This window comes from Mya arenaria, chromosome 6 (assembly GCF_026914265.1).
Source record: "Mya arenaria isolate MELC-2E11 chromosome 6, ASM2691426v1".
Taxonomy (NCBI): Eukaryota; Metazoa; Mollusca; class Bivalvia; order Myida; family Myidae; genus Mya; species Mya arenaria.
This window is the reverse complement of record NC_069127.1, coordinates 38,846,005-38,903,034: the sequence shown is the minus strand read 5'-3', so window position 1 is coordinate 38,903,034 and position 57,030 is coordinate 38,846,005. Positions and strand designations below refer to the sequence as shown.

The following is a 57,030-nucleotide window of genomic DNA, read 5'->3' as shown; positions in this document are numbered from 1 at the left end:
TGCTTTTTCACTCTCCCAAACACTAATTAAACCCGCTAAGCATGTATGGCTATTTATATACATGATATGTATAGAAGCAAGGTCACCTAGTTTTGAAATGTATTTTTTAAAACTGTTTTATCTTTACGTAAACTATACGTCTAATGAATACATATCACAGACGTTATCATGGATCATTTCTGATTAAATTACTGTGAAACCTATATCATTCATGTGAATCATTTTATTTTACCCGATCTGTTTACGTGCTATGTTATTCGGCGTATTAAACGATTGTTATTATTGACAATAAATATTGGTCTAACCAAACGATTGGCACCTAACCCATACCTTTTTACAATTGGTCTCAATACCCGGTGATTCACAGTTTATTTCAATGTAGATACGCTTTACGTAGTTACAACACGGTAACATGGCAAGGAAAGAAATATTCAGTAAAATACAATGTTCGTACTAGCGTTGTTTAAACCGGAAAATTTAAAAGTTCAAAAACGGCTACTACCGGTAGTGATTTTGCTATACAATGTATATGATTACTGTTAATATATCAAACTCATTCGAGTAGTTTTTAAGTGTCTTGATAAATCGTGAATTATAAAAAAGAAACAAAAAAAAACTCCCAGGTACCACAGAGTTAATATTTTAGCAAGATGCACAAGTTGGCATTGGCATCTGTCTACGTGCCAAGTTTTGATCAAATGTATCGAGACGTTGTTGTGTTAACTAGTCCTTAAACAAAAGAACTATTATAAAAATAAACAAGGGGACAAAGTTCCTAGTGTAATAATTCTTGTAAGATGCACAAATTCCCTTCGCTCTCTACTGGTATTTATGTTTCAAGTTTCAAACAAACTCTACAAGTAGTTCTTGATTCCTGCTACGGACAACATTTGAATGAAGAAAAAGAAGAATGAAAATAATATAGTTGAAAATACAGTATGTTTCGTTTTCAGTCGCAAGGGAGACTTATCAATCCTATTTTATTTCAAAATAATGAGCAAGATATTTGTTGTATTCCTTGGGATGAGTGTGAGTTGTACAGAAACACAAAGTTTTGGTTACATGTTTACTGTGTGAAGTCCGATTAACAAGTGCTATTAAATTGTTCAGCATCAGTATAATATATAATAAATAATACATGCAAAAATGTTGATGATTAAAGGGAAGTAATGCAATTTAACTCATTGTATATTGTAGTGTATGAGTAGTGTATATATTACAACACTATTGTAAACGTATTGGTTTATCAAACTTTATTCCAATACTCTGTTCAACTATTATTTACCATTTGTTGACAATATTAATAAGGTTAATTGATTTAATACTTTGATATGGTTGAAAAATTATTTACATTAAGATAAAACATAAAGTGTAGCACATCATAGACAGAGCAGGGAGCTACAAATATTAAAACTTGTAATGTACATCAATCAAAATGTTGCACAAACATAATAATAATACAAAAATAAAATATCTGATTTCTGTTTTCAGAATTATGTATTGATTTTATATTTATCAATATTATTTACATATTATTTCACACAAAAAATCTACAATGAGGTTAACATTTTTTAAACAAATACATACAATGGTCAAATCAATTTAATAGCTTGTTTCTGTAGCTTTTTGCATAAATATTAATGGTGTTAATGAAAACAAATCAATCTCCCATTCTCAAATATAAAGATATAATTTCGTTTACATCACTCAATACCGCGAAAGCAAAACTTTAAGCACTGTTTATAGGAGAATAAATTCTATATACAATACAATACAATAGTTGTTTATTTCGCATAAAAAACTTACAAAGTTTACAGCGATAACAAACAGGATTGTAGTAAAAGTATAACATTTTCAGAGGAGAACGAAGTGTGGTATTAACATTTAGCATGTGTAAGATACAATGCATTTTAGAAAGTAAAATAACTTTTGTACAAAAAACCAAGTCAAGTTCTTCTTTTCATTGCAAAATATATGTATTTCAAAATACCGATTAATGCCGGTCTTGATATTAAAGACATTAATTTTTCAAATTTGTGTAAAGAAGGCAATCTACAATAATAAGACTTAAAATATTTCAAACATAAATCTCTATATGCTGGACATACTTATAAAAAATGATACTCTGATTCTATAACTTGCATATTACAATACACACACACTCTTTGTTCTTCAGGGGTATTATTGTATCCCCCTGTTTCAATGGCTAAATTATGAGCAGACAAATTTGATAAATTTCGTTAAGGCGATTCTATATTTCAAAATATTAATGTTATCAAAGTATGGTTTTAATATAAATAGACCTTAATTTTCGAGAATTGTTGATATCTGAGTACCAATGTTGGTAATACATGTCTAATAATCTTTGTTTTATGACAAGAAAACACTTAAGAAATAAAATTTACCAATTGTACAATATTTAATATACATTAACTCCTAATGCATAACAGTCCTGTTGCATATTTGAAATATTTTATTTATTGAGACGATAATTACCTTTGTTTAGTGATAACGCTTTGTCTTGCGTAACGAGCCGCCACTGCGCAAACCTTAATTTCATTGCACTGTCTCTGTGTTACATTCTACTATAGCTCAGTTGTAGACTCAAGGACAAAATATTCGTGCTGTGTTTCTGTTTTCTCAACCGTGATCTCGCTATTGTCTTTTTCTCGCATCATCACTACTGCATAGTCGTATGGAGCATAATAAGAATGTTGGACTCCAGAACTAAATAAGTGTAAACCTCATAGATGTTCACACCCTCTGCATTTATTAATGAATTGATTCCAGCGTCACCAGGGTGTTTTTTCCTTTTGTTAACGATTTATGTTACATTTTTCGCCTTAGCATATTCGGTATTTGTATATGTTTGTTCTTGCGCATCCCTATGTTCGTCAGCTTTTGGAATTTGAGCTATCAATCAAGAAAGGTTAATTTGCGAATAATTATCGTTTTGATCTTCTTGGTCTGCCGTTGGACGAACATGATTCATTTGCGCATGGTTGAATGTCTCGTCGCGACTTTCTTCTGTTTTGCCTTTATGTTTGTTAGAACAAGAGTCACCCAAGTTGTTAGTGGTTGCATCTTTGTCTTCAGGTTCAAATGACTTACCGTTTGTGATATTGGGCATGTGCGAGTAAGTATTGTCAAACAAGGTATCTTTAGCATTAGGAATATGTGAGTTCGTCGAATCAGCAGTTAGAGATCAGTCAATGTGGTTGTACGTGTTATCTTGCCTTTCGTTGGTAACAGGAAAGTGTAGCCGCAATGTGTTGTATTCGCCATCCATCATATCGGCTTTCATAGACTCATCAGGTTTACCAAATCCACTGTCTTTGGAGGAAGTCGGCACGTTTTCTGCAGAAGGTGAACCAAGTGTGTCATAAGCTGGGTTAGAATCGATATCATTGTTATATTTGGTGTAGGTGGTTTCCGTATCATCACTTACATGACGCCGTGTTCTTTTCCTGAAACAGTTGAAAACATTTACATTATAAGAAATGTTGTTAATGTTCATTTTGTACTGTGCATACACAAATACATTTGGATTAAAAAAATAAACTGTGTTATGAGGTTTTATCTAAATTAACAACAGAAAAAATCATAACTACTAAACATAAACTCCATTGTTAAAATGAGGATCGGAAATCAGTCATCCAATTATTTGGTTAATAAGTCAAGTATTATCGAAATCATAGTTTTACCTAAACAATATTACCAGTCCAATTGTTAGCAAGACTATAAGGACAATTCCGCCAATAGAACCGGCTACGACAGACACTTGGGCTGACTCTGAAATAGATCAAATATAATGAATATAGTTTTGATAAAAAGTGAAAATCCTTATTCATTTATAAGTCTAACCAACCAAACATAAACCGAACCGATAGTGTACATGTGTATCGATGTGTTACATCCCCATAAGGTGGACGAAATTGTTGCTGGACCCATAATTATGTTATTTATTGTTTTTCGGTGACATTTATAAAATACTCCCAATACTATGAAACTGAACAAATTAATTAATATTTGAAATGTGTAACACCATAAGAACAGTACTTTAGTCTCGGTTTCAAACAACACATTTAAAAAACTCACTGAATTGAGTTCACGTTTGTATTGTGATCTCAAAATAATACATGTAAGAATCTAGTATTCTAAATTCCAATATAATTCTTAGTAATGCCATTGATTGTGCATTAAACAATTGATCATAACTTCTACTTAAGTACAGTTACTGTTTCAAAACTGTTCTTCTTAATTACTACGAAATGACCAATACATGAAGTCTTAAAAAAATAATATTTAGTTTTAAATCTATGCAAGGTTGTTATGTGTTAAACTAGCAATCTTTAATGGGGGTCTTACTTTTAGGTACATCCAATAATGGACTCAAAGTTGATTCTTCGGACTGTGTTGATGGTTCTGCTTCAGTGGTTGACAATGAGATGGTCGGAGACGTAATAGCTCTTGTTGATCCATAAGTCGACGAGTAAAAAGTTATTTCTGCAATATCGTTAATGGGCATAATAAACCCACACATGGAAAAGCAATATTTCTATAAATAAGGGCGTTTATCATATGCTATACAGTGGTCTTTGGAAATATTTTATCAAGTAAGCTTGATATTTCACTGTTCATGAAAATATGTTGTTTCGCTCAGCTTTGTGCATATAAGGGTTTACATCAGGACCTAGTTTCTCAAAATACTTATGTAGACATTCAATCACTAACCTAACAGATTTTACGAATTTCGTGTCTAGAGCATGGTACAAAACATAAAATGTTTATACTCTGTTAGAATAAAAATTCTCTTGATTTGTGTTAGTATAAACGTTTGGTTGATTATATAAATATACGTTTTTAGAATAATAAATGGAGTACCCAATCGAAAATTATTAGTTGTTCTTTAGTTTTTCTTATTAAATGACATTCTTAAGATGGAAAACATGACGTTTATTAAAAAAATATATAAAAAAAAATATGAGATGAAATAACCAGAAAAAAACCCTCTTCGGCTTACATTATACACATTTACAGGATTGAAGTAAGTTGTACTCGGTTGAATCAATAATTTAAAACAGTTGTCAAACATGCCCTCGTTAAGCTGAGCAGGTGCATGTGTACTTTTAACTGCATCCTTCAATTGCATGTTATGTACCCGTAAACAGGTTCTTCGTTATTGTTTCTGGTCTTGTACCCTGTAGTTTTTTTGCACATCTAAATTTTAGGCCTGTTTATTTGTCCGTATCAAACGTCTTTGCGAAAATAAATAAAAGTTACGTTTACTAACAGTCACGAGTGGTGAACCTTGTGTTGCTCTCTCGTTGTAATATATTGCGATCTTACACTGAGACATATATTTCTTCATTTCATATATGCTTCTGTGCAATATCGTTTTTTCTGCTGTTTTTTTATCTGCTGTATATACATCAAGTTTGATTTTTTTTCACTGCTCTTAAAACAATTGCATATCAATTTGCAAAAGTAATATTTTCATGCAGAGTGCACCGAAAGAGAAAATAGTTGAGTAGGTTCAGTGAAAAATATTCAATAAGGAAGACAACAGTAAAAGGATAAGGATTATATGGAGTATTTCGTTCAGTTATAAGTGGATCCCATAATGATTTATTTCAAGGTCCCTGAATAGAAACCATCATGTTTGTTCCGTTGCAGAGGCAAAGAAGCACTAAGGTGTGGATCAAAATATCGACTTCCTGGCTGAGAGGCTGACACCTATGCGATTCCATCATACCAATCGCAATTGGGTATTATTAAATAAGAGAAACTTACCGTTCGCACAGGGTTGGGCTTGATAACCGGCCTTGCATTCGCAGATATAACATATAATGTCATTTTGACATATATAAAGGGCACATTTGCCTGTAAAAATAAGACAATTACATTCTTTTCAAAGGGTTTCATTCAATTATCTAAATGGAACCTGTTTTAAGATCTAAATTGCAAAACAAATAAGGATAAAGATGTATCTTTTTAAACTTATTTTTATACAATTAAACCAGTTTTGTGTAATGATGACGACACATTATAACAAGCAAAAGATGTTTATAAAACATTATGCCCCGTGAGTGCCGCATTGTCAGCACCATTTGCTATAATGAATAACAGCATTTAAAAAATAAAATGCTTTGACAACGGCCTTGACTTTGACCTACTTATAACAAAATAATTGGCGTTATCTGCTAGTCAAGGACACGTTTCTTTGTCCTGCGCCCAACAGTTCTCGAGTGATTATGCGAATAGCTGACCCCCAAACAATAGGCGTCATATACTGGTCAAAGGCAACCAGCTGGAGTGAAATATTAGTTCTACACGAAACCGTTCTCTTTTATGCCGACAAAGCTGAAGAAAACGTATACTGTGGCCTTGGCCGTTGAAGGGCAATGCACCGATGGAGTTGAACAGTCCTATGTCAAATTGTTTTTGAGTTACTGTGCAGACAAAACATAGTCGACAGACCGATAAAAAAACAGACATACCGACTAAGCCTATCTCAAACCGATCGACACATAACTATTTTCAAACTATCATTAAATTGAAATAAGTTTGATACAATTTTCAAAACTATTCGTGTCTACTTTCTGACAAATCATATTTTAAAACTTCATATCATTTTGTTTCATGTTATTCGGCTGGTACAAAACATGCAGTCATCATGAGACGTGTCCGATACATAAAACTTGTATTGCAACACGAACGAATCATTTAAATCACTTACTGCAATGTGGAAATGTCCGGCATGAAACTGCGAGTGTAGCGTCTATAAAAGAAACAGTAATCATTGTAAAATAATGCTTTCGAACTGCGCCGAGCATTAGAAAATATGCAGATGCCGAATTACATTTCTGATGGTAAGAATATTGGCATATTTCAAATATTTCCGGTGCGCCGGGAAAATCCGACCCGAGGGCACGTACCGGAGCGTCGTTATCCGCTACACAGCATACCCCAAGGTCAAATTGTCTCATTCGTGCCGATCACGCTAGGGCGATACTTTCATGTCATACCTTTAACTTTCAATTTTTAATAACGTTTTTATTACGTCATGACGCGCAGTAATTTGAAAATGGGGGGGGGGGATAAAAATCAGAAATAGAAATAATTGTAATGCAATTAATAAAACTATTCGAGAATTCTTTCTGACAAATGATATTTTAAATTATAATTCGTTCTGTTTCATGTTATTGGTCTTGTACAAAACATGCAGTTATCATGGGACCTGTCTGATATATAAGACGTGTTATGAAACACGAACGAATCATTTAAATCACTTACTGCAATGTGGAAATGTCCGGCATGAAACTGCGAGTGTAGTGCCTATAAAAGAAACAGTAATCAATGTAAAATAAGGCTTTCGAACTGCGCCGAGCAAAAAATAATATTCAGATGCCGAATTACATTCCTGATTGTTAGAATATTAGCATATATCAAATATTTCCGGTGTGAGTGGGACAATACGTCCCGAGGGGACATGCAGGAGCCTTGTTATCCGCTACACAAAATACCCCAAGGTCAAACTGTCTCATCCGTACAGAGCATATAAGATCAATAATTTATTGTCACACCTTTAACTGTCAAATTTGACGCTTTGACGCGCAGTGATTTGAAGGAAGAGGGGATAAAAATCAATAAAGTGAAATTAGTGAGAATAAATTAACGAAATTACTCGAGAATACTTTCTGACAAATCATATTTTAAATTATAATTTGTTCTGTTTCATGTTATTAGTCTGGTAAAAAACATGCAGTAATCATGGGACGTGTCCGATATATAAAAGTTAAAGACGAATGAATCATTTGAAACACTTACTGCAATGTGAAATTGACCAGCATGGAAATGCAAGTGTAGTGTCTATAAAACAAACAGTAATCAATGTAATATAAGGCTTTCGAACTGCACAGAGTATTAAGAAATATGCAGATGTCGAATAACATTTCTGATGGTCATAATATTAGCATATTTCAAATATTTCCGGTGCGGGTCGGAAAATACGGACTGAGAGCATGTGCCGGGCCCTCGATATCCACTGCACAGCTTAACCCAAGGTCAAAATGTCTTATCAAATATTTTTGCTTTTTGAGGATATCCATTTATTTGTATCAAAACAGGGAATGCCAAGATTCTGAATGTCAAAATAATACGAACATCATTTTTATAACATAATTTGATTGTTTGGACGAAAACGTCGTAACAAGCAGTACTGAAAAATCAACGTGCACAGGAGTTATGGCGTCAACGGACACTTTGTTCTTTTCTTTAATACTGCTATCTGACTAGTTAAGCTTTAATTTAGATGGAGATGTTCCTAGTTCACCATAATATAATGTATTTATTGCACAGTTGATAAGATTTTCTAGAATATGTACAGATGTCAAAAAATTCAGCTCTCGCAGTTAACTTTTGAATTTTTGAAAAAAATCTAAAACAGAGTTTCAGATATTAAAAATTTAGGAAAAAATTTCAAAATTTGTTGCTGGTCATTATAATCTTATATCAAAGTACAATATTTGTCTTAATTCGATGATTGCTAATAGTATTGCTCATCCCGATTAATAATGGTGATGGTTTAAACAAAATTCGTAAAATTAAAATGTTTCGAGCAGATAGTTGGGCAGATAGACTTAATGAATTACTTTATTTTTTATTAAAACCGTGGCTATAAAGGTAAAACTTTAAAGAGTACTTGCCTTCTAGTTTTCGAAGATGAATTCCTGAAACAATATATAGAGTTGAATATAGCATCCTTACAAAACTAAGCTTTAATTCCTATGATTTTATGAAAATTTAGCAAATTCATGTTATCTTTAAAACCTTCTTTGGCTGACTCGGAGTTTTATTGTCATTTTCTACAAATATTTTACATAGGTAATCATTTGGAAAAAAAGATTAGCTAATATTTGTGGCTTTTATTTTTTATAATGTTTTCTTTATTTGTTCCCAGTTTTATAACAATGATGCTTTTTATTATGAAACTCTATGATCACACAGTTTTAAACCTTTTATTTTATAAGGTAGACTATGTGTGAAGCTCATAGTTTCAAACAATGACTGCATCGTAACTTTGAAAAGGTTTTACATTAGGTGCTCAGAATTGTATTCCTCCGTCTACAAATAGAGTTGGGATCTCTAATCATAGAAGTTTTATTATTAAGTTTCCTCAAGTTAATGCATACCTTGATAAGATTAACCTTTTACGTTTTTCTTTTATTTAGGATTGTTGGGATAAAAATGAGGTTTGTGCACTTAAACTGGTTTACCCTCCCCCGTAAATTTACATCTTACTGACCGTTCCAAGGCGGTACCTAACATTCCTTGATACACATACACAGCTGTTTTATATATAGTATGTATGCATTGTACTGTGGAGTTTTGTGCTGTTCTTTCTTGTTTCCTGTTTGTGATTTTATTTTTTGTTTTTGTGTTCTATGTCTTTGGCGTTTTCCCAGTGCCATTAAACCGGGTTTATGTTTAAACTTTTTGCTAGTAAGCTTTTCTCTGTAGATTTTCACATAAGTATTAAAAATGTACATGTCTGGCGACGTTTTGCATTCATTTTAATAAACACATATCTAAATTGATTTATTTTATTTAATTTTAAAAACAGATAAAGACAGCATTTATGACATGAGACAGTTATTGATGATCCTTTAAGAATTTAACCAAAATAATAGTAAAACGTCGTTATATTACATTTGAAAGGCCATGAAATCGGTAAAACGTATCTCTACGCATGTACGTCAAATGTTGTTTGACCATATGGTTTACATTACCAGGCAGGTAAACAATGGTAGCAGTTAAGAATATAACTAGTATCGAAAGTGGCTGCAGGGTTTCGACTCGACAATAAATCAACAACTCATAACTGTTTTTTTTCACGATACTGGTTTTCAAAAAGTCTTCTTGTGCATAAATGCGTTCAAAATATGTTCGTCGAATTGTTTAAAAGAAGAAGAGTTTATGGAACTTGTAGCAAATGCATTCCAGAATGCTTTTCAATAGATAATTCAAAATTATTTTTATGTACGTCAAAATGTTGCTAGAAGAAAGGCGCTTAAATTCTCACAGAAAAACAAGATTTATCCGATCCAGATATTTTTATTGTGCTGTGTGTCGGCCACTTTATAACAGCCAATAATTTACGATTTCAGTAAAGAATACATATTACTTAAATGTCATTAGAAAATATATGTATGCCTCCAGTGTCTTCCATTAAATGTGTCAAAAATAAAACTTTTTTAAAGACCATATGCTCATCACTGAGAAAAATATCAAGTGATACGGTCGGTGGTCTAAGAAACAGGTTCTTTTATTTTGAAACTTACAAGTTTAACTTCATGTGTGCTCTTTTTTCTAAACTACCTCTGTGTACGTGATCATTTGATTACTCCAACTGAAGAATTTGTGTTCTTTAATTTTATATTAACATTTTCATGTTAATGCTGTTGAACTAACTAATAAAATGATAATAATAAATGAAGTTTAGCTTATATTCTTGTGTTATAAAAAGCGCATTTGAAAAATACTAATATATTATTAAGCATAGTCAATGCTATTAAGTAGCCAATATCTATATTGTGTATAAAGAATGGTACCTTTCTTGACAAAATCCATAAGGATCAGAATCATTATTAAAACCCTCATTTCCAAACACAAATAAATCCCTAAACCGCGTTTATGTAGCGCACCTGTCCTGTAATAAATTCGCGTTAGTCTTGATTTGGAAGGTAGGCGGAAGTTTTTGTGTTTTTTAATTGTAACTTATTATTGAATTTATTTCCTTCTTCAACACCTTGTTTACGTTTATTTACCATGTATACACCACTTCGCTTAAAATGTAAATGTCGGTTTATACTAATTTGATTTAGCTCGGTGAATATATGTTACTTGTTTGATTACTGTGAATTTGATACAGTTTTTGTTTTGATGGTCTGCTCTGCATATCATTTAAATATAGGGTGCGCGACGTGTATGTATATTTATGTATAAATTGATCAACAAAGGAATAACCAGACAAGGACAAATGATATTTTGAGGATATATTGAATTTACATTTTTAAAAGCAATGATATGTCAGAAATAAATAATGAACATTTAAGAGCCATATATATATAAATATGTTGACACATATCATCTAAGATCGTTAGTTAAGTTTAAACTTATCTATTTTAGAAGGATTTCAAAACAAGTTATTATAGCATTAATTCGATGTTATGCTCATTTATACATAGAAGCAGTAACAATCAGTCCAGTTGAGTACTAATGACTCAAAGAGTTGACATTTTTCAAAGATTAATTATTATAAGTACAACATCTCAAAAACTAAGAGTCATATGTTTTACCTTTGACTGCGCTAGGTCAATTTATTTCAATACACCCAAAGATTTCAATCGATTCGCAACAGCAGAAAAGATGGTCAGCGGACTACTTTTAAGTAAATATAGTCTAGCTGTTTACGATATCGTGATTTCTTATCAAAATTCTTCGCAGTGATTGACAACAATTGTAAAGAAAAATAAACTGTATACTTATATGCATAGTATGTATAGAAGCATGGCCAAACAGTTTTGAAATGTATTAAAAAACTGATTTATTTTTACGTAAACTGTACTAATGAATACAGAAGACAGACGTAGAAAGGTCATTTCTGATTACATAACTGTGAAATCTATATAATTTATATGAATACTATTATTTTACCTGATCTGTTTACATGCAATGTTATTCGGTTATATGTTATAACGTATGTTATCATTGACAATAAATATTGGTCTAAGCAAAGAATTGGCACGTAAGCCATACCTTTTACTATTGGCCTTAATACCCGGTGATTCACAGTTTATTTCAATGATACACATGCTGCCCGTAGAAACAATACGGTAAGGAAAGAAATATTCAGTAAAATACAATGTTCTTTCTAGCGTTGTTAAAACCTCGAAAATTGAAAAGTTCAAAAACGGCTACTTCCGGTAACGATTTTGTTATACAATGTATATGATTAATGTTAATATATCCAAATCCTTCGGGTAGCTTTTTAAGTGTCATGATAAATCTTGAATTATATAAAAGAAACAAGGACAGAAAACTTTGCGATAAAGTACTACAGTGTTAAAATTCTAGCAGGATACAAAAGTTTGCATTGGTATATATCTATGTTCAAAGTTCTGATCAAATGTCTCGAGCTGTTATTGTGTTAACTAGTGCCTGAAAAAATGTAAAATATAATTGAATAAGGGGAAAGGTCCTAGAGGTTTTATTCTTGTAATGTGCACATCTTCTTATCGGTATCTACTAGTATCTATGTTTTAAGTTTCAAATAAACTCTACAAGTAGTTTTTGTGTCCTGCTACGGACAACATTTGATTGAAGACTTATCAATCATATTGTATTCCAAAATAATGAGCAAGATATTTGTTGCATTCCTTGGGATGGTTGTGAGATGTACAAAGACACAAAGGTTTGGTTACATGATCACTGTGTAAAGTCTGATTAACAAGTGCTATTAAAGTGTACAGCATCAGTATATAATAAATAATACATGCAATAGAGCTTAAGACTAAAGGGAAGTAATGCAATATAATTCACTGTATATTGTAGTGTATGAGTAGTGTATATAATATAACACTATTGTAAACGTATTGGTTTATCAAACTATATTCCAATACTTCAACTATTATTTACCATTTGTGGACAATATGATCAAAGCTTATTGATTTAATACTTATACTGATATGGTTGATATTTTATTTTCATTAAGATTAAACATAAAGTGTACCATAGAAAAAGCAGGGAACTACAAATATTAAAACTTGTCATGTACATCAATCAATAAAATGTTTATCTATAAGAAAACCATTATAGTATCAATATACATGTATTATAATAATAATATACACAAATAATATATCTGATTTCTGTTTTCCAAATAAGTATTGCTTTTATATTTATATATTCTATACATATTATTTTCATTGTTCAAACATTAAAGTCCTACAAAGAGTTGAACTTTTCAAAGTAAGCAAACAAGTGTCAAACAACTTAATGATGTTAATGAGAACAAAACGTGTTATTCACATCAATCTCCTATCCTCTCATATATAGATATATTTCGTGTACAACACTCAATACCGCGAAAGCAATACGTTAAGCACAGTTTGTTAGAGAATAAATTCAATAAACACATAGATATTAAAACTGACCAATTTTACACTATTTAATATGCATTGACCCCTGAAACATAACAATCCAGTTACATGTGTGAAATATACTCGTGTCATTGAGGCTGTAAGTGCCTTTATTTTGTGATATTGCTTTGTCTTGAGTAACGAGCCTACTCTGCGCAAATCTTGTGTTTTGTTGCACTGTGTCTGTGTAACATTTTACTGCAGCGCAGTTGTAGGCTCAAGGACAAAGTATTCATGTTGTGTATCTGTTTCCACAACCGTGAACTCGCTATGGTCTTTCTTTGGCGCTGACACTACTGCAAAGTCGTATGAAGATTGTTTCGAATGTTGTTCTGTATTGGATTCCAGAACAAAATATGTGTGACCATCAGAATTGCTCTCTCCCTCTGCTGTTGTGGTCGAACCCTTTCCATCGTCACTTTCCTGTTTCTTCCCTTTGTCATCGATCTTTGTTACATGTTTTGCCTAAGCATACTCGGCATTTGTACGTGTTGATTCCTGCGCATATACACGATGTTCGTCAGCGTTTAGCATTTGAGCTTTCAATCCAGACATATTAATGTGCAAATAATCATCGTCCTGATCTACTTGGTCACGTTGAACGAACATGATTCATTTGTGTATGGTTGAATGTCTCGTCGAGACTTTCTTTTGTTTTGCCTATACGTCTGCTAGAACAAGAGTCTCCCAAGTGGTTATAGGATGCGTCTTTGTCGTCAAGTTCCAAAGACTTACCATGTGTGACATTGACCATGTGTGAGTAAGTATTGTCGAACAAGACATCTTTTGATTTAGGAATGTGAGAGTACGTCGAATCAACAGTAAAAGATCCGTCAATGTGGTTGTACGTGTTACCTTGCTGTTCTTTGGTAACAGGAAATTGTAGCCGTGATGTGTTGTATTCACCATCCATCATTTCGCCTTCCTTTCTCATCATGTTTACCAAATCCACTATCTTTGGAAGAAGCCGATACGTTGTCGGCAGACGTGGCACAATGTTCATCATAGGCTGGGTTACAATGGATATTATTTCTACACATCGCGCCTTGCTCCCTTGCCTTACGCCTTTTTCTTTTCCTGAAACGATTTAAAAGATTAACATTATAAGACACGTGTTTGATTTCCAAGTTGCTATAATTGTATTTCTTGTGTTGCGTATGAACATTATTGATTAACTGCGTTATGAGGTTTGATCTAAAATAATAATTAGTAAAACAACATAATTCTTAAACTCTTTCATCAGTGTTACAATGAAGTCTTGCTTTGAATATTTTACTTATTTGAGTCAAGTATGACCTAAATAATTGTTTTACTTGAAAAGGATCACCAGTCCAATTATTAACAAGGCAATAAGGACAATTCCGCCAATAGATCCTGCTATGACAGATACGGGGACTGACTCTGAAATAAAACAAATATGATTAAAATACTTTAAATTAATGAAATGAAAATCCTTGTTCTTATTTTTAGTCTAGCCTAACAAAAAACTGAACCGAACTAATAGTGTTCATGTGTACGGACGTATTACATCCTTATAAGGTGGACGAAATTCTTGCAGGACCCGTAATAGCGTTATTTATTGTGTGTTTGGTGACATACATCAAATACACGCACTACAATTAAACGGAATATACATGTATTAATTAATATTTGAAATATGTAACACTTAAGAACAGCATTTTAGTCTCGGTTTCAAACCACAATTCTTAGAACTCACTGAACTAAGTACACGTGTGTTTTGTGATTTAAAAATCAATAAATGTAAGAACCTAGTATTTTAAATTCCAATGTAATTCTTAGTTATGTCATTTATTGTGCATTAAACAATTTATCATAAACAAAAAAGACATTTATTGTTTTATAATTGCTTTCTTAGTACGTTATACTAATAGATGTAGTGTAACGAATTTTGAGATTTAGTTTTAAAGCTATGCTAGGCTGTTTTTTGGTAAACAAGTAATCTTTGAGGTCTTACTTTTATGTATATCCATTAATGGACTTGAAGTTGTGACCTCGGACAGTGTTGATGGTTCGGCTTCCGTGGTTGACGATAAAATGGTGGAAGATGTATTAATTCTTGTTGATCCATTAGTCGACGAATTAAAAGTAAGTTCTACAAAATAGGTAATGTACATGATAAACTGAAGACATGGCAGTAAGAATATTTTTATAAATGAAGAGATGTATTATATGCTTTGCGGTGGTTTATCAAAATTTATCAGAAAAATACAAGCTTGATATTACACTGTCTCTAGAAATAATAGAGAGGATATTTGTTGAATTCAGTGTATGGTCGTATTTTATTTTTGCACTCGTAGCGTACCCGCTTTATTGAAATGGTTGTTGCAATTGAAATAAATTCAGATGAAACCCTTATTCTCTCAACGAAACCGCTTACCACTGTTGTTAGAGATTCTTTAACAAAGGACAAAAGAATATCAAAATAAAATATTCAAGCAATATGGTTGTGTCTTTTCCCAAATTTTAGCAATAATGTATTATAATTGAGAAACTATTAAATTTACGTATGAATGTTAACTTTTATAAATATATATAGGTCAGAACAAAACAATGTTGGTTTCCCTTGGTAGAAACCGACATGTGTGTTCTGTTGCAGCGGCGAAGAAGCCCTTACCAAGGTGTGGATCAAACTCACGACTTCTTTGTAAGAGGTGAACACTCCAGAAAAACTTACCTTTCTCACGATGACAGCCTACGTAACCGGTCTGACATTCGCAGGTAAAACGTATTAGCTTTTGTGTACACACACCGCCATTTTTACATGGAGACAGGATACATGGTACTGGAATAATAATGCAATTTCATTCATAGTTCAGGGTTCTATTTTCTAAACGGAAACTGTTTTAAGATCTTTATTGCAAAAAATATTCAGGATAAAAAAAATTCTATAAAATAAATTATATGTTTATCTAATTAAAACAGTTTCGTTTAATGATGATAATAAAAGTCATTTAAAAAAAACAAAGAGGCGTTTGTAAAATAGTATGTTCCCTGAGCTCCGCCTTGTCAGCAACCTTTGCTAGACTGCATAATTTAATAATAAGATATATTGACAACGACCTGACCTTTGACCTACTGACTTCAAAACGATTGGGGGTTAAGTCAGGGAAGATGGACTTGTAGAATTGTTTTGTTCTATGCCTATCTGTTCTCGAGTTTTCATGCGGAGAAAAAGAATCGTAGGCCGTAACTTCGAAACACTGACCCCAAAACAATATGGGTCATTTACTGGTCAAAGGCAACCAACTGTTATAGAGTTATTGTGCAGACAAAACATGGTATACCGACCGACCGACAGACAGACAGACATACCCTCCAGCAAAACGACTCACTTATTGCTATGTGCAAATTATACTACGTTTCTTCAAAGGGGACATAAAATCATTAAATTGAAATAAGTGTTATGCAATATGAGAACCTGTTCGTGCTCATTTTCGGACAAATCATATTTTAAATTACTATTCCTTCTGTTTAATGTTATTGGTCTTGTACGAAACATGAAGCAATCATATAAGTCGTCCGTTATGAAAAGGTGGTATTCGAAATACGAATGAATCATTTTAACTACTTACTGCACGCTTGAAATGGCCACCATCCTAGTACGAATGTGGTGTCTATAAAAGAAATATTAATTATATAATTCGTCGCGCGATGAAAATATACAGCTGCCGAATTACGTTTCTGATTGTTAGACTACTTTAGGTATTTCCGGCTACACAGCATATAATGTCAAATTGTCCGAAACGTGCCAACATGAAACTTTTATGTCATACCTTTATTTTTCCTTTTATACAAAAAAGACATTGACATTTATACACGTACTTTAATGTGAAGTGATTATTTGCATTCACTGAACTAAATCCATAAAATATATAAAAGTCTTTTTTTAAAACAACATCTGAAATCGGCAACATTTGTGAAATGAGACAGTATTGTGTTGCCCTTAATGCTTTTAATCAAAATAGTTATATAATGACGTTATTTTACATTGAAAGACCTTAAAAACGGCAAACATATCTCAACACGTGTACTAAATACAGTGTATGACAGTATGAATTTAAGTAATAGTATATATTAGGTAGATAAATGATGGTGGCAGTTAAAACCAGTTTGGATTTGTACAATCGATGAAGTCTGGTTTCAACTTGGTTTAAAACATTAAAAACCTAGTAGCTGTTCCTTTCCAATTTACTGTACTGTACTGATTGTTTAACATGAACGATACGTTCTGGTATCAAAGTACGTATAAAAAGTGTTTATGAGATCGTTTAAAAGAAGACTTTATATAATAACTTTTGGCGTGTTGCAAGTTCATTCCAGATTGATTTACAATAACAATTGTACAGAAAAGCAGGATATATTCGAGACAGAGGTTCCAATTTTGAGGAGTGACGGTAACAGCCAATAATTAACGATCTAAGTAGGCAATGCAGTGTACTTAAATTTCCATCCGTTCAAAACAAATAAATTCAGTATTCTTTGTTATTAACCTCAATGATTGATAAATAATCATTTTGAAACGAATTTCCGCGTGTGCATTATTCAGTCTTTACATTACCACCTGTTTTGACGTTTTCGTAAAAACCTGCAACCACGTGCATCTAAAACAATTAATCGTACTTTGTGTCTTCATGATTAAGACATCCTACAGAAACACTAACAGCACTGTATTGATTGCCCATGATATCTTCAGAGATTTTCCGAAAATACTGTCAAGTATATAATGTTCGAATTTTCTTAAAAAGTAAAACTTTTATGAAACCATATGCTAGTTTCTGAAAAATAAAAAACGATGCAGTTGGCAGTCTAAGTCCCAAATTTAAAGTGATTAGACACCAAATGATACATGATTGCAAAAAAAATGTCAAAACTTAGATAAAATAGATATCGCTATGAACATCGCCTACGTACAAGGCATGGAATCTTACCTACTGATGTATCAAATCGCTTACGACACATTTTTCTCCTACCTCAGATAGGTAGATCCAATAATTTTAACATGCTAGAAATTCTTATCTTGCCCACGGGCGAAGATAAAATGCCCGTATGTAACTCCTTTTAAATGGTCACCACATTGTAATTACCTCCCTTGTTGAAGACTGTCGTCTATAGCATCATGGCCATCTTGTCTTGTAGCAATATTTAGAACGCTAATTAAGTATTTCTCGCTTCAAATGTCACCATAAAACAGTTTTCACGCACCTTTCAAGAAATAATGCTTCACTCTCCTTAGAGCTATTTAAATACCGATTTGACTATTAACATAATCTGAATCACTGCGCGCATATCCATGACAACCACGAATTATCGCATGTCCATACGCATTTATTTTCTCTAAGCACAAAAGAGAACCAGCAAAGAATACATTTTTTACTGAATTTTGTTTAACTGAGGTGGGAGAAAAAACATCTACCATAGCCGCTCGTGTAGGATAGGTTCATTCCGACCCCCGCGCAGGGTGTTTTACGGAAACTCGGTAAACCTCGTTTACGCAAAACACCCTACGCTCGGGTCGGAATGAACATATCTTACACTCTCGGCCATGGAAGATACTTATAATCGTTCGCAGTTTTTACGTATTTCTTCCAAATCAAAATTGCTGGGTATATCTATCAAGTTAGTTTAAACATAATGGTGGAATATTTGTCATCACATTGTTTTCACATGCTTAATATACACACATTATTGCTACCAAAAAGGACGCACAGTGTAGTGAAGTGGAAAACTGCTGCAAAACAACGTAGATACATTATCAGACTCATTAACATCTGTTACGTTATTGATCTATGGAAATGTTTAAAAGATATTACCACTGCTGAAAATGTCGCTAATTGAAACGATCACGTTACTTGCAAGCCACTAGAATACAGACTTTTCGCGCTATTTTAAACGAGGAAGCTCATGATCGATACGTTTATTCTTTAACTCGTGTACTATGTATAATTGGTCAAATACTAGCTTGTATTGACAATTATTGGCTTGTTTCGAGAAAATACTGTAGTTACCGAATTTGGAACCATCTGGTGCCTAGTCCATTTAAGAACGGGGTTTTAATGTTGAAAAATGCAAAGTTGTACTTGAAGTGTGCTCTTTTTATAAACATTATCTGTGTATGTTATCATTTGCTTACCCACACTGAATAATACGTCTTCTGTAATTATATTTTTAACATCCTCATTCTCATTTCAAAGTTGTTGAACACAATGGGACATTTTCTCTAGTCATATTTGAAATAATAATAATAATAATAATAATAATAATAATAATAATAATAATAATGATAATAATAATAATAATAATAATAATAATAATAATAATAATAATAATGAACAACAACAACAACAACTATACTATTACTACTACTACTACTACTTCTACTACTACTACTACTACTACTACTACTACTACTACTAATAATAATAATAATGATAATAATAATAATGAAAACAATAATGCAAATAATAATAATGATAATAATAATAATAATAATAATAATAATAATAATAATAAAATAATAATAATAATAATAACTCAGTTTTGTTGCTATTATTGTGAAATAAAAAGTGGATTTGGTTCTTGTGTTTCTGCTTAGGTTTCAAAAGTTAATGAAATTGGTTCTAGATATTTTTCTTTGCCAACGTTGATTCAGGCCAATATGTTATTCCGATATAAATATATGTATACTCGTCTTTAATAGGCTTCGCCGTCCGACTATGTAGATCAATTTTTTTTATCGAAATACATTACATAGACCTGATAATCGATAACGAAAATTCTGAAAATGAATAAGTCTTAATAAACTCAGTGATAAATAACACACAATACACTTTCACCGTTGAAAAATACTCATTACTTATAATAGTCCGTACAAATAAGTATCCGATATCTATATTGTGTATGAATAATGATACCTTTCTTGACATAATCCATAAGGATCAACGTCATTATCAGAACCCTCATTTTCCAACACATTTTAATCCCTTATAACAAGGAAGTTAACATCTCGTCTGTGTTGCGCTCCTGAGTTTAAGTTGCGTAAGACATGCGGAAAATATATCATATATATACAGAGCCTCTTTATCGGTATTGCTTGAGACATGCTTATCTTTTAAGTGTGTTATGTACTTGAATTCATTTTATTCTTTAAAGCTGCACTGCAGATTGATGGTTTGACATTCTTTGTAGTTTTTGTCTCAGAACCAGCTGATTTTGGTATCAATGCCTTCAATTCAATAAGAAAACTCACAATAAAACAGATCTCAGTTGTTTGGAAAACTGCCGAAAATTTAATATTTTCCCTTAAAGCGTTAGTAACGCTTTTAGCATAAAACATCAATTTTCGAACGTATATATGAAAAACTTCGGTCTGATCTTTTTCAGCAGTCTTGTATCACAGGTTTCCAGATATTTACCCAAAATTGGCTCATTCCAAGACAAAAAATAAAAAAAAGTTGTCAAAACAGTCAATCTGTGAGAGGGCAGCTTTAAAACGGTGTTTACAATTATTATTCATGTATACAGCATTTCGATCGTCATATTTATAGTAGTTTACACTGATTATTTTAGCTCGTTATGTATATTTATATATGAATCGTTTAATACTTTTAAATTTTTCATATAAACTAAATTAATTTTCTTTGTACAACTGTTAAACGTAAATGGTGTTGATATTCTAACTCCCTTTTTCTACTTCTTGGTGGATAAAAAACGATTTGGGTACTTTATAATAAATAAATACGAATAGATCTAAAATGGCAATAATTTCCATAGCTAAATCAAATATGCAGTCATTTTATTATTTGCATAAAACGAGTTGAAATGAATGGAAAATAAACACTATTGCCAATATGCTATTGTATATATTGACCCCAAACTAAGCCTCTGTGGCCGGCCCGTTCAAAACACTTTGCACTAAAAACTCTGTTCAGCCTACATATACCAGGCGCAATAACTTTGGCACTTATTTACAGTATACGCCAGTTTAATGGGCGGATCACATTCGCGATGGATTAAGCACTCATCCACACCACCTACGGAGTATGGGCGTCATTAACCACATAATGTTTGTCACTGATCATGTCCACTATGTATGTGCCAAGCATCACAAACCATTCTAAGAACTTTTATCAGCCTGTTATCAACAAACAAATTTGCCGGGTATTAAATAATAAATTTCTGACTGAATTCCCCTCGCCGTTCCAGGCTCGCAAAGTTAAACAGCTCCCTAGCGATCTTAATCTCCTTTGGATCCTGCCTGTCAACACAGAGTGGGTTGTTTTTGAGTTTCTTCGCCCTGGCCTTTAAACCGTCAATGTCCACAAAGTCTCGAAATCTCATAACTAGTCTTCTCCCCTTCCTCACCCTCATACTAGTCCTATTATACATGCTCCCTTAAACTTCATGTCTAATGTATCAATTTGTGATACATTTAGCAAACATCTGAAAGCCAAATGTTTGCCAACAAAAGTTTTCAGTTAGACTGTACACCACGATGTCTAACACTATCTAAAGATTTATTTGTCGGTAGTTTTTAAGTCTTCATCTGAGCGCTAGATATTTTCTCTAATTTATGAACTTTTCTATCAAGATCTGTGAAACATCTTGTTTTTGGTGATGTACATGAAAACTGATGGTATTCCACTTTTTTATTGTTCCTGTTGATTTTTTAAGACAAGGTTAAAGACTGTTTTCATACCTGCAAAACCATATATGCTACTTAGGCTCCCTAAATATTCATTACGAAAATTATATCACACAGTCTCTGTTTTTAATGGTTAAATATGTGTCTTATTAAGAATTATGCGTTTTACTTTTTCACACTCTCAAAAACTAATTAAACCTGCTCAACATGTGTGGCTATTTATATACATGATATGTATAGAAGCAAGGTCACCTAGTTTGGAAAGTATTTTAAAAACTGTTTTATCTTTACGTAAACTGTACTAATGAATACAGAACACAGACGTTAAAGGGACATTTCTGATTACATTACTGTGAAATCTATATAATTCATGTGAATCATTTTATTTTACCCGATCTGTAAACGTGCTATACTATTCGCCTTATTAAACGTTTGTTATTATTGACAATAATTATTGGTCTAACCAAACGATTCGCACGTAACCCATACCTTTTTACTATTGGTCTTAATACCCGGTGATTCACAGCTTATTTGATACAATGTAGAAACACATGCTTTACATAGTTACAACACGGTCAGGAAAGAAATATGCAGTGAAATACAAAGTTCTTTCTAGGGTTGGTAAAATCGAAAATCGATTGAAAAGTTCAAACTCGGCGACTACCGATAGCGATTTTGTTATACAATGCATATGATTACTGTTAATATATCCAACTCATTTGAGTAGTGTTTTTAGGTGTCTTGATAAGTGTTGAATCATAAAAAAGAAACAAGGAGAAAGCGGTGCGATAAAATACCAGAGAGTTAAAAAAAAAGAAAGATGCACAAGTTGTCATTGGTATCTATCTATGTTCCAAGTTTTGATCAAAGGTCTAGTGCAGTTGTTGTGTTAAATAGTGCCTGGAATAAATTGTATAATATAATTGAATAAGGGGAAAAATGAATCCTGCTTCGGACAAAATTTAGTCGAAGAAAAGAAGAAAAAAAAGAATATAAATGAGCAAATCAGTATGTTTCGTTTTCAGTCGCAAGGGAGACTTATCAATCCTATTTTATTCTAAAATAATGAGCAAGATATTTGTTGTATTGCTTGAGATGGGTGTGAGATGTACAAAGACACAAAAGTTTGGTTACATGTTTACTGTGTGCAGTCCGATTAGCAAGTGCTATTAAAGTGTACAGCATCAGTATATAATAAATAAGACATGCAATAAAGTTAATGATTAAAGGGAAGTAATGCAATTTAACTCATTGTATATTGTAGTGTATGAGTAGTGTATATAATACAACACTATTGTAAACGTATTGGTTTATCAAACTATATTCCAACACTCAATGTTCATTTTCCATTTGTGAACTATATGAACAAGGTGTCTTAATAAAATACTTTGATATGATTAATATTTTATTTACATTAAGAATAAACATATAGTGTAACATATCATAGAAAGGGCAGGGAACCACATATATTAAAACTTGTCATGTACATCGATCATTGAAATGTTAATCGATCATCAAACCATCATAGCATCAATATACATGCACAAACGTAACAATATACAAATATCAAAGATCTAACAACTGTTTTCCGAAAAAGTAATTTGCATTATAGTATAACAATTCCATATACATATTATTTTCATTTTTAAAACATTAAGGTTATAGAAAGAGGTAAGTATGCATAAAACAGTCAAACCCACTTAATGTCTTATGAGTACAAAAGGTGTTATTATATCAATCTCCTATCCTCTCATATATAGATATATATTCGTGTACATTAAATACCGCGAAAGCAATCGATTAAGCACAGTTTGTTAGAGAATAAATTTTATATACACTTAAGGAATAAAATTGACCAATTATACAATATTTAATATATATTGATACCTGATACATATCAATACAGTTGCATGTGTGCAATATTTCATTTATTGAGACTGTAAGTGCATTTGTTTCATGATAACGCTTTGTCTTGCGTAACAAGCCTACAATGCGCAAATCTTGTAAATTTACATTTTACTGAACGTTCCAAGGCGGTACCTAACAATTCTTGATAACATACCAATTATATATATATATATATATATATATATATATATATATATATATATATATATATATATATATATATATACAGTATGTATGCACTGTGCTGTTTGTAGAGTTTTGTGCTGTTCTATGTTTCTTGTTTGTGATTTCTATGTCTTTGGCTTTTGCCCATTGCCACTAAACCGGGTTTATGTTTAAACTTTTTGCTACTGAGCATGTTTCTGTAGCTTTTTGCATATATATTGATTGCACTGCCTCTGTGTTACATTCTACTACAGCTCAGTTGTAGGCTCAAGGACAAAGTATTCGTGCTGTGTATCTGTTTCCACAACCGTGAACTCGCTATGGTCTTTCTTTGGCGCTGCCGCTACTTGATAGTCGTATGGTGTTTGTTTAGAATGTTGGTCAGTATTGGACTCCAGGACAAAATAAGTGTGACCTTCAGAATTGTTCTCTTCCTCAGCAGTCGTCGCAGAACCTTTTCGGGCTTCACCATGCTGTTTCTTCCCTTTGTCAACGATCTTTGTTACATTTTTAGCCTTAGCATACTCGGCATTTGTACGTGTTGGTTCCTGCGCATCAACACGATGGTCGTCGGCGTTTTGCATTTGAGCTTTCAATCCGGATAGGTTAATGTGCGAATAATTATCGCCCTGATCTACTTGGTCTGCCGTTGGTCGAACATGACTCATTTGTGCATGGCTGTATGTCTCGTCGCGGCTTTCTTCTGTTTTGCCTTTACGTTTGCTAGAACAAGAGTCTCCCAAGTGGTTATAGGTTGCATCTTTGTCTTCAGGTTTAAATGACTTACCATTGGTGACATCTGACATGTGCGAGTAAGTATTGTCGAACAAGGCATCTTTAGAGTTAGGAATGTGCGAGTAGGTCGCCTGAGCAGTAAGAGATCCGTCAATGTGGTTGTACGTGTTATCTTGTGGTTCGTTGTTAACAGGAAAGTGTAGCCGCAATGTGTTGTATTCACCATCCATCATTTCGCCTTCCACAGATTCATGTTTACCAAATCCACTGTCTTTGGAAGAAACCGACACGTTGTCGGCAGACGGGGCACAATGTTCATCATAGGCTGGGTTACAATGGATATTATTTTTACGCATCTCGTCATGCTCCCTTGCCGCACGCCGTTTCCTTTTCCTGAAGCGGTTTAAAACATTTATATTTTAAGAAACAACTTTAGATTTCCGAGGATTTTATAAGTTGTTACTGTATTTCTTGTACTGAGGATACACATATATAGTAAAAGAAACTGCGTTATGAGGTTTGAAAATTCTCTTGAAATTTCTAAATTAAAAATAAAAAACAACATAATTCTTAAACTCTTTCATCATTGTTACAATGACTACTTGGTTTGAATAATAAAATTATTTGGTTAATGAGTCAAGTATGACCGAAATAATTGTTTTACCTGAAAAGGATCACCAGTCCAATTGTTAACAAGGCAATAAGGACAATTCCGCCAATAGAACCGGCTATGGATACGGGGACTGACTCTGAAATATATCAAATATGATTAAAATACTTGTTCTGTTAATAGTCGTACATACCAAGGTTAAACCGAACCAAATTAGTACAAGTGTAACGACGTGTTACATCCTCATAAGGTGAACGAAATTCTTGCTGGATCCGTACCTGTGTTATTTTGGTGATTAAACTGAACCATTTCATTAATATTTGAACTATGTAACACAATTAGAACAGTATTTAAGTCTCGGTTTCAAACCACAAATCTAAGAAAACATTGAATTGAGTAAACGTGTGTATTGTGATCTAAAAATCAATAAACGTAAGAATCTAGTATTTTAAAGTCCAATGGTGATATTTAGTTTTAAAGCTATGAAAGGCAATTATGTGTTAATTAGCAATCTTTCTTGGGGGTCTTACTTTTATCTTCTTCCAAAAATGTACTCGAAATGGATTCTTCGGACCGTGTTGATGGTTCTGCTTCAGTGGTTGACGATGAAATGGTCGCCGATGTAGAAACATTTGTTGATCCATTAGTCGACGAATTAAAAGTTATTTCTGCAATATAGGTAATGGGCATAACAAACTTCAAACTTGGAAAAACAATATTTTCATAAATAAGGACGTTTATCATATGCCATACAGTGGTTTATGGAAATTTATTAATAAGTAAGGTTGATATTTCACTGTTCATGAAAATATGTTGTTTCGCTCAGCTTTGTGCATATAAAGGTTTTCATCAGGACCTAGTTTCTCAAAATACTTATGTAGACATTCAATCACTAACCTAACAAATTTTACGAATTTCGTGTCTAGAGCATGGTACAAAACATAAAAATAGTCTGTTAGAATAAAGTATTATCTTGATTTTTGGTAGTAAAAACGTTTGGTTGATTATATGAATATACGTTTTTAGAGCAATAAAAAATAGTACTCAATCGAAAATCGAAGTTGTTCTTTAGTCTTTCTTATTAAATGACATTCTTAAGATGGTGCACATGACGTTTAATTAATATTAAAAAATCAAAAACAAATCATGAGATGAAATAACCAGAAAAAAACCCTCTTCGGCTTACATTATACACATTTACAGGATTGAAGTAAGTTGTTCTCAGTTGAATCAATTTGTCTATTTGTCCGTATCAAACGTCAGTGCAAAAATAAATGGCGTTACGATTACTAGCAGTTTGGCGCTTTTACATGTTTAAGTGCAGTTAATTGCCATTTTAAATAAATTATATGACAAATCACAATCAATGTAACCTCGTAAACACACCAAACAAAGTCACGAGTGGTGCACCTTGTGGTGCTCTCTCGTTGAAATATATTGAGATCTTACACTGAGACATAACATTCTTCATTTATAATATGCATCTGTTTCTGCTGTTTTTAACTGCTGTATATACATCAAGTTTGTTTTTTCACTGCTCTTAAAACAATTGCATATCAATTTGCAAAAGAAATTCTTTCTTGCAGAGTGAAACGAAAGAAAAAAAATAGTTGAGTAGGTTTAGGGGAAAATATTCAATTAGGGAAGACAACACTAAAAGGATAAGGATTATATTGGGTATTTCGGTCAGCTATAAGTGGATCCCATAATGATTTATTTCAAGGTCCCTGAATAGAAACCATCATGTTTGTTCCGTTGCAGAGGCAAAGAAGCCCTAAGGTGTGGATCAAATATCGACTTCCTTGCTGAGAGGCGGACACCTATGCAATTCCATCATACCAATCGCAATTGGATATTATTAATTTAGAGAAACTTACTTTCCGTACAGTGTTGGCCTTGATAACCGGCCTTGCATTCGCAGATATAACATATAACGCCATTTTGACATATATAAAGTACATATTCGACTGAAAAAATAAGACAATTACATTCTTTTCAAAGGATTTCATTCAATTATCTAAATGGAACCTGTTTTAAGATCTAAATTGCAAAAAAAAAAATAAGGATAAAGATGTATCTTTTTAAACTTATTTTTATACAATTAAGCCAGTTTTGTGTAATGATGACAACACATTATAACAAGCAAGATATGTTTATAAAACATTATGCCCCGTGAGTGCCGCATTGTCAGCATCATTTGCTATAGTGCATAACAGCATTTTAAAAATAAAATGCTTTGACAACGGCCTTGACTTTGACCTACTTATAACAAAATAATTGGCGTTATCTGCTAGTCAAGGACACGTTTCTTTGTCCTGCGCCCAACAGTTCTCGAGTGATTATGCGAATAGCTGACCCCCAAACACTAGGTGCCATATACTGGTCAAAGGCAACCAACTGGAGTGAAATATTAGTTCTACACGAAACCGTTCTCTTTTATTCCGACAAAGCTGAAGAAAACGTATACTGTGGCCTTGGCCGGTGAAGGGCAATGCACCGATGGAGTTGAACAGTCCTATGTCAAATTGTTTTTGAGTTACTGTGCAGACAAAACATGGTCGGCAGACCGACAAAAAAAACCAGACATACCGACCAACCCTCCCTCAAACCGATCGACACATACTTATTTTCAAACTATCATTAAATTGAAATAAGTTTGATACAATTTTCAAAACTATTCGTGTCTACTTTCTGACAAATCATATTTTAAAACTTCATATCATTTTGTTTCATGTTTTTGGTCTGCTACAAAACATGCAGTTATCATGGGACGTGTCCGATAAATAAAACTTGTATTGCAACACGAACGAATTATTTAAAACACTTACTGCAATATGGAAATGCCCGGCATAAAACTGCGAGTGGGATGTCTATAAAAGAAACAGTAATAATTGGAAAATAATGCTTTCGAAATGCGCCGAGCAATAAAAATATTCAGGTGCCGAATATGTATATACATTTCTGATGGTAAGAATATTGGCATATTTCAAATATTTCCGGTGCGCCGGGAATATCCGACCCGAGGGCACGTACCGGAGCGTCGTTATCCGCTACACAGCATACCCCAAGGTCAAATTGTCTCATTCACGCTAGATCAATACATTCATGTCATACCTTTAACTTTTGATTTTTAATAAAGTTTTTATTACGTCATGACGCGCAGTAATCTGAAAATGGGGGGGGGGGGATAAAAATCAGAAATAGAAATAATTGTAATGCAATTAATAAAACTATTCGAAAATTCTTTCTGACAAATGATATTTTAAATTATAATTCGTTCTGTTTCATGTTATTGGTCTTGTACAAAACATGGTTTATCATGGGACCTGTCCGATATATAAGACGTGTTATGAAACACGAACGAATCATTTAAATCACTTACTGCAATGTGGAAATGACCGGCATGAAACTGCGAGTGTAGCGTCTATAACAGAAACAGTAATCACTGTAAAATAAGGCTTTTGAACTGCGCCGAGCAAAAAAATAATATTCAGATGCCGAATTACATTCCTGATTGTTAGAATATTAGCATATTTCAAATATTTCCGGTGTGAGTGGGACAATCCGTCCCGAGGGCACGTGCAGGAGCCTTGTTATCCGCTACACAAAATACCCCAAGGTCAAACTGTCTCATCCGTACAGAGCACATAAGATCGATAATTTATTGTCACACCTTTAACTGCCAAATTTGACGCTTTGACGCGCAGTGATTTGAAGGGGGGGGGGATAAAAATCTATAAAGTGAAATTAGTGAGAATAAATTAACGAAAATACTCGAGAATACTTTCTGACAAATGGTATTTTAAATTATAATTTGTTCTGTTTCATGTTATTGGTCTGGTACAAAACATGCAGTAATCATGGGACGTGTCCGATATATAAAAGTTAAAGACGAATGAATCATTTGAAACACTTACTGCAATGTGAAATTGACCAGCATGGAAATGCAAGTGTAGTGTCTATAAAAGAAACAGTAATCAATGTAAAATAATGCTTTCGAACTGCACCGAGTATTAAGAAATATGCAGAGTTCGAATAACATTTCTGATGGTCATAATATTAGCATATTTCAAATATTTCCGGTGCGGGTCGGAAAATACGGACTGAGGGCTGGCGCCGGACCTTCGATATCCACTGCACAGCTTAACCCAAGGTCAAAATGTCTTATCAAATAGTTTTGCTTTTTGAGGATATTCATTTTTTTGTATCAAACAGGGAATGCCAAGATTCTGAATGTCTAAATAATACGAAAATCATTTTTATAACATAATTTGATTGTTTGGACGAAAACGTCGTAACAAGCAGTACTGAAAAATGTCAACGTGCACAGGAGTTATGGCGTCAACGGACACTCTGTTCTTTTCTTTAATACTGCTATCTGACTAGTTAAGCTTTAATTTAGATGGAGATGTTCCTAGTTCACCATAATATAATGTATTTATTGCACAGTTGATAAGATTTTCTAGAATATGTACAGATGTCAAAAATTTCAGGTCTCGCAGTAAACTTTTGACGGAAAAAATTCTAAAACAGGGTTTCAGATATTATAAATTTAGGAAAAAAATTCAAAATTTGTTGCTGGTCATTATAATCTTATATCAAAGTACAATATTTGTCTTAATTCGATGATTGCTAATAGTATTTCTCATCCCGATTAATAATGGTGATGGTTTAAACAAAATTCGTAAAATTAAAATGTTTCCAGCAGATAGTTGGGCAGATAGACTCAATGAATTACTTTATTTTTTATTAAAACCGTGGATATAAAGGTAAAACTTTAAAGAGTACTTGCCTTCTAGTTTTCGAAGATGAATTCCTGAAACAAAATATAGGGTTGAATATAGCATCCTTACAAAACTAAGCTTTAATTCCTATGATTTTATGAAAATTTAGCAAATTCATGTTATCTTTAAAACATTATTTGGCTGACTCGGAGTTTTATTGTCATTTTCTACAAATATTTTACATAGGTAATCATTTGGAAAAAAAGATTAGCTAATATTTGTGGCTTTTATTTTTAATAATGTTTTCTTTATTTGTTCCCAGTTTTAGTACAATGATGCTTTTTATTATAAAACTCTATAATCACACAGTTTTAAACCTTTTATTTTATAAGGTAGACTGTGTGTGATGCTCATAGTTTCAAATAATGACTGCATCGTGTCTTTGAAAAGGTTTTACATTAGGTGCTCATAATTATATTCCTTCGTCTACAAATAGAGTTGGGATCTCTAATCATAGAAGTTTTATTATTAACTTTCCTCAAGTTAATGCAAACCTTGATAAGATTAACCTTTTACGTTTTTCTTTTATTTAGGATTGTTGGGATAAAAATGAGGTTTGTGGACTTAAACTGGTTTACCCCCCCCCCCTCCCCCCGTAAATTTACATCTTACTGACCGTTCCAAGGCGGTACCTAACATTCCTTGATACACATACACAGCTGTTTTATATATAGTATGTATGCATTGTACTGTTTGTGGAGTTTTGTGCTGTTCTTTCTTGTTTCCTGTTTGTGATTTTATTTTTTGTTTTTGTGTTCTATGTCTTTGGCGTTTTCCCAGTGCCATTAAACCGGGTTTATGTTTAAACTTTTTGCTAGTAAGCTTTTCTCTGTAGATTTTCACATAAGTATTAAAAAGGTACATGTCTGGCGATGTTTTGCATTCATTTAAATAAACGCATATTTAAATTGATTTCTTATATATAAAAACAGATATAGGCAGCATTTATGACATGAGACAGTTATTGATGATCCTTTAAGAATTTAACCAAAATAATAGTAAAACGTCGTTATATTACATTTGAAAGGCCATGAAATCGGTAAAACGTATCTCTACGCATGTACGTCAAATATTGTTTGACCATATGGTTTACGATACAAGGCATGTAAACAATGGTAGCAGTTAAGAATATAACTAGTATTGAAAGTGGCTGCAGGGTTTCGACTCGACAATAAATCAACAACTCATAACTGTTTTTCACGATACTGGTTTTCAAAAAGTCTTCTTGTGCATAAATGCGTTCAAAATATGTTCGTCGAATTGTTTAAAAGAAGAAGAGTTTATGGAACTTGTAGCAAATGCATTCCAGAATGCTTTTCAATAGATAATTCAAAATTATTTTTATGTACGACAAAATGTTGCTGACAGAGCGGCGCTCAAATTCTCACAGAAAAACAAGATTTATCCGATCCAGAGATTTTTATTGTGCTGTGTGTCGGCCAGTTTATAGCCAATAATTAACGATTTCAGTAAACAATACATATTACTTAAATTTTCATAGAAAATATATGTATACATCCAGTGTCTTCCATTAAATGTGTCAAAAATAAAACTTTTTTAAAGACCATATGCTCATTACTGAGAAAAATATCAAGTGATGCGGTCGGTGGTCTAAGAAACAGGTTTTTTTATGTTAAAAAATCCAAGTTTAACTTCATGTGTGCTCTTTTTTCTAAACTACCTCTGTGTACGTGATCATTTGATTACTCCAACTGAAGAATTTGTGTTCTTTAATTTTATATTAACATTTTCATGTTAATGCTGTTGAACTAACTAATAAAATAATAATAATAAATGAAGTTTAGCTTATATTCTTGTGATATAAAAAGCGCATTTGATTCTTGTTTTTCTTGTTTTAGTTGTTGAAATTAGATTGGTGAGAGTTTTCTTTGTCAACTTATATTCAGTCCATTATGTATTTCCTGTATTAGTATATAAAAGTCTTTAGGAGTTTTCGCAGTCCGACATTGTAGTTCGAATAATAGATGATTTTAATCGAAATACATTGGCATGACATTACATTACTATATTTCTGTTACTTATAAGCATCCAGAAATTGCCAAGCAAAATAATGATTTAGAAAATAAATACGTGTTTATAAACTCATGTTATTATTAACATATGAAAAGAGTTCGATTTTTAGTGTTTTTATGTGTTTTTACTCAGACATTGAAATATTAAAAACACAAAATGCACTTTCAACTTTGAAAAATACAAATATATTATTAAGCATAGTCAATGCTATTAAGTAACCAATATCTATATTGTGTATAAAGAATGGTACCTTTCTTGACAAAATCCATAAGGATCAGAATCATTATTAAAACCCTCATTTCCAAACACAAATAAATCCCAAAACCGCGTTTATGTAGCGCACCTGTCCTGTAATAAATTCGCGTTAGTCTTGATTTGGAAGGTAGGCGGAAGTTTTTGTGTTTTTAATTGTAACTTATAATTGAATTTATTTCCTTCTTCAAAACATTGTTACGTTTATACATCATGTATACACCACTTCGCTTGAAATGTTAATGGTAGTTTATATTGATTTGATTTAGCTTAGTGAATATATATTACTTGTTTAAATACTGTGAATTTGATACAATATTTGTTTTGATGTTCAGCTCTGCATATCATTTTAATATAGGGTACGCGACGTGTATGTATATTTATGTATAAATTGATCAACAAAGGAATAAGCAATGACAAGGACAAATGATATTTTGAGGATATATTGAATTTACATTTTGAAAAGCAATTTTATGTCAGACATAAATAATAAACATTTAAGAGCCATATATATAAATATGTTGACACATATCTACGATCGATTAGTTAAGTTTAAACTTATCAATTTTAGAAGGATTTCAAAACAAGTCATTATAGCATTAATTCGATGTAATGCGCAGTTAAACATAGGAGCAGCAACAACCAGTCCAGTTGAGTACTAATGACTCAAAAAGCTGATAGTTTTCAAAGATTTATTATTATAAGTACAACATCTCAAAAACTAAGAGTCATATGTTATACCTTTGACCGTGCTAAGTCAATGTATTTCAATACACCCAAAGACTTCAATTGATTAGCAACAGCAGAAAAGATGGTCAGCGGACTACTCTTAAGAAAATGTAGTCTAGTTGTTAACGATACATTGATTTCTTAACAAAATTCCTCACAGTAATTGACAACAATTGTATAAAGAAATAAACTGTATACTTTAAATATATACATAGTATGTATAGAAGCATGGCCACCCAGTTTTGAAAATTTAATTTTTGTATTTTAAAAAACTGATTTATTTTTACGTAAACTGTACTAATGAATACAGAAGACAGACGTAGAAAGGTCATTTCTGATAACATAACTCTGAAATCTATATAATTTATATGAATAATTTTATTTTACCTGATCTGTTTACATGCTATGTTATTCGGTTATATGTTATAAAGTTAGTTATCATTGACAATAAATATTGGTCTAACCAAACGATTGGCACGTAAGCCATACCTTTTTACTATTGGCCTTAATACCCAGTGATTCACAGCTTATTTGATACAATGTAGAAACACATGCTTTACGTAGTTTCAACACGGTAAGGAAAGAAATATCCAGTAAAATACAATGTTCGTACTAGCGTTATTCAAACCGGAAAATTGAAAAGTTCAAAAACGGCTACTACCGGTAGTGATTTTGCTATACAATGTATATGATTACTGTTAATATATCCAAATCTTTCGGGTAGCTTTTCAAGTGTCTTGATAAATCTTGAATTATATAAAAGAAACAAGGACAGAAAACTGTGCGATAAAGTACTACAGTGTTAAAATTCTAGCAGGATACAAAAGTTTGCATTGGTATATATCTATGTTCAAAGTTCTGATCAAATGTCTCGAGCTGTTATTGTGTTAATTAGTGCCTGAAAAAAATGTAAAATATAATTGAATAAGGGGAAAGTTCCTAGAGGTATTATTCTTGTAAGGTGCACATCTTCTCATCGGTATCTACTAGTATCTATGTTTTAAGTTTCAAATAAACTCTACAAGTAGTTTTTGAGTCCTGCTACGGACAACATTTGATTGAAGACTTATCAATCATATTGTATTCCAAAATAATGAGCAAGATATTTGTTGCATTCCTTGGGATGGTTGTGAGATGTACAAAGACACAAAGGTTTGGTTACATGATCACTGTGTAAAGTCTGATTAACAAGTGCTATTAAAGTGTACAGCATCAGTATGTAATAAATAATACATGCAATAGAGCTTAAGACTAAAGGAAAGTAATGCAATATAATTCACTGCATATTGTAGTGTATGAGTAGTGTATATAATATAACACTATTGTAAACGTATTGGTTTATCAAACTATATTCCAATACTATATGTTCAACTATTATTTACCATTTGTGGACAATATGATCAAAGCTTATTGATTTAATACTTATACTGATATGGTTGATATATATTTTCATTAAGATTAAACATAAAGTGTAGCATATCATAGAAAAAGCAGGGAACTACAAATATTAGAACTTGTCATGTTCATCAATCAATAAAATGTTTATCGATCAGAAAACCATTATAGTATCAATATACATGTATTAACATTACAATATACACAAATAAAATATCTGATTTCTGTTTTTCAAATAAGTATTGCTTTTATATTTATCAATAGTCTATACATATTATTTTCATTGTTCAAACATTAAAGTCCTTCAAAGAGTTGAACTTTTCAAAGTAAGCAAACAAGTGTCAAACAACATAATGATGTTAATGAGAACAAAACGTGTTATTCACATCAATCTCCTATCCTCTCATATATAGATGTATTTTGTGTACAACACTCAATACCGCGAAAGCAATACGTTAAGCACAGTTTGTTAGAGAATAAATTCAATAAACACATAGATATTAAAACTGACCAATTTTACACTATTTAATATGCATTGACCCCTGAAACATAACAATCCAGTTACATGTGTGAAATATACTCGTGTCATTGAGGCTGTAAGTGCCTTTATTTTGTGATATCGCTTTGTCTTGAGTAACGAGCCTACTCTGCGCAAATCTTGTGTTTTGTTGCACTGTGTCTGTGTAACATTTTACTGCAGCGCAGTTGTAGGATCAAGGACAAAGTATTACTGTTGTGTATCTGTTTCCACAACCGTGAACTCAGTATGGTCTTTCTTTGGCGCTGACACTACTGCAAAGTCGTATGAAGCTTGTTTCGAATGTTGGTCAGTATTGGATTCCAGAACAAAATATGTGTGACCTTCAGAATTGCTCTCTCCCTCTGCCGTTGTCGTCGAACCCTTTCCAGCGTCACTTTCCTGTTTCTTCCCTTTGCCATCGATCTTTGTTACATGTTTTGCCTTAGCATACTCGGCATTTGTACGTGTTGATTCCTGCGCATCAACACGATGTTCGTCAGCGTTAAGCATTTGAGCTTTCAATCCAGACATATTAATGTGCGAATAATCATCGTCCTGATCTACTTGGTCTGCCGTTGAACGAACATGATTCATTTGTGTATGGTTGTATGTCTCGTCGCGACTTTTTTTTGTTTTGCCTATACGTCTGCTAGAACAAGGGTCTCCCAAGTGGTTATAGGATGCGTCTTTGTCGTCAGGTTCCAAAGACTTACCATGTTTGACATTGGACATGTGCGAGTAAGTATTGTCGAACAAGGCATCTTTAGTGTTAGAAATGTGCGAGTACGTCGAATTAGCAGTAAGCGATCCGTCAATGTGGTTGTACGTGTTACCTTGCGGTTCTTTGGTAACAGGAAATTGTAGCCGTAATGTGTTGTATTCACCATCCATCATTTCGCCTTCCAAAGTCTCATCATGTTTACCAAATCCACTATCTTTGGAAGAAGCCGATACGTTGTCGGCAGACGTGGCACAATGTTCATCATAGGCTGGGTTACAATGGATATTATTTCTACACATCGCGCCTTGCTCCCTTGCCTTACGCCTTTTTATTTTCCTGATACGATTTAAAAGATTAACATTATAAGACACGTGTTTGATTTCCAAGTTGCTATAATTGTATGTCTTGTACTGCGTATAAACACATTTGATTAAAGAAACTGCGTTATGAGGTTTGATCTAAATTAATAATTAGAAAAACAACATAATTCTTAAACTCTTTCATCATTGTTACAATGAAGACTTGCTTTGAATAATATACTTTTTTGGTTAATGAGTCAAGTATGACCTAAATAATTGTTTTACCTGAAAAGGATCACCAGTCCAATTATTAACAAGGCAATAAGGACAATTCCGCCAATAGAACCTGCTATGACAGATACGGGGATAAACAAATATGATTAAAATACTTTGAATTAATGAAATGAAAATCGTTGTTCTTGTTTTTAGTCTAGCCTAACAAAAAACTGAACCGAACCAATAGTGTTCATGTGTACGGACGTATTACATCCTTATAAGGTTGACGAAATTCTTGCAGGACCCGTAATAGCGTTATTTATTGTGTGTTTTGGTGACATACATCAAATACACGAAATACAATTAAACGGAATATACATGTATTAATTAATATTTGAAATATGAAACACTTAAGAACAGCATTTTAGTCTCGGTTTCAAACCACAATTCTTAGAACTCACTGAACTAAGTACACGTGTGTTTTGTGATTTAAAAATCAATAAATGTAAGAACCTAGTATTTTAAATTCCAATGTAATTCTTAGTTATGTCATTTATTGTGCATTAAACAATTTATCATAAACAAAAAATGCATTTATTGCTTTATAACTGCTTTCTTAGTACGTTATACTAATAGATGTAGTGTAACGAATTTTGAGATTTAGTTTTAAAGCTATGCTAGGCTGTTTTTTGATATACAAGTAATCTTTCTTTGAGGTCTTACTTTTATGTATATCCATTAATGGACTTGAAGTTGTTACCTCGGACAGTGCTGATGGTTCGGCTTCCGTGGTTGACGATGAAATGATGGAAAATGTAATAATTCTTGTTGATCCATTAAACGACAAATTAAAAGTAAGTTCTACAAAATAGGTAATGTACATGATAAACTGCAGACATGGCAGTAAGAATATTTTTATAAATGAAGAGATGTAGTATATGCTTTCCGGTGGGTTTATCAAAATTTATCAAAGATATTCAAGCTTGATATTACACTGTCTCGAGAAATAATAGAGAGGATATTTGTTGAATTCAGTGTATGATCGTATTTTATTTTTGCACTCGTGGCGTACCTGCTTTATTGAAATGGTTGTTGCAATTGAAATAAATTAAGATGAAACCCTTATTCTCTCAACGAAACAGCTTACCACTGTTGTTAGAAATTCTTTAACAAAGGACAAAAGAATATCAAAATAAAATATTCAAGCAATATGGTTGTGTCTCTTACCAAATTTTAGCAATAATGTATTATTGAGAAACTATTTAATTCACGTATGGATGTTAACTTTTATAAATATATAAAACAAAACAATGTTGGTTTCCCTTGGTAGAAACCGACATGTGTGTTCTGTTGCAGCGGCGAAGAGGCCCTTACCAAGGTGTGGATCAAACCCACGAATTCTTTGTAAGAGGTGAACACTCCAGAAAAACTTACCTTTCTCACAATGACAGCCTACGTAACCGGTCTGACATTCGCAGGTAAAACGTATTAGCTGTTGTGTACACACACCGCCATTTTTACATGGAGACAGGATACATGGTACTGGAATAATAATGCATTTTCATTCATAGTTCAGGGTTCTATTTTCTAAACGGAAACTGTTTTAAGATCTTTATTGCAAAAAATATTCAGGATAAAAAAAATTCTATAAAATAAATTATATGTTTATCTAATTAAAACAGTTTCGTTTAATGATGATAATAAAAGTCATTTAAAAAAAACAAGAGACGTTTGTAAAATAGTATGTGCCTTGAGCTCCGCCTTGTCAGCAACCTTTGCTAGACTGCATAATTTAATAATAAAATATATTGACAACGACCTGACCTTTGACCTACTGACTCCAAAACGATTGGGGGTTAAGTCAAAGAAGATGGACTTGTAGAATTGTTTTGTCCTATGCCTATCTGTTCTCGAGTTTTCATGCGGAGAAAAAGAATCGTAGGCCGTGACTTCGAAATACTGACCCCAAAACAATATGCGTGATCTACTGGTCAAAGGCAACCAACTGTTATAGAGTTATTGAGCAGACAAAACATGGTATACCGACCGGCCGACAGACAGACAGACAGACCCTCCAACAAAACGACTCACTTATTGCTATGTGCAAATTATACTACGTTTCTTCAAAGGGGACATAAAATCATTAAATTGAAATAAGTGTTATGCAATATGAGAACCTGTCCGTGTTCACTTTCTGACAAATCATATTTTAAATTACTATTATTTCTGTTTAATGTTATTTGTCTGGTACGAATTATGAAGCAATCATATAAGTTGTCCGTTATGAAAAGGTTGTATTCGAAATACGAATGAATCATTTAAACTACTTACTGCACGCTTGGAATGGCCACCATGCTAGTACGAATGTGGTGTCTATAAAAGAAACAGTAATTATTTAAAAAGTAATGATTATGAATACGTCGCGAGATGAAAATATACAGCTTTTTACACGTACTTTGATGTGAAGTGATTTTTGCATTCACTGAACTAAATCCATAAAATATATAAAAGTCATTTTTTTAAAACAACATCTGAAATCGGCAACATTTGTAAAATGAGACAGTATTTTGTTGACCTTAATGCTTTTAATCAAAATAGTTATATAATGACGTTATTTTACATTGAAAGACCTTAACAACGGTAAACATATCTCTACGCGTGTACTTAATACAGTGTATGACAGTATGAATTTAAGTACTTGTATATATTAGGTAGATCAATGATGGTGGCAGTGAAAAGCAGTTTGGATTTGTACAATCGATGAAGTCTGGTTTCAACTTGGTTTCAACAAGTAAAAACCTAGTAGCTGTTCCTTTCCAATTTACTGTACTGTACTGATTGTTTAACATGAACGATAAGTTCTGGTATCAAAGTACGTACAAAAAGTGTTTATGAGATCGTTTAAAAGAAGATTTAATATAATAACTTTTGGCGTGTTGCAAGTGCATTCCAGATTGATTTACAATAACAATTGTACAGAAAAACAGGATGTTTTCGAGACAGAGGTTCCAATTTTGAGGTGTGACTGTAACAGCCAATAATTAACGATTTAAGTAGGCAATGCAGTGTACTTAAATTTCCATCTGTTCAAAGCAAATAAATTCAGTATTCTTTGTAATTCACCTCAATGATTGATAAATAATCATTTTGGAACGAATTTTCGCGTGTGCATTTTTAAGTCTTTACAGTACCACCTGTTTTGACGTTTTCGTAAAAAAACTGCAACCACGTGCATCTAAAACAATTAACTGTACTTTGTTTCTTCATGATTAAGACTCTTATAGAAACACTAACAACACTGTATTGATTGCCAATGATATCTTCAGAGATCTTTCTAAAATACTGTTAAGAATATATTATTCAAATTTTCTCAAAAAGTATTTTTTTTATGAAATCATATGCTAGTTTCTGAAAAATATAAAATGATGCAGTTGGCAGTCTAAGTCCCAAATTTAAAGGGACTAGACACCAGATGATACATTATTGCAAGAAAAAATGTCAAAACTTACATAAAATAGATATCGCTATGAACATCGCCTATGTAAAAGGCATGTAATCGTCCCTACTGATGTATCAAATCGCTTACGACACATTTATCCTTCGCAGTTTTTGCGTATTTCTTCCAAAGCAAAATTACTAGGTATATCTACCAAGAAAGTTTAAACATAATGGCGGAATATTTGTCATCACGTGATTTTTACATGCTTAATATACACACATTATTGCTACCAAAAGGACGGACAGTGTAGTGAAGTGGAAAACTTCTGCAAAACAACGTAGGCACATAAACAGACTCATTAACATCTGTAACGTTTTTGATCTATGGAAATGTTTAAAAGATATTTTCACTGCTGAAAATGTCGCTAATTGACAGCTATGTTTTGAAACGATCACGTTACTTGCAAGCTACTAGAATACAGACTTTTCGCGCTATTTTAAACGAGGAAGCTCATGATCGATACGTTTATTCTTTAACTCGTGTACTATGTATAATTGGTCAAATACTAGCTTGTATTGACAATTATTGGCTTGTTTCGAGAAAATACTGTAGTTACCGAATTTGGAACCATCTGGTGCCTAGTCCATTTAAGAACGGGGTTTTAATGTTGAAAAATGCAAAGTTGTTCTTGAAGTGTGCTCTTTTTATAAACATTATCTGTGTACGTTATCATTTGCTTACCCACACTGAATAATACGTCTTCTGTAATTATATTTTTTAACATCCTCATTCTCATTTCAAAGTTGTTGAACACAATGGGACATTTTCTCTAGTCATATTTGAAATAATAATAATAATAACAATAATAATAATAATAATAATAATAATAATAATAATAATAATAATAATAATAAACATAATAATAATAATAATAATAATGAACAACAACAACAACAACAACAACAACAACAACAATAATAACAACAACAACAACAACAACAACTATAATAATAATAATAATAATAATAATAATAATAATAATAATAATAATAATAATAATATTAATAATAATAATAATAATAATAATAATAATAATAATGATAATAATAATAATAATAATAATAATAATAATAATAATAATAATAATAATAATAATAATAATAATAATAATAATAATAAAAATGATCATAATAATAATAATAATGATAATAAAAATAATAAAATAATAATAATAATAATTCAGTTTTGCTGCTATTATTGTGAAATAAAAAGTGGATTTGCTTAGGTTTCAAAAGTTAATGGAATTGGTTATAGATTTTTTTCTTTGCCAACTTTGATTCAGGCCAATATGTTATTCCGATATAAATATATGTATACACGTCTTTAATAGGCTTCGCCGGCCGACTTTGTAGATCATTTTTTTTTATCGAAATACATTACATAGACCTGATAATCGATAACGAAAATTCTGAAAATGAATAAGTCTTAACAAACTCAGTGATAAATAACGTATGGAAAGAGTCAGATTTGTTTAGTGTTCTTAATACGTACTTCACCTTTTCAGACCTTGAAATCATATGAATACACAATACACTTTCACCGTTGAAAAATACTCATTACTTATAATAGTCCGTGCAAATAAGTATCCGATATCTATATTGTGTATAAATAATAATACCTTTCTTGACATAATCCATAAGGATCAATGTCATTATCAGAACCCTCATTTTCCAACACAATTTTATCTTTTATAACAGGGAAGTTAACATCTCGTCTGTGTTGCGCTCCTGAGTTTAAGTTGCGTAAGACATGCGGAAAATATATCATATATATACAGAGCCTCTTTATCGGTATTGCTTGAGACATGCTTATCTTTTAAGTGTGTTATGTACTTGAATTCATTTTATTCTTTAAAGCTGCACTCTCACAGATTTACCGTTTTGACAACTTTTTTTATTTTTTGTCTTGGAACGAGCAAATTTTTGCGAAATCCATGGAAACCAGTGATATAAGACTGCTGACAAAAAATCATATAGCAGATTTTTATATTTAAGTTAAAAAATTGAGTTTTATGTATTTTTCTTAAACCGCCTAAAACATTAATTTTCGAATGGAAATATGAAAAACTGCGATCTGATATTCTGTCAGCCATCTTTTATCTTTGGTTTGCAGATATTTACGCAAAAATCTGCTCTTTCCAAGACAAAAATTAAAAAATGTGAAATTGATATATCTGTGAGAGTGCAGCTTTAAAGCTGCACTGCAGATTGATGGTTTGACATTCTTTGTAGTTTTTGTCTCAGAAACAGCTGATTTTGGTATATTAAATGCCTTCAATTCAATAAGAAAACTCACAATAAAACAGATCTCAGTTGTTTGGAAAACTGTCGAAAATTGTATATGTTCCCTTAAGGCATAAAACATCAATTTTCGAACGTAAATATGAAAAACTTCGGTCTGATCTTTTTCAGCAGTCTTGTATCACAGGTTTCCAGATATTTACCCAAAATTGGCTCATTCCAAGACAAAAAATAAAAAAAAGTTGTCAAAATAGTCAATCTGTGAGAATGCAGCTTTAAAACGATGTTTTCAATTATTATTCATGTATACAGCATTTCGATCGTCATATTTATAGTAGTTTACACTGATTATTTAAGCTCGTTATGTATATTTATATATGAATCGTTTAATACTTTTAAATTGTTCATATAAACTAATTTCATTTTCTTTGTACAACTGTTTAACGTAAATGGTGCTGACATTCTAACACCTTTTTCTACTTCTTAGTGGATAAAATACCGATTTGGGTACTTTAAAATAAATAATTAGGAATAGATCTAAAATGGCAATAATTTCCATAGCTAAGTCAAATATGCAGTCATTCGAATATATGTATTAAACGAGTTGAAATAAATGGAAAATGAACACTATTGCCAATATGCTATAACATATAATGACCCCAAACAAAGCCTCTGTAGCCGGTCCGCTCAACACACTTTACACTAAAAACTATGTTCAGCCTACATATACAGGCGCAATAACTTTGGCACTTATTTACAGTATACGCCAGTTTAATGGGGGATCACTTTCGCGATGGATTAAACACTCATCCACACCACCTACGGAGTATGGGCTTCATTAACCACATAATTCTTGTCACTGATCATGTCCACTATGTATGTGCCAAGCATCACAAACCATTCTAAGAACATGCTTTTTATCAGCCTGTTATCAACAAACAAATTTGCCGGGTATTAAATAATAAATTTCTGACTGTATTCCCATCGCCGTTCCAGCCTCTTCAAAGTTAAACAGCTCCCTAGCGATCTTAGTCTCCTTTAAATCCTGCCTGTCAACATAGATTGGGATGTTTTTGAGTTTCTTCGCCCTGGCCTTTACACCGTCAATGTCTAAAAAGTCTCGAAATCTCAAAACAAGTCTTCTCCCCTTTCTCACCCTGTTACTAGTCCTATTATATACCCCCCTAAAACTTCATAACTAATGTATCAAGCTGTGATTCATTTAGCAAACATCTGAAAGCTAAATGTTTGCCAACAACAGTTTTCAGTTAGACTGTACACCACGATGTCTAACACTAGAAACACTATCTAAAGATTTATTTGTCGGTAGTTTTAAAATCTTCGTCTGAGCGCTACATATTTTCTCTAATTTATGGACTTTTCTATCAAGATCTGTGAAACATCTTGTTTTTGGTGATGTACATGTAAAACTGATGGTATTCAACTTTTTTATTGTTCCTGTTGATTTTTTTAAGACAAGGTTAAAGACTGTTTTCATACCTGCAAAATATATGCTACCTAGACTCCGTAAATATTCATTACGAAAATTATATCATACAGTCTCTATTTTATAATGGTTAAATATGTGTCTTATTAAGAATTATGCGTTTTACTTTTTCACACTCTCAAAAACTAATTAAACCCGCTAAACATGTGTGTATATTTATGTACATGATATGTATAGAAGCAAGGTCACCTAGTTTGGAAAGTATTTTAAAAACTGTTTTATCTTTACGTAAACTGTACTAATGAATACAGAACACAGACGTTAAAGGGACATTTCTGATTACATTACTGTGAAATCTATATAATTCATGTGAATCATTTTATTTTACCCGATTTGTTTACGTGCTATGTTATTCGGCTGATTAACCGTTTGTTATTATTGACAATAAATATTGGTGTGACCAAAAGATTGGCACGTAACCCATATATTATTACAATTAGTCTCAATACCCGGTAATTCACAGTTTATTTCATACAATGTAGATACGCATGCTTTACGTAGTTACAACTAGGTAAGGAAAGAAATATTCAGTAAAATACAATGTTCTTACTAGCGTTGTTAAAACCCGTTGTTATAAAAACGAAACAAGGAAAAAAACCTCCCAGGTACCACACAGTAAATATTCAAACAAGATGCACAAGTTGGCATTGGCATCTGTCTACGTGCCAAGTTTTGATCAAATGTATCGAGACGTTGCTGTGTTATCTAGTGCCTAAACAAAAAATCTATTATACACATGAACAAGAGGAAAAATGTTCCTAGAGTTATAATTCTTGAAAGGTGCACATTTCCAATCGATATCTACTGGTATCTATGTTCCAAGTTTGAAACAAACTCTACAAGTAGGTTTGGAGTCCTGCTACAGAAAACATTTGATTGAAGAAAAAGAAGAATATAAAGAATATAATTGAACAAATCAGTATATTGTTTTCAGCCGCAAGGGAGACTTATCTATCCTATTGTATTTCAAAATAATGAGCAAGATATTTGTTGTATTCCTTGGGATGGGTGTGAGATGTACAGAAACACAAAGTTTTGGTTACATGTTTACTTTGTGAAGTACGATTAACAAGTGCTATAAAAGTGTACAGCATCAGTATATATTAAATAATACATGCAAATACGATTGTGATTAAAGGGAAGTAATGCAATTTAACTCATTGTATATTGTAGTGTATGAGTAGTGTATATAATACAACACTATTGTAAACGTATTGGTTTATCAAACTATATTCCAATTATCAATGTTCAACTATTATCTACCATTTGTGGACAACATCATCAAGGTTTATTGATTAAATACTTTGATATGGTTGATATTTTATTTACATTAAGATTAAACATATAGTGTAACATATCATAGAAAGGGCAGGGAACTACAAATAATAAAACTTGTCATGTACATCAATTATTAAAATGTTAATCGATCATCAAACCATCATAGCATCAATATATATGCACAAACATAACAATATACACATATCAAAGATCTGATTTCTGTTTTCCAAATTATGAATTGATTTTATATTTATCAATACTATATGCATATTATTTCATTTTTTCACACAAAAAATCTACAAAGAGGTTAACATTTCTTAAACAAATACATACAAAAGTCAAATCCATTTAATGGTGTTAATGAGAACAAATCAATCTCCCATTCTCACATAATTATAAAGATATAATTTCGTTTACAACATTCAATACCGCGAAAGCAATTCGTAAAACACAGTTTAATAGAGATAAAATTCACTATACAGATAGGGAATATAATTGAACAAATATACAATATGAAATATACATTGACCCCTGATACATATCAATCCCTTTGCATGTGTGAAACATTTCATTGTATTGCGACGATAAATGCGTTTGTTTAGTAATAACGCTTTGTCTTGTGTAACGAACCTTAATTTTATTGCAATGTCTCTGTGTAACATTCTACTGCAGCTCAGTTGTTGGCTCAATGACAAAGTATTCCTGCTGTGTATCTGTTTCCACTACCGTGAACACGCTATGGTTTTTCTCTGGCGTTGCCACTACTTCATAGTCGAATGGTGCTTGTTTAGGATGTTGGTCAGTATTGGATTCCAGAACAAAATAAGTGTGACCTTCAGAATTGCTCTCTCCCTCTGCAGTTGCTGTAGAATCTTTTCCAGAGTCACCATGTTGTTTCTTCTCTTTGTCAACGATCTTTGTTACATTGTTTGCCTTAGCATATTTGGCATTTTTGCCTGTTGGTTCCCGAGCATCATCACGATGTTCGTCAGCATTTGGCATTTGAGCTTTCAATCCAGATAGGTTAATGTGCGAATAATTATCGCCCGGATCTACTTGATCTGCCGTTGGACGAACACGATTCATTTGTGCATGGTTGTATGTCTCGTCGCGACTTTCTTCTGTTTTGCCTTTACGTTTGCTAGAACAAGAGTCTCCCAAGTGGTTATAGGTTGCATCTTTAGCTTCGGGTTCCAAAGAATTACCATGTGAAACATTGGACATGTGCGAGTAGGTATTGTCGAACAAGGCATTTTTAGCGTTAGGAATGTGTGAGTACGTCGAATCAGCAGTAAGAGATCCTCCAATGTGGTTGTACGTGTTATCTTGCGGTTCGTTGATAACAGGAAAGTGTAGCCGCAATGTGTTGTATTCACCCTCCATCATATTGCCTTCCACAGACTCATCATGTTTATCAAATCCACTATCTTTGGCAAAAGTCGGCACCTTGTCTGCAGACGGTGCACAAAGTGCGTCATAGGTTGGGTTAGAATGGATATCATTGCTATATTTCGTGTAGTCGATTTCCGTATCATCACTTGCATGACGCCGTTTTCTTTCCCTGAAACGGTTGAAAACATTTACATTATAAGAAACGTTGTTAATGTACATTTTGTGCTGTGCACACACACACACACACACACACACACACACACACACACACACACACACACACACACATATATATATATATATATATATATATATATATATATATATATATATATATATATATATATATATATATATATATATATATATATATATGTATATATATATATGAGGGTTTTTTTAAATTAATAAGAGAAAAAAACATAATTCCTAAACTCTTTTATCATTGTTACAATGGCGATTGGAAATTAATAATTTAATTACTTCTTTATTGAGTCAAGTATTACCGAAATTGTTTTACCTGAAAAAGATCACGAGTCCAATTGTTAACAAGACTATAAGGACAATTCCGCCAATAGAACCGGCTATGATAGATACGGGAACTGACTCTGAAATAAAACAAATATAATAAATATATTTTTAATAAATAGTGAAAATCCTTATTCTGTTGTAAGTCTTAAAAGTTTTTGCATTAGGTGCTCTGATTTTTTTCCCTCCGTCTGCAGATAGAGTTGGGATCTTTAATCATATAAGTACTTGGGCTTTACCTTTACGTTTATCATTATTTGTTTTATTGATAAATTTCCTCAATTAATGCATACTTTGATAAGATTTACCTTTTGCTTTTTATCTCTATTAAGGATTGTTGGGATAAGAGTGAGGTTTGTGCACATAAACTGGTGTAAACCCCCAGTAACTTTACATTTTACTGACCGTTCCAAGGCGGTACCTAACAATTCTTGATAAACATACCTATTTTTATATATATATAGTATGTATGCACTGTGCTGTTTGTGGAGTTTTGTGCTGTTCTTCTATGTTTCTTGTCTGTGATTTTGTGTTCTATGTCTTTGGCGTTTGCCCAGTGCCACTAAACTGGGTTTATGTTTAAACTTTTTGCTACTGAGCTTGTTTCTGTAGCTTTTTGCATAAATATTTACCTACCAAACAATAATAGTACCGATAGTGTACCTGTGTATCGACGTGTTACATCCTCATTAGGTGGACGAAATTATTGCTGGACCAGTAATTGTGTTATTTATTTTTCTTGGTGACATTTATGAAATACTCCCAAAACCTAGAAACTAAACATATTCAATAATAACTGACATATGTAACACCATAAGAACAGTATTTCAGTTTTGGTTTCAAAAAACAAATTTAAGAACTCCCTGAACAGTGAACAGTTCACGTGTGTATTGTGATCTCAAAATCAATATATGTAAGAATCTAGTATTCTGAATTCCAATGTAATTCTTAGTACTTTCATTGATTGTGCATTAAACCATTGATCATAACTAATACTTATGTACAGTTACTGTTTTAAAACTGTTCTCTAGTACGAACTGACCAATACATTTAGTCATGTAGTCTAACAAATTTTAATGTTTAGTTTTAAAGTTATGCAAGGCTTTTATGTGTTAAACTACGATCTTTCTTGGAGGTCTTTACTTTTATGTGCATCTGATAATGGACTCAAAGTTGCTTCTTCGGACCGTGTTGATGGTTCTACTTCAGTGGTTGGCGACGAAATGGTCGGATATGTTAAAACCTTTGTTGATCCATTAGTCAAGGAATTAAAAGTTGTTTCTGCAAAATTAGTAATGTGCATAATAACTGCACACTTGAAAACAAACAAAATATTAATAAGTAAAGAATGGCAAGAATATAATTTTGTTGCAGATCGTTGCAGATCTATACTGATTGTTCAATAAACTAAGTACTGAAATGCCTATATCTGTACAGTATGTAAGTTTGGTTTATATTGCCAGCGTCCTTATTAGTAATACTTAGAATACAACCTCATTGGCTGATACATTGACAACGCAAAATCTGACACAGGGAGTGAGTATCAGATGAGGTACAGTTGGCCGACCTTTTAACACCCGCGAAAAGTGAACATCTTAAATTAGAATTTAATGCTTGCCTATCTGCAAACTCATTGGCTTAAAAAGCTGGCTGTAATCTAAATAGTGTAGCACATGTCGAGCATGCCCTCGTTCTGCTAAGCAGGTACATGTGTATTTTTAATTGCATCCTTCAATTGCATGTTATGTACCCGTAAACAGGTTCTTCGTTATTGTTTCTGGGCTTGTACCTGTAGTTTTCAATGCACTATTTAATTTTAAGCTTGTCTATTTGTCCGTATCAAACGTCAGTGCAAAAATAAATGGCGTTAAGTTTACAAGAAGCTTGCGATCTTTAAGGATTAAAGTGCAGTAAAATGACTAATTTAGAGGCATATGATATAATAAAAATATTTCAGTGTCAGATAACAACCAACTTCACCATGTGAACACAAAAATGTTACGAGTTTGGAACCTTTTGGTGCACAGCCTTTAATAAAGAGGTCTTTTAATCTCAGTGAAATAGTAATATTGCCAGAGCAAGGAGGTCAAAGAAAGTGTGTGTTGCGTATTTACCTGCTACATTTCTTGTTGGCGCAGTGGAAGTTTGTGTTGAGTATGTAGCTGTTTCTATTGATACGACAGTCGAACTTCCTTTTGATAATGTCGTCATCATCGTCGCAGTTGTTTTGTTCGTACTTGTGGCCGGTGGTGTAAATGTTGTTGTTGCTTCTTTAGGTGTTGAATCCGTTTGAAATCCACTGTTTGCCACTGTTGTTGGAGATTCTTTAACAAAGGACAAACTTATATTACCAATGAATATCCAAAGAAAACAGTTAATTTTTATATTATTAGCTCACGTAAAAGGCAAATTCATATGAGAAGCAAAATGGCTGTGTCTCTTCCCAAATTTTAACAATATTGTATTATTGAGAAACAATGAAACTCTCGTAGGTATGTTAGATTTTATGTATATATGTCTATATATATATTCTCGGACAATGTTGATATAAAACGCACATTTAATTCCAACGTCCGCCCAGCATTGCTTGGAAGAAAATCAATTAATTATGTATTAACATGTTTGTTGTCAGCTTTAAGTTGATCTTATAATGATTTAATATTTCACCTCTATTGTATGGACAAATATAGATTATATGACATACACTTGATTTTGTTCCCTGCATAGAAACCAACATATGTGTTCTGTTGCAGAGACAAAGAAGCCGTAACCAATGTATGGATCAAACTCACGACTTCTTGGTGAGAAGCGGACACCTTAGAGAAACTTACCTTCCTCACACTGTTTGCCTTGGTAACCTGTCTGACATTGGCAGGTATAGCTGTTTGGCACGGGTATACATGTACCTTCATTTTCACATGGATGGCTACGACATGTTTCTGTAAGAATAAGGCAATTTCATTCTTAAATGTTTTTAAAGGTCTCCATTTTTGAAATGGAAACTATTTTAAGATCTATATGGCATAACTAATTAAGGATAAAGATTATTTTATAAAACTGTTTATACAATTATATCAGTTTCGTGTACTAATGCGATATATTATTACACGCAAGAGATATTGTAAAAATATGCCCACGGAACGCCGCTTTCGCCAGCAACATTATACTGACTACTCTCGTTTGCACGATAATACGCGAAAAAAGTGATCTTAACAGGGGAAAACAGGAGGAACTCACTTGTGCGGTCACTTGGTGACCACATATCAAACTCACATGTGCCCAGGCCGGGACTGGGACTGGTGTCGCCTATATGTGAGAAGCGAGTGCGCTAAAAACTGCGGTTACCGGACAAAGCTTTTGTATTTATATGATTTCAAGGCAATCTACTACAAAGAAAATAAAGTGTTTGTGTTAAACCTGTTTGTCTAGAATCAACACTTATTCCATAAATGTAAAACCATTGCTTTGCAATGGCAACCAAAAACAGAAATCCACGTGTTTTCATGTGCAAGTATACTTGAAGGTGGCAGGTAAATCCAGACAACTTCGACTGACTTCATTTATTCAGACCTTGAAACCATATAGATAAAACATATTTTTTATCGCAAAAGGGTAGGTCAAAGCTATGTGAGGCATGATAGAGATTTGTGACTTCACTTCTCAGAGCTCCTGACTAACAAGAATTTGTTAGGTGTGTGGGTTTCTGGCCTTTATATTATCCAGAATATGATCAAGCACGCCAACCATTTTACTAGAGCAGAGGTTGGTGATTTTAACTAATTTCAACCACTGTGACATAAAAGGAACTTGATATGGAAAAGGATTAACATACAATTAACATGCAGAACGTTTTGGTTAATTCATTGATTGCTTATTTTGAGCATCTTTTTGTCAACCTGGTCACTTGGAAAGTAACATGCAAGCTTGCTGAACGTCCTCAGATCGGTGAAACTAAATACGAACCAGACGGTAGTGTTTGTAATTGAAAAGAGGCGGGTACCCTAGAGAAACTCACCTTCCTCACATTGTTTGCCTTGGTAACCTGTCTGACATTGGCAGGTATAGCTGTTTGGCACGGGTATACATGTACCGCCATTTTCACATGGATGGCTACGACATGCTTCTGTAAGCAAATGGCAATTTCATTTTTATATATTAATAAAGGTTATCATTTTCTAAAAAGAAACTGTTTTAAGATCTTTATGGCATAACTAATTAAGGATAAAGATTATAAAACTGTTTATACAATTAAACAGTTTCGTGTACTAATGCGATATATTATAACAAGCAAGAGATATTGTAAAAGTATGCGCACGGAACGCCGCTTTCGCCAGCAGCATTTAATATACTGCATAAAAGTATTTGAAGAATAGATGTATTGACAAGCACCTTGACCTTTGACCTCCTGACACCCCAAATTTGGGGTAATTTACTGTTCAATGGAGTTCATTGTCTTTCACCTCGTGACATTCGTCGAGGCATTATTCCAAAAACAACAAAGGCCATGACTTCGAATTGCTGACCCCAAAAGCAATAGAGGTGCATGACAACCAACTGGAATAAAATGAGGTCTATGTGTTATCGTGCCTTAGTTTTATGCTGACAGAGCTAAACAAACTTATATTGTGGCGGGCACATTTGAAAGGCAACGCACTGGTGGAATTTCATTGTTCTACTTCAAACTGTTCTTGAGTTTTGTACAGACAAACAATGGTCTACCGAACGATTGACAGACACTACGACCGACCCTCCGAGTAACCGACCGCTATGTACAAACGATATGCACCATAATATTCCAATGGGACATACAAAGCATTAAAATGATTTAATGTGATACAATTAGAGAGACTCTCGAGCTCACGTTTTGTCAGTCCTTTTACAAATTATAATAGTTTTATGTTATACGTCTGTTACAAAACAAAACACGCAGCTTTCATCTAACGTGTCCGATAAAAAAAGAATTAGTTGTAACACGAATAAATCATTTAAGCTACTTACTGCAAGCTGGAGGTGGTCGACATGATTGGGTGGACGAGGCTTCTATAAAAGAAACAGTAATTATTAGAAGATAAATAATGCTTTCGAACTGCGCAAAAAGTTAGCAGATACCATATTCCATTTCTAATGGTTAGAATATTAACTAATTCCAGGTTACTCAGGTGTGGGTGGTAATATCCGACCCGAGGGCACGTGCCGCAGCCTCGTTATCCGCTACACAGCAAACCCCGAGGTCAAATTGCACCATCCGTGCCGGACATAAATGATCGAAACTTTTATTTCATACCTTTTACTTTCACATTTTATAAATATTAATGTTCGAAACGTTATGATTTACATTTTACCAAAACGTGCGCTTGTCTTTGTTTCCCGACGTCGTTGATGTCAAAAACATATATACTTCCCTACTTCTACTATAACTATTACTACTACTACTACTACTTAATACTACTACTACTACTACTTCTACTACTACTACTACTACTACTACTACTACTACTACTACTACTACTACTACTACTACTACTACTACTACTACTTCTACTACTACTACTACTACTACTACTACTACTACTACTACTACTACTACTACTTCTACTACTACTACTACTACTACTACTACTACTACTACTACTACTACTACTACTACTACTACTACTACTACTACTACTACTACTACTATTACTACTACTACTACTACTACTACTACTACTACTACTACTACTACTACTACTACTACTACTACTACTACTACTACTACTACTACTACTACTACTACTTCTACTACTACTACTACTACTACTACTACTACTACTACTACTACTACTACTACTACTACTACTACTACTACTACTACTACTACTACTACTACTACTACTACTATTACTACTACTACTACTACTACTACTACTACTACTACTACTACTACTACTACTACTACTACTACTACTACTACTACTACTACTAACAAAGAAGATGAAATCACGGGTGTGTAGCGCACCTGACTTGTAATAAATTAGTTTAAGTCGTGACTTGGAAGGTATTCGGAACGTTTTGATGAAATACGGTATTCTTTTAAGTGGAATTTGATCTGGAATTTATTTATTTCTATAAAACCGTGTTTGCATTTCGCTTGGTATGTTTATGGTAGGTTAAACCATATCACTCGTTTGAATATTTTAAATTGTCCATATACATTGTATTTATATATATATATATATATATATATTGTGAATTTAATACAAATCTCAGATATATATATAAAATATTCAGAGTCAGGTCGGAGTTTCTTAACACTCTTTCAGTATGAGTGTTTTGTACGCAAATACTGCAAAACATAAATTGATTAGAAATATGTTCACAGGCAATTAAACACCTATTTAGTTTAGCTTACATTTAACGATTGTGAAACAAGTTACAACCATATACGTATCACTATGCACGATGTTACGCGAGAGAGTGGGGGTTGGGGTTGTGGAGGAAACAGGAGGAACTCACTTGTCCGGCTTGGTGGCCACAAATCGAACTCACATACGCCCAGGTCCGGAATGGAAACCGGGTCGCCTTTAGACGAGAAGCGAGTGCGCTTAACCATGCGCTTGGCGGAAAAAGCTTTTGTGGGTTTTAAGGTAACTTCCTTCAGAGAAAAAGCAGTGTTTATGTTTAACCGAGTTGTCCAGCATCAACACTTCTACCAGTATGTAAAACCTTTGCTTTGCAATGGCAACCAAAAACAGACATCCAATTGTTTTCACGTGCAAATATATTTGTAGGTGGAAGGTCAATCCAGACAACTGTGAATAACTTCATTTATGATTCAGACCTTGAAATCATAATTATAGATACAAAACCCTTGGAATATAAAATGGTAGGTCAGAATAAGTTATATAAGGCCTGGTAGAGATTGCTAACTTCTCAGACCTCTTTTCTTACGTTTTGGTGTGTCCTGCGTTATACTATCCCGAATTTTAGCAATCCCACAAAGCATTTTACCAGTACAGAGCTTGCTGGCTGATTTCAACCACTGTCATATAAAGGAAAATTATGTGGCAAAGGACTTAAGGGAACATATTGGGTAATATAGTTTTGTTTAATGAAACAGAAACAGCGGGACATACACAAAAATCCCCACAGTTGCCAACAATGTAATTTGAATAAAATAGCGAGAAGAACATTTGTGGCACTTTAAAAAATCATAGAAGTGGTTCAAGAGATTTGGGCAGAACGATATGTAACGTTATGATGCAGTTCAAGAGATATGTAGCGGACATGAATATAGTAATATGACCTCCAAGTGTTACCTGAACCGAGCTGGTAAGCGGTTAAAGAGATATGGATCGAACACGAAATATAGTCATATTAGAGTCATGTGACATTTGGCTCTAAGTTTGACCTTGACATTGAACCGATCTAACTAAAACTTACGCTTTGCACATCATCTCAATATGATGAACATGTGTATGTAGTTATTTTCAAATCCATTCAGCGGCTCCTTGGATATGTAGCGGACAGGAAATAAAGCGGACAGGAAATATAGCCATATTATAGTCTTATGACATTTGATCTTTAACTGTGACCTTGACCTTAAACCGAACTGATTGTTACAAGCGTCCTTCATATCTTCTCAATATGGTAAACATCTGTGGTTAGTTATTACAAAACCCTTCTAGTGATTCACGAACTATGGCCCGGACACGAAATGCACTCATATGACATTTGACTTCTTAAATGTTAGAACCTTTCACGCGGCGCACTTATCCCCTTCGTAGTTTAGCAACGCACCTTTATGTATTAATACTATGTTTTATATAATCTTGTGAATTGCTGCTTGTTTTGTTTATGTCATTTCGAATGTTGAAATAGAGCCTTGATCGTTTGCAACTTCAGCAGTAAGTTGTCCTTGGCCAGTAGAAGATCCTTACTGTTAGTGGTATTCGACAGATAGACGGTTTTACATATGACCGTAATATGTCACTTTTATGTTGCCCTTGACCAGCGGATCGCCCAATCTTTAGGTCAGTAGGTCAATGATCAAGGTCAAGGTCAACAGTTTATAGAAGCCTTGTCCTAAAATAACTTCCAGAAAGGCTTGCCCTTTGGCTAAAAGACTCCTGTGGTAAATTGCCCTTAGTCAGTATATGACCCCTATTGTCAGTAGGTCAAAAGTTAACGATAGTCTAATAATCTGTGTACACGAAATAACGCAAGAATGGTCTGACCAAGAACAATAAAACATCATTCATAGGTGTATCATTAAACTTCAATATAAGGTTGCTTTTGACCAGTATAAGATCCGTGTCATTTATAAGGTAAGTACGTCAAACGTCAAGTTCAAATGATGTCCGCACGATAACTCGAGAACGGTTCCACTTAAGACCACAGTTCTTCAGTGGTAGGTTGCCCTTGACAAGTTTATGACAAATCCTGCTTCTAGGTCAGTGTGTCAAAGGTTACGATCATAAGCCTTATGAAAACTTTTTGTGTTCCATAACCCGAGTCACGTGAAGACTTTGAACTGTATTCAAAGTTTGAAACGTTTGTCCAAACTTTGCTGACTAAACAGTAATTGAACAGTGGTTATTTTCATATACTACATTCCCACAATCTCTGAGTACTGTGAGTGACTACACCCCCTCCCTTCCTTCTCCCCCCTCCATTCCACTTTCCTAGCACTACATATCACCCCCCCCCCAGCCACCGTGTATTTCTCAACCCACTTATGTAAGAAATTATATTTCTATAATTACAGCATCCTATCATAAAATGGCGCTTTACCCATATTGTACCAGTTATTTTTGTATATTTCTATCAGTGCGTACCAGCAGTAGTGTATCAAACAATTACTTTGATTTTTTTTATTTGTATTCACCCTATCCCTAACAATGAAAACAGAAGAGAGACTTAGGGTAATTCTCAATTCTGGGATTTACTCATTGTTTATGCATTTTGTATATATGTTATGCATTTCTGTAGCTCAAATGCTTATTTTCTTTGTTTAATATTTTCTGCAATAAATACTGGTTAAACCAAAAAAAAATAAGCAAACACACAACGTACACAAAACCACCACGTAAATAAATTGCGTTTAATTTGCATCTTCTACCTTATTGTTTCATTTCCAAAGTTAAGACACTACTGACTGCACCATTTTATAACATGTCCGATGCTCGTATGTTAATATATACAAGCATTTTACTTTTTGAGAGCATTAAAACACAGACGATGCCAAGCAACTTAATACCTAAACAATAACAAAAATCGCAATTATTATTGTAACAAGTGGAACTGTAATATGTCAAAATGCCCGCTCAGGAATTCAGGTGTCAACGGAGTCATTATTTTCACTTCAATACTGCTTGACAGTCAAGTGTCAATGACGGCTGATTTATATCAAAATACCAAATATAATAGTATCCTTTCCTAAAATATGTTAGCTGAAAATCTCTGCTTTAACTTTGATGTATTAAGTCCGTTATAATGCGTACCTACATATCTGGTGCTGTTCTGCATTCACTAAAATAAATCCATAAAGTATATCCAACAATCTCAAATGTGAGATAAGACAGTAGTTTGTTGTCTTAAATGTATTTAACAAGTAAAAAAGAAATATTTACATTCAAAAGCCTTGAAATAGACAATCACACTTACAATTCCAAATGCTTTTTTTGAATTGAGTAACTAGTGGCACTCGGGCGTTGACTTATATATACATGTGAATATATTCTGTTAAGCATATTACATTCATATAAGTTACAATTCTGTTATCAGTAAATATTATTTTCCATAAATGCATTATTTAGTAAGTAGTTAAAGGTTTATTACTCCACAATTATGTTTGTGTTACATGTGTATGTACTGATTGGGAATAAGAGTGTCATTTAATATGTACTTTACTTAAATCAAATCAATATAAATACACTTTTGGAACCTTTCAAAAATACTCATAATTAAAAATAGACCTTGCCTTTTCTAAGTATCCAATATCTATATTGTATATAAAGAATGGTATCTTTCTTAACATAATCCATAAGGATCAGAATCATTATCAGAGCCCTCATTTTCCAACACAAATGAATCCCTTATAACTTGATCGTTAAAATCGCGTCGGTGTAGCGCATCTGAAGTGACTTGTAATAAAATAGTTTTTGGAAGGAATGCGGAAGTTTTTGTTGCTGAACCATGGTAGTGCTCAGTGTAACTTATAACTGAATTAATTTCCTTAAATAACACCGTGTTTACATTGATTTATCATGTATGCACCACTTCGATTAGATTGAAATGATAATGGTAGTTTATACTGATTTGAATTAGCTCGGTGTATATGTATATATATGCATGCATCACTCGTTCGAATGCT

The 57,030-nt window shown here is 32.9% G+C and overlaps 2 protein-coding genes and 1 long non-coding RNA gene across 4 annotated transcripts; all 3 read right to left on the bottom strand.

Moving 5' to 3' along the window:
* Positions 1-2,024: 2,024 nt before the first annotated feature.
* LOC128237779 (uncharacterized) lies at positions 2,025-32,384 on the bottom strand. The gene is made up of 6 exons (XM_052953365.1): positions 32,351-32,384; positions 28,111-28,152; positions 5,794-5,883; positions 4,369-4,506; positions 3,705-3,792; positions 2,025-3,467 (listed from the first exon to the last, which is right to left on the bottom strand). The coding sequence occupies exons 1-6, from the start codon at positions 32,382-32,384 to the stop codon at positions 3,206-3,208; spliced, it is 654 nt and encodes a 217-aa protein (XP_052809325.1). The 3' UTR covers positions 2,025-3,205.
* LOC128237337 (uncharacterized) lies at positions 6,744-10,800 on the bottom strand. The gene is made up of 3 exons (XR_008261578.1): positions 10,614-10,800; positions 7,831-7,872; positions 6,744-6,781 (listed from the first exon to the last, which is right to left on the bottom strand). It is a non-coding gene; the product is annotated as an uncharacterized LOC128237337 (long non-coding RNA).
* Positions 32,385-44,660: 12,276 nt separating the features above from the next.
* On the bottom strand, positions 44,661-56,807 carry LOC128237330 (delta-like protein D). Of its 2 annotated transcripts, none has more exons than XM_052952748.1 (7): positions 56,685-56,807; positions 51,675-51,718; positions 50,692-50,799; positions 49,508-49,615; positions 48,791-49,000; positions 46,669-46,756; positions 44,661-46,317 (listed from the first exon to the last, which is right to left on the bottom strand). In XM_052952748.1, exons 1-7 carry the CDS (start codon positions 56,729-56,731, stop codon positions 45,420-45,422), a joined length of 1,503 nt encoding a protein of 500 aa, XP_052808708.1. In that variant the 5' UTR covers positions 56,732-56,807; the 3' UTR covers positions 44,661-45,419. The 2 variants fall into 2 exon arrangements, with proteins under 2 accessions (XP_052808708.1, XP_052808709.1); XM_052952749.1 differs by having other exon boundaries at positions 48,914-49,000.
* Positions 56,808-57,030: the final 223 nt, after the last annotated feature.

Excerpts from the sequence above, each read along its gene's own strand:
- LOC128237330 (XM_052952748.1), bottom strand. The coding sequence starts at position 56,731 with ATGAGGGCTCTGATAATGATTCTGATCCTTATGGATTATGTTAAGAA. Across the intron at positions 49,616-50,691 it reads AGGCAAACAATGTGAGGAAG|AAACATGTCGTAGCCATCCA; the intron begins GTGAGTTTCTCT and ends TTATTCTTACAG. Across the intron at positions 46,318-46,668 it reads GGACTCGTGATCTTTTTCAG|GGAAAGAAAACGGCGTCATG; the intron begins GTAAAACAATTT and ends CAACCGTTTCAG.
- LOC128237779 (XM_052953365.1), bottom strand. The coding sequence starts at position 32,384 with ATGATTCTGATCCTTATGGATTTTGTCAAGAAAG. Across the intron at positions 5,884-28,110 it reads CCGGGCATTTCCATATTGCA|GCAAATGTGCCCTTTATATA; the intron begins GTAAGTGTTTTA and ends TTATTTTTACAG. Across the intron at positions 3,793-4,368 it reads ATTATTGGATGTACCTAAAA|AGTCAGCCCAAGTGTCTGTC; the intron begins GTAAGACCCCCA and ends GATCTATTTCAG.